This window comes from Schistocerca cancellata, chromosome 5 (assembly GCF_023864275.1).
Source record: "Schistocerca cancellata isolate TAMUIC-IGC-003103 chromosome 5, iqSchCanc2.1, whole genome shotgun sequence".
Lineage (NCBI taxonomy): Eukaryota > Metazoa > Arthropoda > Insecta > Orthoptera > Acrididae > Schistocerca > Schistocerca cancellata.
The window spans coordinates 557,100,004-557,172,092 of NC_064630.1; positions in this window are offsets into that span (position 1 = coordinate 557,100,004).

Consider the following 72,089-nt stretch of genomic DNA (forward strand, 5'->3'; position numbering starts at 1 on the left):
AGCCATTTGAACTTCTCTGTACAGCGACTCGTACCGCTTCAATATTCTCTGGCGAACGAACAGGCTTAGGACGAGGTCGCTTCGCTTCCAATACTGTTCCTTCCTGTACAAATTTATCGTACAACCTGTGGATGGTCTTCTTGCAAGGGACTCATCGTGTGTTAAACTGTTGTCGAAAACGCCTCTTGAGTCACAACAAGGCTTTCCGTTTCATGAAAAACTAACACAATTGCCGATGGTTGCTGTGTCGTCAATCTTCCATAGTCAGCCATTGCTGCTTACAAGTCTCCTAGCGGCAGTATCGTGAATTACACGTCATTTCGTAACTCATTTGTTTTTCCAAGCTCTGCTGGTACTGCTGTAGAGATCCCTGCGGGATATCTAATGTGCGTCGTAAATTGTGAAAGAAACAATTGGTAACAGATTTCGTGTGCCACCCTGTAATTTCCAACTAAATAACTCGCTAGATACATATAAGACAAATACTTAAATGCTTCCGCACCTCCTTGTGTTACTCTATGATAGGTAATTTAAGGAAGTACGTTATTGGGTTAGATTATATCACAAGCTGCGAGCCACTTATCTTTAGGCTTTCACTGTACTGTAAATTTTTTATTGTCAACTTGCCATAGCAACTAAGTTCGCGGAATGCCTCCAGCAACTTTTAGATTAGGAAGTTGTCAATGAAATGCGAAAACGTATTTTTCTCTCTGAAAAAAAAAAACCTGAAGAATCGTAGCAAAATTTTACGGGTGGGGGATAAAAAGTAAAGTACGGGAAACGCAGAAAGAGGAAGTAGGTGGCACGATTGTACAGACGGGCTCTCTGAGACTTGGAAAGAAGAGTACTCGTAAGTGGAAGAAAATTTTCATCTTCCGGAACCGTAGACAATGGAAGTGTGTGAACAATGTACTGGAAAGTACTAATTTTACCCTTGACTTTGATGTACGCGCACCACGTACACATGCGTTTTGCGTGCAGGTTCAAGGGCCTCTGAGAAACTCTCAGAGGATGGGCTGTTAGAATAAAGACGGGAAACCTGAAGTCTGTCTGGCAAGCGCCCAAATTACAGTGAGTTGTAAATATGTAGGACGTCTCGAATCAGTGTCTATACTACATATAGACAGAAATGTGCTGCCCACTGAAGGCACCTCCCTGTTCGTTACTCACTTTCTGAATTCTTAAATAGCACTTTGAACATAAAAGGTGCTTCATATTTGTTTACCCTCATCTTTCCGCTTTTTCATTACATTTTTGCACAAGTAACTGTATACCATAAGCTAATTCAACACTAGGACTGCCTTCGTTGTTACAGTCTTACTTTTTGCCTCAGAAAGCAACCGTTCTCTACATTCACCAGCGAGAATAAGGCAATTTGTCTTGAATGATATTATTTCCACGAGTTGTACTTTTACATCTACTTGAGTAATCTGCAACTTGCACTCATGTGCTTAGCAGAGGCTTCATAGAACCATTCTCACACCATTTCTTGACCGTTCCAATCGCGAATAATACGTGAGAAAAATTAACACAAAACTTTTTCTGCACAAGCTCTCTTATTTTATTGCAATGATCATTTCTCCCTATTGGGATGGAAGTAAACAGAATATTTTCGGCATTCCGAGGAAGAAGTTGTTGATGGTAGTTTCGTGAAAACGTCTCGCCGCAACGAGTAACGCCTTTGCTTTTACGACTGCCATTCCAACTCGCGTAACATAGCTGTGACACTCTGTACCCTATTCTACGATAGTACTAAAGGAGCTATCATTACACGAACTTTTTCGATGTCCTCCGTCAGTGTTATCCCACACCGTGCAACAATACTCCAGAAGAGTGTCATAAGTGCTTGTGAAGTTGCCGTGTTTTTATTTTGTTGTGTGATTTAGGTTTTCCGTGATTTCCAGAAATCGCTTAATGCAGATGTCGGAATGGTTCTCTCGAAAGGGCACTGCAGATTTCCTTCTCTGTCCTTCCCTAACACGAGCTTGTGCTCCGTCTCTAAGAACCTCGTTGTCGACGGGACGTCAAACACTAGTCTCCTCCCTCCTTCTTTTGTTGTGCAAGGTAATGGAAACTGAAGGAAGAGCAGGAACGCTGAATGCCGATATGGGCGCAACTCTTCTAGTGGAATGCGGTATGGAGGTAGTGTAGAGTGGTAGGGTTTTGGCCGTAATTTTGTTAAAAAAATTAATAAAAAATAAACAACTTTATTGCCACATCAACAAGATCTAAAATATCTGAGCAGCTACCACCAGAATTTAATTTACTCGTGATTTTTGTGGCGGTTCGCCACATAACGTGATAAAAATGATATTGAATAACTTCGCAAATATAACAAAATTGACGTCGCAACGAAATAAATATTATCGCAGAAAAGTAATAGGCTCTGTAATAAATTAATATGTTATGCGAATGTAATTAGAATCTCTGTTCTTTTCCACAAAAGGTCGCCCTCTCTTCCCTTTTATTTCTTCGTATTGTAGGAAACCATTTTGTGACGAGGCAAGAAAACGTGTAATATTTAGCCTGAGTATAATCAAATATTACTTAAAAGTGTCACTAACGTTTTCCTGTAACAGCCCCTATATACATGAAGTGATAGATTTCAATAACTTATTCAAATTTTATAGGGGAACATTGGTGCAGTGGTCAGCGCCATTGTTCTAAATGATAACGGCTGAGAGTAGTAATAAATATCTTAATATTTGCTAATATTGACAAACAAAAATAAAACTAAATGTAGGAGAATTCGCTTGATTATTCTTTCTTTGATACAGTAATAGTCATCCGTTTTTCCAAAATTAAATCATACTTTATTATAGTGGCTTCAATGAAGTAATTACGATCCCCGCCTAACTTGAACTATGAGAATCTCCCTAGCCTTGCATAGACATAAAAGTAACAAAATGAATAACCAAAACTCAACCTTAACAAGCCAGATGGCTAATACTCATTTTTTTTTTTTTTTATGGACTTGTAGTCCGGGGTGATATGTTACAATACAGCATCACCGGTCTATTGCGGTCTAACTGTGTTGGTGAGGCAGTAAATTTCCACAGGGCAGTGACTGCGTCACTGCAGTTCACTTTGGAGGTGTGGCGGTGGGACTTGTAGTCCCGTACCACCCTCTGACGGTGCTAGTACTACATGAGTCAGGCAGAAAATTTTGCCTAACATGGGCAGGTGAAGGTGTGGCGGTGCATTGTGTTTTTTTTTTTTTTTTTTTTTTTAATGGACTTGTAGTCCGGGGTGATATGTTACAATACAGCATCACCGGTCTATTGCGGTCTAACTGTGTTGGTGAGGCAGTAAATTTCCACAGGGCAGTGACTGCGTCACTGCAATTCACTTTGGAGGCGTGGCGGTGGGACTTGTAGTCCCATACCACCCTCTGACGGTGATAGTACTGCATGAGTCAGGCAGAAAATTTTGCCTAACATGGGCGGGTGAAGGTGTGGCGGTGGGACTTGTGGTCCCGTACCGTGGGTGTGTCACTGACGTAAATAATTTACCAATTGGGAAGCAGCCAGAATAACACCAACTTTTCATAACATATAGATACCAATACATAAAAGAACCACCACATTTTTATTTTGGAAGCAAGGCAACTGATGGTTGAATTTTAAAATCTCCATGTTGTGCAAGCTCCTTCATATCGGAATTACCGTGGAATGCGGTGAAATGGGACAGATTTTCAGGTTTTTGGTAAATTACCTACCAAGTTTGTTTCCCAAATTTATGAAACTTTAAATATATAATCTTTTAAAAACGTTTTTTGCTATGTTTGGGCTCATATTTTTAAATATGTTAGATAGAGGGACTGTTTAAAGAGCAGAAATGTGTGTCCCACTTCACCCCATCTGGGGTGAAGTGGGACAGACATTTCTTTGTGTTAAAAATACCCTCAAGTTCACTATGGAGGTAAAGTAGGACAGGGAAATTACACAAATGAGTATGGTAAGCAGAAATTCTTTTTATTATATGCTACAGTATAAAAAAAAGTTTTATAGAGGAAACCTTTTATTTTAAATTAAGGAACTTTTTCTGAATAAAACTTTTTTCTGAATATGAGACTATTTTAATACACTATAACATGATAATAAGGTCTTACAAATCTATATGCAGCTTTGCTATAGTGTTCATCGCTAATTTTCTCTCATCGGACTTTTGCAAAGTCAACAATCTTGCACAGTGTTGGGAAGAGAAATCTTCCTCCTCTGATGTCTTGATACACGTCAATTTTCCAAACAATATCAGTGTAGAGAACATCTTGGATGTCATTCACTTGAGGGAAATGGAACATTGTCACTTTTTTCCCTACTTTTTTCCTTAGAAATTTTATTTCAATTATCGTGTCCTTTGGTACGCCAACGATTTCTCCCACGTAGAATTTTGTTTGGTGGTCTCGCTCTGTGATGAATTTCACCACAATGAAGTCTCTGGGTTGTTCTCTTGTCTACAGTGCAAATTTAGGTTTCATTTTCCTTCTTTTGTTCTTACCTCCAGGAATTTGAATACCTTGTTGGGTACCAACGGACGGCTGGTGCTTGCAGACACTACTATGGTTGGCAGAAGTTGTAGAAACATTCATGACAAAATCTGCAGGAGAAATACTTGTACCTGGATGAACATTTACTTTTCTACCTCTGCTTCTTGTGGAATCACTAAATCTGGCTATGACAAACTTTTCAGTGAGAACATCTGTCCAAACTTTCCCAGACTCGGAATGCTGAACTCCACTTGGAATCTTCTGCAGCACTTTTTCGGGATCTAATGGTATTATACCACATGCTCTAAAGCCAGAGGTGATGTTCCTCTGCATATTATGAACCTTCTCCAGTGCTTCCTTCAGTTTTTTTTGGAAACTGGACTTTAGGCAGACAGCCCTTGTACAGTTTCTTCCAGTTCAGCAAAACACCTCTCCATGCTGTTTTAATTGGTCTGAATACTGCAACATTCAAGGGCTGTGTTAGACGTGTAGAATTTGGAGACAGCATTATAAAGGCTATGTTATGTTTATGACACAATCTTGTCACTTCCTTAGAGATATGACTTTGAAGATTGTCACCTATGACAACTTTTCTTCCATCTAACCTTCTCAGATATGGCAGAGCTATTTTGACAAACAATTTTTCAAATAAGGGCACGTCAAATCAAACAGATTTGCTTACTGCATAACGTGAACCTTTAACACCACCTTCTGCCCAACTTTGGTAGAGATTTGTGCACAAGGTCTTGTACACAATAAAAGGGGGGAGCATTTCTTCATTAGCAGAAACAGTAAACATCACACTGGTTGACTGATTGCTATGGTCAATAACTCTTTCTGGACGTCGAGATCTTCCTACAATGACCCTGAAAGATCCAAGATGACCTGTGAAATTTGTTTCGCCATTGTTTAGAATCCTTTCTGGAGGAATGTCTTTCATATTAGCTTCCAAGTTTTTGAAATATCCAGTAAGGCAGTCTAAATGCCGCCGATGTAAATTTCTTCCAACACCGAGGGTTCGAACTGGCTAATTTTCAGTCGACTAGACTCTGGTGAAGCTCTACGACAAGTGCTAATCAAATTTCGTGCAGATAGTGACTGACAACTTGTATATACAGTATTTAAAGTACGTGATGATCATCAAGATAGGCAACAATTTTTGATCATACAGTTTATTTTCTGGTTCATGAAAAACGAAGGCAACTAGGTAAACACGTCAATAATAATTCTCTTATAATCATATACACTGGCAAAAACGTATATGGCATCACAAGTATACTGAAGCGCCAAAGAAACTGGTATAGGCGTGCTTATTCAAATACAGATCTATTTAAACAGGCAGAATACGGCCTATATCTGATAACTAGTGACTGGCGCAGCTGTTGGATCGGTTACTGCTGCTGCAGTGGCAGGTTATCAAGATTTAAGCGAGTTTGAACGTGGTGTTTAGTCGGCGCACGAGCGATGGGACACAGCATCTCCGAGGTAGCGATGAAGTGGGGATTTTCCCGTACGACATTTCACGAGTGTGCCGTGAACATCTGGGATACTGTAAAACATCAGATCTCCGACTTCACTGCGGCCAGAAGAAGATCCTGCAAGAACAGGAAGAACGGCGACTAAAGAGAATCGTTCAACGTGACAGAAGTGCAGTCCTTCCGCTTACTGCTGCAGATATCAATACTGGGCCGTCACCAAGCGTCAGCGTGCGAACCTTTCAACGAAACACATCAATATGAGCTTTCGGACCCGAAGGCCCACTCGTGTACCCTTGATGACTGCATGACACAATGCTTCACGCATCGCCTAGGGCCGTCAACACCAAAGTGAACTGTTGATGACTGGAAACATGTTCCTTGGTCGGACGAATGTCGTTTCTAATTGTATCGAGCGGATGGACGTGTACGGGTATGGAGACAACCTCATGATTCCATGGACCCTGCATGCCTGTGTAATGGTGTTGGGTGTGTGCAGTTGGAGTGTTATGGGCCCCCTGATATGTCTAGATACGACTCTAACAGGTGACACGTACGTAATCATCCTGTCTGATCACCTGCATCCATTCCTGTCCATTGTGTATGGACTTCGGCAATTCCAGCAGAACAATGCGACGCCCGAACGTCCAGAATTGTTACAGAGTGGCTTCAGGAACACACTTCTGAGCTTAAACGTTTTCGCTGGCCACGAAATTCCCCGACGTGAACATTATTGAAAACGTCTGGGATGCCTTGCGACGTGTTGTTCACAAGCTATCACCACTCCCTCGTACTCCTACGGATTTATGGACAGCCCTGCAGGATTCATGGTGTGAATTCCCTCCAGCACTACTTCAGACATTAGTCGAGTCCATGCCACGTCGTGCTGCAGCACTTCTACGTGCTCCCGGAGGCCCTACGCGATATTAGGCAGGTGTACCAGTTTCTTTGGCTCTTCAGCGTATTTTGTTCTAAAGTGAAATGGTTGTTGATCATTACAGCTATGATGCCAAATAAGTAAGCTGCTTGTTGTTCTGGTCTTTAGTGCAAAGATTTATTGATGCAGTTCTCCATCCTAGTCTTACTTGTTAACACCATCGTCTCTATCTAACTGCTGTAACCCACTTCTGCTTGAGACGAGCGGTTCTAGGCGCTTCAGTCCGGAACCGCGAGACTGCAACGGTCGCAGGTTTGAATCCTGCCTCGGGCATGGGAGTGTGTGATGTCCTTAGTGTTATATCCTAGCCAGTAATGCCAACCGAGCCCGCTGCCAAAAGGTTGGCAGCATCAAAGTCCGGACGCCGTCCGCATAAGCAGCGCCAGCGATACAGGAAATCGCCGCAAGTCTGCGCGCGCCACCGCTGGCTTCTGGCTTCTTAAGCGCTGGAGTCGCGAGCGCTAGGACAGTTCTGTATTCGCCGCTCAGTTGTATACTCGCCACCGATTTGCGTACTTGCTAGTCAGTTGTGTGTTCATCGCAGCAGAGTTGTTGGTTGTCGTCAGCCGACGCTGACCTAGCCGCTCCGACTCGAACTAGACAGATTTCTGTAGACACGGAGTTCACTACTGTGTTTCTGTATCTTCGTTAATAAAGATAAGTACCGACTTTTATTTAATCAGAGTGTTTGGGTTTTCATCTTTCTGTTCACTGTTCCAGCGGACCGGTCAGCCCGCTATTAAAAGTGTGGCGGTGATTTCGTAAGCCGTTTCTACAGCGAAGTGTTTGTCGCTACGAACGCCGCCACAAAACTTAGGTTAGTTAGGTTTAAGTGGTTCCAATTTCTAGGGGACTGATGTCCTCAGATGTTAAGTTCCATAGTGCTCACAGCCATTTGAATTTGTAGCCGAGTTCTGCTCTCTCTCTCTCTCTCTCTCTCTTAGCGGCACACTTCTTCTTCTTCAGTAGCTCTACAGCCCTTGGTGAGCCTTGGCTTCTTCAACAATCTTCCTCCACACTTCTCGGTTATTTGCTGCTCTTTTCCACCCCCGGACTCCCATATTGCTGATATCCATTATTACCTCATCGATCCATCTTTTTCTAGGTCTCCCTTTTCGCCTAACTGAATGGATCATACCTTTCATCATTTTCTTTGGAATTCTATCCTCTGCCATTCTCTCCAAGTGTCCTAGCCATCGTATTCGCTGTGATTTCACAAATTTTACTATGTCCCTGCCTTGTATTAACTCTTGTAATTCGGCATTGTAGCGTATTCTCCAGCCTTCTTCCTCCCTTATTGGCCCAGAGATTTTGCGTAGTATTTTCCGCTCAATGCTTCTTAGAGCATTTTTATCGTGTTCTGTCAACGTCCATACCTCTGAGCCGTATGTGATAACTGGGCGGACTAGGGAATTATATATTAGCAGTTTAGGTTTTCTTGTAACAAGGCTATTTTTGAAAAGCTGCATATTTGCAAAGTAAGCTCTGTTGTATTCTTTCCCTTATAGCCTTTCCAATACAGTTATCATTTGTTATTAGTTAGTTAAAAGAGGACACTTCATCGAAGCATTTCCCATTGATGTTTAGGTTTTTAGGGGTTCTTCTGGCCTCAGATTGTGACATTACCATATATTTTGTTTTGTTTTCGTTTACTATGAGGCCAATTAGGAGTGTATTGGTATTTCTTCCTACTATAGCAATGTCATCAGCGTATGCACATATCTGGCTAGTTTTCATAAATATGGTGCCTCTTTTGTTGATTTTATTTACTGCACTATGCAGGGCTATGTTGAATAGGACAGTGGAGAGACTATCCTCTTGCTTCACACCTTTATTAAAGTCAAAGCTATCACTTATTCTGCTAAGGACCTTTGCTTTTGCTCTTGTCTCTGTCATTGTCATTCTGATTAGTCTTATTAATTTAGCACATATACCAACTTCTTTCAGTACTCTGTATGGTTCTTGCCGATTTATGCTGTCAAAGGCTTGTTTGAAATCGATAAATAAGAAATGCAGATCTATATCATATTCATAGAACTTTTCCATCATTTGCCTTATCACAAATATTTGATCAGTTGTTCCTCTGCCTGGTCGAAAGCCACACTGATATTCCCCTAGTATGCCTTCTGCATCCTTTCGTTTAATATACTTGTGAAGATCTTATAAGCTGTACTTAGGAGTGTTACACCTCTATAGTTTTCACATGCTGTTCTGTCCCCTTTCTTATAAATGGGGACTATTATTCCAATTTTCCAATTGTCTGGCATAGTTTCTGTTTCCCATATATCTGATATTAATGTGTGCAGTTCCTTTATTACAGCCTCACCGCCAGTTTTTATTAATTCAGCAACTATGCTGTCTTCCCCAGGGGCTCGATTGTTTTTTGACTTGTGCACAGCCTGGGAGACCTCTTGTAGTGTTGGCTTTCTTGCCTCATTGGTTTCATTGTCTACTTCCAGCTCCACTCTTCCCTCCTGTGCAGCTGTCTCTTCATCTTTTAGGCTGGTGCTTAGTGTATCTTTGAAATACTCTGCCCATCTTCCGACTATCTGTTCTTCCTCCCTTATTATTTTCCCATCTTTACTGGAACAGGCCATTGTTTTTGGTTGGAATCTATTCTTCATTTTGCCGATGGCATGATAGAACTTTCTTATTTCACTCTGTTCCTTTAGTTCTTCTAGTTCTTGAAATTTCTTCTTATTCCACTCTCTTTTCTTTCTCTTGCACAGTCTGTTAGCTCTTCTCCTTAATTCTCTATATTGTTCCACATTATTTCTGGTTTCTCTCTGTAGCACTTTTGTTCTTGCCCTGTTCTTTTCCTCTATTGCTGACCTGCAATCTTCATCAAACCACTCCTGGGTTCTTCTGTTCCTTCTTATGCCTATTATTTCCTCTGCAGCATCCTTAATGGCTTTTTCAAACCTGTTCCACCTTTCATCTACTCCTACTGTGGTCTCTTCATTGCTCAACTTTCTGCTTAGTGTTACTTGGTATTTTTTTACTTCATCAGGGATGTTCAGTTTGTCTGTATTCCATTTCATCATCTTTCCCATTCTGTTGCCCTTTGTTAGTGACAGTTTCTCTCTCAAGACTGATTTTATCAAAAATTGGTCTGAATCACAGTTTGGTCCTCTGCAGCTCCGTACATCCGTAACTGACGTGGAGTGGCGTGCAATCACTAAAATATGGTCAATCTGATTGACTACTCCATTGGCTGCAGACTTCCAAGTACCCAGATGAATCCTTTTATGTGGAAAGCGGGTACTTTTAATAATCATATTATTCCTTGCTGCGAATTGGCATAGTAAGTCTCCATTCTCATTGTTTTCTTCATGTAGTGAATATTTTCCAGAAACTCCATACGGATGTTCATTCCTCCCTATTTTTGCATTAAAATCTCCTATTACTAGCATCAGGTCATATTTAGGTACTGCACAGCATACTTTTTCCAAGTCTTCGTAGAACTGTTCTTTAATTATATCCTCTTTTTCCTCTGTTGATGCATGTGCATTAACTGTTGATATATTCCTAAATTTACCTTTTAGTCTGAGTCTGCACATCCTTTCATTTATAGGTTCAAATTCTAGAAGGCTTTTCCTAACTTCCCTAGTTACACTTCCGTCCATTATTAAAGTAATTATTTCCTCATGTCTCAGGATGTATCCTATCAATGTACGTTTCTTTTGGTCAAGTTTAGACATAAATTTATTTCCTCCCTATTCTATAAGTATCTCTTCGCTAGTATTCCAGTCTACCGATTCAATCTTCAGTGTTCTTTCATAGCTCTGCATTTCACTACTATATTTTCTTGTCTTGGCTGAATTTCACTTCCACATAAGGCTGCACTACAAGCACCTACTTTCAGAAGAGATACTGCAGCTATTAAATTTACGAGGGACGTTCAGTAAGTAACACAGCACGTTTCTTTTTCTTGGCCAGTCTCGGTTGAAAAATGCGGAAATCGTTTTGGGACATGGTGCAATATTCTCGCTTCAGCCAATAAAAAGAAGTTCCGATAGGTGGCGGCGCTATATTCAGTCTTCAAAATGGCGTCTTTAACGGAGACGCATTTCGAGAGAGAGCTGTCATTGAGTTTCTTTCGTGGGAAAACCGGAGCAACGCAGATATTGATAGGCGCTCGCAGAATGTCTTCGGAGACTTGGCATTGAAAGTCGCGGAGTAAATCGCTGAACGAGCCGTCTGTCATCACCACAACCAAGTCGCGCAAACTTTTACGAGCTCCCGCATGCCAGTCGGCCGCAAACAGCTGTGACTCCTGCAGTGTTGAAACGCGCCTACACTCACATTCGAGGTGATCTACAGATCAGAATCAAATACCGCGGTGCTCAACTGGATGTCTATGTTGGTATTGCTGACGCTAGCAACCACCAGTTGGGGTTCCTCGTCCCTAACAGAAGACTATAAAGAGCAACGATGGACCATCTGTTTGGCCCAATGAAGGATACACTCCGTAGGAAGTACGTGGTTAAGGGGACTGGGGGGTGCTGATGCAGCAAGACGTTGTCTCTGACATCGACCACTAGAGTGGTACCAGATGGCATGCAGGTAGGTGGCGTAAGGCCATCGCATTGAACGGAGATTATGTTGCAAAATAGGGCTTTGTAGCCAAAGAGTGAGAAATAATAAGGTGTATTGGAATCCTGAATAAAACTAACTTGCTTCTGAAAAAAATTGTCGTGTTACTTATTGAACGTTCCTCGTATATTAGACTTTAACGCATTTATCTTGATTAGAAACGGTTTTCTTGCTACTGGCAGTCAGTATTGTAAGTCATGTCTTCTTCTGTCACCATCATTTATTTTGCTGCTCAAACAGTGAATCTCTTCTACTACTTATAGTGTCTCATGTTTCAATGTAATACCCTCGCCTTCACCTGCTGTAACTCGAATAAATTCCATTACGCTTGTTTTAATGTTGATGTTTCTCCTGTACTCTTCCTTTGAAGATACTATCCATTCCACAGTCCGTCAATCTGATCTTCCATGTCTTTACTGTATTCGACGGAATTGTATTGGCCTCAGCAAAGCTTAGAGATTTTATTTCTTTTTCATGAAATTTGGTACCTTATCTAAATTTTTCGTTGGTTTTCTTTACTGCTTGCTGAATGTGGAGATTAAATAACATGGCGGATAGACTATAAGACAGTCTCATTTTCGATCTGAATTACTGTCTTTCATGTTCTGCAACTCTTGCAACTGCAGTTTCGTTTCTGTAAAAGTTGTAAATAAGGTTTCACGTTCTGCATTTTAAAGAGTTTATTCGAGTCCAAATCATGAAAAATCTTTTCTAAATCTACAAGTGTTGTAAGTATAAATTTTTTTTCTTTTAAATCTAACATCTAAGACAAGCTGCTAGGTGAGTTTTGGTTCACATATTTCTTTGGAATCCAAACTGATTTTCACTCCGTCTTGCACCTACCATTCCTTCTATCTTTCTGTTTTCATTTACGACATATTAAATTGCTGGTTTCTTAATATTCAGTGGGTATGGTTATAAAAGCAGCCCTCAGTTTACATTATGTTTATTGATGTAACAGTGCCGGCCGGTGTGGCCGACGGTTCTAGGCGCTTCAGTCTGGAACCGGCAACCGCTACGGTCGCAGGTTCGAATCCTACCTCGGGCATGGATGTGTGTGATGTCCTTAGGTTAATTAGGTTTAGGTAGTTCTAAGTTCTAGGGGACTGATGACCACAGCAGTTAAGTCCCATAGTGCTCAGAGCCATTTGAACCATTTTCTTCCTCTGCAATGTTTACTTCACACACTTTCCTCCAATGGCTCAAATGGCTCTCAGCACTATGGGACTTAACTTCTGAGGTCATCAGTCCCTAGACTTAGAACTACTTAAACCTAACTAACCTAAGGACAGCACACACATCCATACCCGAGCAGGATTTGAACCTGCGACTGTAGCAGCAGCGCGGTCTGGACTGAAGCTCCTAGAACCGCTCGGCCACAGCGGCCGGTCACTAACAGTCATACACGGCAGTTTGAATAACTTCTATGGCGAAGAGTTGGCCGATATGCATCTCTTGTACAGTCTCGTGAATACTGTCGAAGAGGAGCAGAGTTATTTCTGCAGCAAGAGCAACCATATCACCAGTATGTTTTTATCGTGTGAGAGATGTTAATTGGCCTGTGTTTTGTGTTGAACTTTTTGATGACTCGATATTAAAGGCTTTTCAGTGTTTCACAGAAACAAACGAAAGTGTGGTTAGAAATTGAATAAATCATAGTAGCACTATTACTCCGCAACGACCCACAGAACACGACGCTTAAAAAAATCTCCGAACTAGCCCTGAAATTTTGTACGTGCAGTTCGAGATCACCTTTTATTGGTGAGCGCGATGTAATTTCAACTACTACGAAATATTAGCTCTTAAAGGCTGTCGACGCAGAAGTCCGTATATTTATTCGCTTAGCTCACAGTAGCACATAAAAACAGTGAAATGCTTAAGATGGCGATAAGAAAATAATTTAAAACAAAGCCATATGCAGGAATTTGAAGTAGTGGCGGAAGCAGAATACACTGATTAGCCAGAATATTGTAACTACCCATCATGAGACTGAATGCCACATTGTGGCGTCGTGGACACGAGATGCGGCAAGGAATATTCATACTTTTAAATAATAATAAAAAACGAACGACGTACCACGAAGAAATTATCCGAATGTGATGGAAATTGTTAGATGTGATGTACATTTACAGAAAAAATGATTATAGTTTCATAAAAAATTGACGATTTATTCAAGAGAAAGAGCTTCACAAATTGAGCAAGTCAATATCACGTTGCTCCATCTCTGGCACTTATGCAAGCTGTTATTCTTTTGAATAAGTCATCCAGTTTTCTGAAATTTTAATGACTTGTTTGTCTGCACATGTACATCACATCTACTGGTTTCCCTCCAATTCCGATAATTACTTCGTTGTAGACCACTTTTTTGTGTTTGAGTGTACTTTAGTGCATTGGTAAGAGAGCTGGACTCGTTTCAGGTGGAGAGATGGAAATCTGTTCGACGGAAACGCCTAGTGGTGCGACTAAAGTTGTTGGCTTGGCTTTTCTGTGGATTTACTTGATGTTTCCATGTGTTACATCATCGGAATGGGAGATTCAAGTGGCATTGGATGGAGATATGGGGGAGTTGAAGGGTGTGGTGAGTGATTAGGTTGGTAGTGTCGGCAGCATATTGCAGGAGGTGGTTTGGGGGGGTGGCGGTTTGGGAATGTCTGCAACGTACAGGATGTACATCTACATCTACATGATTACTCTGCTATTCACAATAAAGTGCCTGGTAGAGGGTTCAATGAACCACCTACTTGCTGTCTCTCTAACGTTCCACTCTCGAATGGCACGCGGGAAAAACGAGATCTTAAATTTTTCTGTGCGAGCCCTGATTCCTCTTATTTTGTCGTGATAATCATTTCTCCCTATGTAGATGAGTGCCAACAGAATGTTTTCGCAATCGGAGGAGAAAACTGGTGATTGAAATTTCATGAGAAGATCCCGTCGCAACGAAAAACGCCTTTGTCTTAATGATTGCCACTCCAATTCACGTATCATGTCTATGACACTATCTCCCCTATTTCGCGATAATACACAACAAACTGCCCTTCTTTGTACTTTTTCGATGTCATCCGTCGGTCCCACCTGATGCGGATCCCACACCGCACAGCAATACTGCAGAATAGGGCGGACAAGCGTAGTGTAAGAAGTCTCTTTGGTAGACCTGTTGCACCTTCTAAGTGTTCTGCCAATGAATCGCAGTCTTTGATTTGCTCTACCCACAACATTATCTATGTGATCGTTCCAATTTAGGTTATTTGTAATTGTAATCCCTAAGTATTTAGTTGAATTTACAGCTCTAAGATTTGTGTGACTTATCGCGTAATCGAAATTTAGCTGATTTCTTTTAGCACTCATGTGAAACACTTCACACTTTTCTTTATTCAGGGTCAATTGCCACTTTTCGCACCATACAGATATCTTATCTAAATAATTTTGCAAGTCGTATTGATCATCTGATGACTTTACAAGACGGTAAATGACAGCATCGTCTGCAAACAATCTAAGACGTCTAATCAGATTGTCTCCTATGTCGTTAATATAGATCAGGAACAATAGACGGCCTATAACCCTTCCTTGGGGAATGCCAGATATTACTTCTGTTTTTCCGTCTATTACTACGAACTGTGACCTTTCTGACAGAAAATCACGAATCCAGTCGCACGACTGAGGCGATACTCCGTAGGCACGAATTTTAGTTAGAAGACTCTTGTGAGGAACGGTGTCGAAAGCCTTCTGGAAATCTAAAAATGTGGAATCTATCTGACATCCGCTGTCGATAGCGCTTAATTTCTTCATCAGTATAAAGATCTAGTTGTGTTTCACAAGAACGATATTTTCTGAATCCGTGCTGACTATGAATCAATAAATCGTTTTCTTCGAGGTACTTCATAATGTTCGAATACAGTATATGTTCCAAAACGGTGTCGAAAGCCTTCTGAGCGGGGAAAAGACCGAGCCGTACGGCAGTCCTGCATTTGAGTGAAATATGATGGAGCAGGTGTCGTTGATTGCGACACACTTAGGACGGTGGTGAAAAGTTTGAAGAGCAGAATTCCATACTGGGTCAAAAACATTTTGCATGTCAGGGAAGATAAATATAGCGGTTTTCCGGTTATTTAGGTGGTAGGAGATAAGGTTTAAAAGTTGAAGTAGTTAGTCACCTTTGATACAGTTGGGACAAAAGTCACATTCTTCGAACATCCATAGTTGAAATGGAGGACAGTGTGACGTCAGCTGGTATAAATTTATATTAAAAATTAATAAATTCCTGCAGATGTATTTAAGGTGTCGATTTTATTTCGCAACTTGTTTCAACGCTGTAACAACGTCATCTTCAGGCCCATACACTTATTGACGTCAACTGCGTGCAGCTGATACTAGAAGTCAGCCGCACGCAGTTGACGTCAATAAGTGTATGGGCCTGAAGATGATGATGTTACAGCGTTGAACGTTGAAACTACACTACTGGCCATTAAAATAGCTACAACAAGAAGAAATGCAGATGAGGAACGGGTATTCATTGGACAAATATATTATACTAGAACTGACACGTGATTTCACTTTCACGCAGTTTCGGTGCATAGATCCTGAGAAATCAATGCCCAGAAGAACCACCTCTGGCCGTAATAACGGCCTTGATATGGCTGGGCATTGAATGAAACAGAGCTTGGATGGCGTGTACAGGTACAGCTGCCAATGCAGCTTCAACACGATACCACAGTTCATCAAGAGTAGTGACTGGCGTATTGTGACGAGCCAGTTGCTCGGCCACCATTGACCAGACGTTTTCAATTGGTGAAAAATCTGGAGAATGTGCTGGCCAGGGCAGCAGTCGAACATTTTCTGTATCCAGAAAGGCCCGTACAGGACCTGCAACATGCGGTCGTGCATTATCCTGCTGAAATGTAGGGTTTTGCAGGGATCGAATGAAGGGTAGAGCCAAGAGTCGTAACACATCTGAAATGTAACGTCCACTGTTCAAAGTGCCGTCAATGCGAACAAGAGGTGACCGAGACGTGAAACCAATGGCACCCCATACCAACACGCCAGGTGATAACGAATACACGCTTCCAATGTGCGTTCACCGCGATGTCGCCAAACACGGATGCGACCATCATCTGGATTCATCCGAGAAAATAAAATTTAGCCATTCGTGCACCCAGGTTTGTCGTTGAGTACACCATCGCAGGCACTTCTGTTTGTGATGCAGTGTCAATGGTAACCGCAGCCATGGTCTCCGAGCTGATAGTCCATGCTGCTGCAAACGTCGTCGAACTGTTCGTGCAGATGGTTGTTGTTTTGCAAACGTCGATTTGTTGACTCAGGGATCGAGACGTGGCTGCACGATCCGTTACAGCCATGCGGATAAGATGCCTGTCATCTCGACCGCTAGTGATACGAGGCCGTTGGGATCCAGCACGGCGTTTCGTATTACCCTCCTGAACCCGCCGATTCCATATTCTGCTAACAGTCATTGGATCTCGACGAACGCGAGCAGCAATGTCGCGATACGATAAACCGAAATCGTGATAGGCTACAATCCGACCTTTATCAAAGTCGGAAACGTGATGGTACGCATTTCTCCTCCTTACACGAGGCATCACAACAACGTTTCAGCAGGCAACGCTCGTCAACTGCTTTTTGTGTATGAGAAATCGGTTGGAAACTTTCCTCATGTCAGCACGTTGTAGGTGTCGCCACCGGCGGCAACCTTGTGTGAATGCTCTGAGAAAAGCTAATCATTTGCATATCACAGCATCTTCTTCCTGTCGGTTAAATTTCGCGTCTGTAGCACGTCTTGTTCGTGGTGTAGCAATTTTAATGGCCAGTAGTGTAGTTGCCAAAATAAAATCGACACCTCAAATACAGCTGGTCGAATTTCTTCATTTTAAATATAAAAACCACATTGGATCGTGGGAATGTGTAGGCGGATTGCAAGGTGCTGGTGGGTTCGTTGGGTAACAATGGATTGAAATATTTGGCTGCAAACTGCCTTGAGGTCAGCGAAATGGTTCGCGGAAGCCATAAAAGTGTGATATGGCCGTGACAACGTGTAAGACTTTGGCAGACAGCGTACCCAGCCCCGCCGCCACGTCTTGTCCCTTCGAGCAGAACAAAGAGGCAGTGGAAATAACAGCCACTGTGCGCAGTGGGAACGCCGGAGCCCTTGCAGCTCGAGATAACGGCGGGCCGGCGCGGCTCTCTCCAGTATGCACGCATGCACGTGACCATACGGCAGCGTCTACTACGCGCATGCGCCTCCGCTGCCCCTGTCCGGAAGCGGCGCGCGGCAGAAGTGTGCCGGCCCTGTGCCAGCGCAGCTGTGGCGGCGCGGTGTTTGCTCGCGCGCCGTGACGAGCCGCTAGCGGCCCAGTTCGCGCGACCCTGCGGATCACGACCAGCGGCCGGCAGCTTCCCACGACAGCTGCGGCCGCCTACACGCGACGGGGCTCTGCTAGCGGTGACGAAGCGGATCTCCAGTAGCGCTGAATCACCGCATCTCACGAAGAGCAAGCTGGGCGGTACACACGATAGGTAACGGGCCAATAGGTACAGCAGGAGGAGGGAAGAGGATTAGGGCTTAGCGCCCCGACCAGACCGAGGTCGTTAGAGATGGAGCACGAGCCTCGCATTGTTCAAGAATAGCGGGGAAAAATCAAGACACCGTCATATGATTTGTCGTTCGAGAAAAAGCGTTCTACAATGTATAATAAAGGCCTTTAAATTTCTCTGAAAAATAGTTATGTGCCACAAGGGAAGTCGGGTTACTTTTATGTTCAAGAACCAAGAGGAAACAATAACAACGGAAGAACAGCAGAAAAATACTCGGATTAAAAAGGGTGAAAGACAGCGATACACTCGTTTACCCTTACCGTTCAAAGTGTACATTGAAAATGCAATGACGAAAATGAAAGCAAATGTATCGCAGTATTGGAAGATGTGGGGTTTGGGCTAGAGGTTGTACAAGCGTGGGCTTATTTTACAATGGCATTTATTAACAATCACGTATTTACACATAGCCGGCCGTAGTGGCCGAGCGGATCTAGGCGCTACAGTCTGGAGCCGCGCGACCGCTACGGTCGCAGGTTCGAATCCTGCCTCGGGCATGGATGTGTGTGATGTCCTTAGGTTAGTTAGGTTTAAGTAGTTTTAAGTTCTAGGGGACTGATGATCTCAGATGTTAAGTCCCATAGTGCTCAGAGCCATTTGAATCATTTATTTACACATAAATGGCATCAACTGAAAGTCTTGGCAGTTAATACCAGAATGAACAGCATTCTCCACCTTTAACAAAAATACAGGCATTCATGTTCACTTATTTTGCGATGGTTCCTTGAGCGAAGAACCAACGGCATACCAGACACAAAACAAGACTTTCCCCTTGTTCCCCCGAAAACTTCAGATATTTGAAAGGTGCTATAAGCAAAATGTCTCTTTCATTGAAGCTCTCGATTCCTCTAACAGTGGACACTTTGTCTCCTGGTTACCGCACAATTGCTACCGTCACCCAACCATTTCCATGATCATTTGCTTCAAGGTTATCCAAAGTAAAATTTAATGTGCTCAAATGGGTCTGAGCACTATGAGACTTAACTTCTGAGGTCATCAGTCCCCTAGAACTTAGAACTACTTAAACCTAACTAAACTAAGGACATCACACACATCCATGCCCGAGGCAGGATTCGAACCTGTGACCGTAGCAGTTGCGCGGTTCCATACTGAAGCGCCTAGAACTTTGTTGTTAATCCGTGACGCAGATTTGCTCCACATCAGGCTCGCCTTCTCGAGACCTGAGTCGAACCTGTAACAGTTATGTTGTTTTAGAAAATACAACAGCGACTGGAAGTCTTCACCAATTTCAGTACTGGCGACATAATAACTTCTCCCTGACAACATCTGTCAGATGCTCAATAGCAGATTGTTTCTTTCTTCGCTTACGCCTTTTCCAGCAGTTTTCGCAGGGTCGGCTAACCCCCCCCTCCCCTCCCCAGGACGGAATCAGTGTACCCCAGCTGTGTGCGTCTAGGGTAAGTCAGGAAAGAGTGCGAACGTTTTCAAATGTCTGTGAGCCATGTAACTGAGGCGGAAATTGGAGACCAGCCCGGCATTCACCTAGCAGGATGTGGAAAACCGCCGAAAAATCACATCCAGGCTTGCCGGCATACTGGCCCTCGTCGTTAATCCGCCGAGCGGATCCGATCCGGTGGCGGCGCGCCTACCCGAGTCCAGGAAGCAGCGACTACTTGGGTTAGCTACGTCGAACCCACAACAAGTGTGGCCAGCGCTTCGTACAAGGCCCACAGCCTCCCCCCCCCCCCCCCCACACACACACACTAATCGCCTGCTGGACGTAGTGGCCTCTGGTGGCGGCTCAAGTCGTTGTCATCGCGTCTGCTCCGTACCACGGGCCTGCACATCCAGGACCTGCGCAATGGCAGACAGACCTGGGCATTCCATCAATGGCTTACCCTGTCGAAGCGCCACGGGATTGTCCGTCACTATCACAGCGGCCACAGCGCTGACCTCTAGATGATATTCACAGCACTTTTCCTTGCAGCAAATTGCCCACCACTGAACAACGCTGTTGCAGCACAGATTGGAGTGGCGCTGCTGATGGCCACACATCACCAAACGGACTCTCTCATGAGACTCGCAAACACCAGAACCACGCAAGGTCGACCCATTAGGTTGGTGGGAAGAGTAGTTTGCCGCGAAATTCAGTTTCACGGCACAAAAGATTCAGGACTGGAATTAAAATTAAAATTGAAAGGGTGCCAGTGATAAGATACTCTGATATATTGCTATTCTCAGTGAAAGTGAGGAGGAATTGCAGGATTTGTTGAATGGAATCAACAGGCTAATAAACATAGAGCAAATCAAAGACTTACGAAAGTGATGAGGAGCAGCGGAACTGGGATTAGTGATAAACCTGACATCAAATTGGGCAACACATAGTAGAAGAAATTAAGCTTTGATTTAAACTGGCGTATCACAAACGAAGCAATGAGGATGAAAGAAGTAGACTAACATAGACGAAGAGTGCATTCCTACATAAAAGAAGCCTATTATTATCAAACACAGGACTTAATTGAGGAAGGTATTTGTGTCAATGGGAGGCTAGGCCACACTTTACAAGGAAGTAAACAATGATATGTGAAAACCGTAAAAGAAGGAAATCGAACTATTAGAGACAAGTTAAAGATGGTTGCTAAAAACTAAATGCATTCCTAAGATAAGAATGAGGAGCTCCTATGGTGAATTGGCGAAGGGAAATAATATGCGTGAAACATTAGAAGAAAGGGCAACATGATGATACATTGGTTAAATCATCAGCAAATAAATTCCATGGGTTTAGAGGAAGCTGTAAATAGCAAAACTGAACCGGAAAAAAGAAAATGTAATTTATCAAGGAAAAAATTGAGTACATAGTGTGCAAATGCTACTCTCAGATGGAGAAGTTGGCACTGGAGGAGAATTCGTAGCTGACCACATCAGACTAGTCAAAACCTGATAAAAGGAAAAGAAGTCTATGCTCTTTTCGAAAGAACCAGTCTGAACCAGTCTTAAACGAATTCGTGATACTTCTTATTTTTATCTATTGCTGTAATTCTTGACAGGTATCACTTAGAATTAAAAACAGAATTTTTAAGTCTGCCACCTGCGATGGGCTGAGGCCTAGAAGGGTTATTGTACTCTGAAGGGTTGTAGAAATATGTTGTGTCTTGGAAATAAAGCATTTCTTTGGCTGTGTGAGGAATGAATCTTGAAAGTTTGGCAGAATCATTTTCTTACGACCGGCATATGATACGTCTATCATTTGACGAAAACAGAGCTAAGATAACTGAGTATTTGCACATCACTTTCGTCACGATTGAATCGACCGATTAAAAATGTAACACGCCTATGAAATGTTTCGATATCTTCCTTTAATCTGATCTGGTTTGGACATGGGACATTCAACCAGTACTCAAGAACAGGCCATGCAAGAATTCTGTACGCTGTTGTCTTTTTGTTTTCGGGGTTGTCAGTCTATTGACTCGTTTGATGAGATTCGCCACGACCTCCTCTCACGTGCTATCCTCCTTATTTCAGGGTAGTACTGACACCTAATGCCTCAATTATTTATTGGATGTACTCCAATCTCTTTCAGCTACAGGTTTTGTCCTCTCCATCTCCCTCTAGTGCAATGGAAGTTATTCCTTGGTGTCTTACGTGTGTCCTACCATGCTATACCTCTTCGTTGTCCGTGTTTTCCGGAACATCTCCTCGCCGATTCTGCGGAGTGCCTATTAATTTCTTACCTTATTAAACCATCTAATTTTCAACATCCTTCTGCACCACCACATCTCAAACGCCTGAATTCTGATCTTTTCCGTTTTTCTCACTGTCTATGGCTTCCATATTATGCTGTGCTCCAAACGTACATTCTCAGAAATTACTTCCTCAAAATAAGGTTTATGTTTGGCACTAGCAAACTTCTTTTGGCCAGGAATGGTCTCTTTGCTTGTGTTACTCTGCATTTTATGTTCTTATCACTCCATCGTTTTGCTTCCACGTAGCTTAATTTCTTAGTTTTGTGTACTTCGTGAGCCCGTATTTGATGTTAAGCTTACCGCTAATGTAATTTGGTCTGCTCCCCACTATTGTCATTTTTCGTCGGTTTATTCTCGATCCATTATCAAGCGAAACAGAACACCATCTCTGATTGTGCTACAGTTCTCACACTTATCAACCCATGCTATCCTTGGAAATGATTGGACTTTATTTTGGTAAGTCTGCTGGTATATTTCCAGTCTTGTAGGTTCTATAAACCAACTTGAATAGTCCTTTGGTTGCGATTTCCCCCGATGATTTAAAAAATTTCGAATCCTATTTCTTTTATCCTTTCAACAGTTTCTCCCCCTTCTAGAGGCCTTCAGTATACTCTTTCCAGCTATCTGGTTTCTTCTCTGCGTTTAACAGCGGAATTCCTCTTGCCCTCTTGGACTTTTAATGTTAAGGTCTGTGCTTTTAATTTCACCAAAAGTCGTTTTGACTCTTCTATATGCTGAATCTGTTCTTCAGATGTCAATTTCATTTTCGATCTGAGATTGTATCTACTCCTGGGTATATTTCACAATCCAGTGTCTGACTTCGTGATTTCTTCACTTAAAACCTCCGGGCTGATAGGCCGCGGTCGATGTATAAGACTCTCCCTTGACGTTTTGTGTCCGACTGCGGGATACATCTTCCGAGGTAAAGCGGCTAACTGCAGTCGGAGACTAAACGTCAGAGGAGAGTTTTATACATCTACCACGCCTATCAGCCCGGAAGTTTTAAGTGTACACAATACCGATCGTGAAAGCCTACATTGTTCGTGATCTCTGTGTGACCATGACGTAATTTAAACGAAATCATCCTATATCGACAAGCGTTTTCCAAATATACCTCCTCCTCCTGTGAACAGCCGTCTTGGAATGAAACTCTCTGTTCGGTTCCTAAAAATTAGCATTATTAAAAGTGGCTGATTGCTACTTTTACTTTAGTGTAGGAGCTAGCCTTTTCTCTGCAGCCTCACTCGTGTAAGCATCTGAGACATATGTTGCACACATCTCCTCGTCCATACCCTCTCTGTCTCACCACGTCCTCCTGCTCCCTCTCTGTCCATTTTCTCTGTTCGTCTGCTCTTCGAACATATCAACCTCTCTCTCCCTCTGTCCATGTGTTTTTCCCTACCCTCTGTCTACTCCCTCTCTGTGCCTATCTCTCCTCCTCCTCTCTCTGCACATCGCCTCCCGCCCTCTCTCTCTGTCCATATTCTCCTCACCTTTCTCTGTCTGTACATTATCTTTTACTGCACCTCTCTGTCTGTCAGCTCTTCCTTCCCCATTCCTCTCTGTCCATATCCTCCTCTTCCTCCTCTCTTTGTCGATCTTGTCCTCTCCTACTCCTTATCCATTTCTTCCTGCCCACTCTCCCTACCTCCTCCTCCCCACCTCACTCTTTTCATCTCCTCCATCCCTCTCCCCCAATCGATCGCTTTCTCCCATGTCCCTTTCCATCTTCTCCATCTCCTACCCTCTCTGTCACCTCTCTTACCCCCCCCCTCTTTCCATCCACTTCTGCCCCCTCTTTATCTGTCCCCTCCTGCCTGCCCTCTGTCCAACCCATCCTGCCTCCCTCTGCCCCTATCTATCCTCTAACACCCCTAAGGATGTCCCTCCCCTTTTCTCTCCATCTCAAACCTCCAATCATGTCCATCCACACATATAGCTTCATATCAGGGGTCTGAAAGCCATGTTTTTGCCCCTGATATGTCGGCTGTTGTGCAAAGCAGGTCAATAAAGCAGGCCTGCATTACTTCAATACACCTGTCACACTGAGCAACCTACTTGTGAAGGGCTGGAAAAATCATTTCTTGTCCCTATCATGTAGGCTGCAAGGCAGGTCAGTAAAGCAGGCCAGTAATCTCAGTTGTCCAGGGCAGCCTATACGCCAGGGGCTCAGAAGAAGACAATTTTGGCTGTATTTCTGCTTCTATGGGAGCTAGGAGGTAATAGATCCCACAGTGCTGATTCTCTCTCTCTCTCTCTCTCTCTCTCTCTCTCTCTCTCTCTCTCTCTCTCTCTCTCTCACACACACACACACACACACACACACACACACACACACTGTTTTATACATAAAGATAACAAATTACCCTGTATTATCACAGAGCTACGATGTCACCATCTCATTTTTCGACATGATAGCATCCTCAGATGTTTTATTTTAAGAAGGGCAACACCAAAGTTAACTGGCTTCCGTTTCAGTTCTGCGGCCCACACCTGGAATGGAGACGCAGCAGCTGTCCTCTGCGCCAGCCAAGCGGACGAGGGAGAGTTCGGCGCCGTCTACGTCTACGTCTTCAACGCCGGACCCCATGATTGCTGAGAGTGCCGTGGCGTCGCCTGCCACGTCATCAGCCTCGCCAGCGGCACCGAGGCACCGAGCCAGTGACGTCCACCCGCCGTCCCTGGGCGCCCTCTTCGGCCGCGACGTCGTCTCCGGCGCTACGGCGCGACGGCTCGACCTGGGCGTCACTCTTCCCAGGCACACGCCCACGCCGGCGCCGCTGTTGACTGCAGCGCCTCCAGTGACGGATGAGGTCGTCGACGACCAGGAGGAGGTCGAGATAGAGTCGCCGGACTTCGAGGACCAGGTAGAAACCACTTTTACTTACTTCCCTTTCCTATGCTTTACCTTACTGAAACTGGAGTCACGTAAAGAGGAGAAGATGCTGTAGAGATCATTCATTTTGCTAAACAGCTGGTTTAAAAGCAGAACACGCGTATTAGTTTATTACCATTTTCTGAAGTGCATATTCACGATGGAGCCGTGTGCTCGTAACATGGATCAGACAGCACTGAAAAATACACATTAATTGACAGCAATATGATTATAAAAAACAGTGAAAACGCTTCCAGAAGTGCTGGTGTTAATTACAGAAAAAGCAGTACAGTACAGGAATTGAATTACTCCTAATCATCTGCTTATTTATTACTGCAAGTAAACGGAGTATTTGATTACTACTGTGCATAACCGAAGTACAGTGGACATACTTCGTTCATTTCCAGTAGGGTGCCGGCCGCGGTGGCCAACCGGTTCTAGGCGCTTCAGTCCGGAACCGCGTGACTGCTACTCTCACAGGTTGGAATCCTGCCTCGGGCGTGGATGTGTGTGATGTCCTTAGGTTATTTCATTTTAAGTAGTACTAAGTTATAGACACTGATGACCTCAGATGTTAGGTCCCATAGTGCTCAGAGCCATCTGAACCATCATTTCCAGTAGTAATTAAGCGCATGATTAGCACCAAGAGCTAGAAAACTGTAAGCTAATATAGTTTGGTAGGAAAAACATCCTCAAGATATTCAGATTCAGTATTAGTGGAGTGAGGTTTAAAACAGTCACGTTGATTAAATGTCTAAGGTTAACGCTGTAAAGCGATCTAACATGGAACGAGCACGTCAGGTCGGTTGCAGGGAAGACGAATGGTTAACTTAAGTACATTATACGAATTCTGTCAAAGTGTAGCACATCTACTCTGAAGCTCCAAAGAAAGTGTCGGCAACGTTTATAGAAGACAAGAAATGTCTGGCGCAGTTGTTAGCTCGGTTACTTCTGCTACAATGGTATGTTATCAAGATCTAAGTGAGTTTGAACGTGGCGTTATGGTCGGCGCACGAGCGGTGGGACACAACACCTCAGAGGTATCGATGAAGTGGGGATTTTCCCGTACGACCACGTCACGAGTGTACCATGAATATCAGGAAACCGGTGAAACATCAAATCTCCGACATCGGTGAAGCCGGCAAAAGATCCTGCAAGAGCGGGACCAACGACGACGGAAGAGAATCATTCAACGTGACAGAAGTGTAACCATTCCACAGGTTGCTGCAAATTTCAATGCTGGGTCGTCAAGTAACAGCGTGCGAACCATTCAACGAAACATCATCGATATGCGCTTTCGGAGCCGAAGGCCCATTTGTGTGCCCTTGATGACTGCACGACACAAAGCTTAACACTTCACCTGGGGCCCTCAACACCGTAATTGGACTGTTGATCACAGGAAACATGTTGCCTAGTCGGACAAATCTCATCAAATTGTATAGAGCGAAAGGACGTGTATGGGTATGAAGAAAACCTCGTGAATCCATGGACCCTGCATGTCAGCAAGGGACTGTTCAAGGTGGTGGAGGCTATGTAATGGTGTGTGGTCTGTGCAGTTGGAGTGATATGGGAGCCCTGATACGTCTAGATACAACCCTGACAGGTGACACGTACGTAAGAATCCTGTCTGATCACTTGCATCCAGTCATGTCCATTGTGCATTCTGACGGATCTGGGCAATTCCATCGGGACAGTGCGACACCCGAAACGTCAAGAACTGCTACAGAGTGGCTCCAGGAACACTCTTCTGAGTTTAAACACTTCCGCTGGCCACTAAGCTCCCCAGACATGAACATGATTGAGCATATCTGGGATGCCTTGCAACGTCCTGTTCAGAAGAGATCCACCCTCTCGTACTCTTACGGATTTATGGACAGCCCTGCACGATTAATGGTGTAATTTCCCACTAGCACTACTTCAGAAATTAGTCGAGTCCATGCCACGTCTTGTTGCGGTATTTCTGTGTGCACGCGGGGGCCGTACATGATATGTGGCAGGTGCACCAGTTTCTTTGGCTCTTCACTGTCTCAAGGAAACCGCGTGCAAAACAGTTGTGTGACACATGCTTGAGTAGTGCCCTAGCGTTTCGTATCCCCACCAGACAGGGTTAAAGGAAAACATCAAAGCAATTCAGTGACTTGTTGGTAGATTTGTCATCGCTAGGTTTGATGAACACCCGAGTATTACGAAACTGCTACGTGAACGCAAATGGGAAAGCTTGGAGGGAAGAAGGCATTCTTTTCGTGAAACGCTATTGACAAGAGAGAGACTGCAGAACGAATATTCTGCCGAAAACGTACATTTCGCACTAGAGCCGCGAGGATAAGAAATTAGGACTCGTAAGGGGCCTTGGGGGACGTCGCAACAAAAGGACGATTCGCGTTGGTGTGTAGAATATATGAGTCTGGCGATATACCATCTGACTTTCGTAAAAATATCATCCACACAATTCCGAAATCGGCAAGAGCTGACAAGTTCGGGACTTATCGTACAATCAGCTTAACAGCTCATGCATCCAAGTTGCTGATAAGAATAATTTACAGAAGAATGGAAAAGAAATTTGAGGCTGTGTTACATGACGATCAATTTGGCTTCAGGAAAGGTAAAGGAACCATAGAGGTAACTCTGAAATTGCGGTTGATAATAGAAGCTTGACTAAAGCAAAATCAAGACACGTTCATAGGATTTGTCGACCTGGAAAAAGCGTTCGACAATGTAAAATGGTGCAAGATGCTCGAAATTCTGAGAGAAACATGAGTAAGCTATGGGGAGAGACGGATAATATACGATATGTACAAGAGCCAAGAGGGAATAATAAGAGTGGACGACCAAGACCGAAGTGCTCGGATTAAAAAGGGTGTAAGACAGGGATGTAATCTCTCGCCCCTACTGTTGAATCTGTCCATCGAAGAAGCAATGATGGAAGTAAAATAAAATAAAAAAAGAAAACTTAAGGCATATAAATAGTCGTTTTCCCCTCGCTCGACTTCCCAGGGAAATGACTAGTAATAGTACAATGTACCTTCTGCCACACACCCTACAGTGGCTTGTCAAGTGTGTATGCAGATGTATCTGTAGAGATGGTCTGCCTCTTTGATGTTCGTCGTTCACACTCGTTTGACGGCAGGGGCATTGTCTTTGCCATCTGAAAGCTGTCTCATATGATGGTGCATTGTTGCCGTACACACACCGCCCCCCATCTCCCTCGCCAGTACTGATCATGGGTCTGTTTTCCCTACCCATGTACATTAATTTACAATTTTCTAGTCCTTAGCGCTAGCCGAGATCTTAATTACTACTGCAAATGAACAGGCACTTCAACGGAAGCCATGTGTGGAACACCTGTGCGACCCATTCTTGAGTATTGCTCAAGTGTCTGGTATCACACCAGGTCGGTTTAAAGGAAGACATTCAGAGGCATGCTGCTAGATTTGTTACCGGTAGGTTCGAGCAACACGCAAGCATTATGGAGATGCTTCGAGAACTCAAATGGGAATTCTTGAAGGGAAGACAGTTCAGAGAATCAGTATTTGAAGATTATAGTAGGACGATTCTACTGTCACCAATGTAGATTTCGCACAAGGACCATGAAGGTCGGGTAAGAGAGCTTAGGACTCTTATGTAAGCGTATAGACAGTTGTTTTTCTCTTACTCTGTTTGCGAGTGGAAGAAGACTTAAAATAACTGATGGTAATGCAAAGTATCTTCCGCCAGACCATCTGGGGCTTGTGCAGATGAATTGTATAGCTTTTTCTGTAATTAACACCGCCCATTCTGGAAGCGTTTTCCATGGCTTTTATATTCAGATTGCTGTTAATTACTGTGTATTGTTCGACGCTCTCTGACCTACATTGCGAGCACTGGTTTCATTATTTATTATGTGTGTCAGATAGTTGGAATTAACTAATGTGTGTATTCTTCATTCAAAGAGGCCTTTACCACTCTCATTAATCTCCACATAATGTTCTCCTTTCTATGTGGCACCAGTATATATCACATAATTTCGTTGTTTGCGTAATATACTTAACTCTTATATCAGCCGACATAGTGAAGGTAATATTTTTGTTCTTGATGGTACAATGTACTTCTTTAACGATATTCGAAAGCTAAAGGGACAACGAGTATAGAAATGAAACGCTCATTAATGTCAACGTTAAAAAGTATCCGAGAAATGTGCTGAAATTGAAACGTAAGATGGCCAGAATCGGCTATTTGAAAGTGGGGCCCTATGCGGAATCCTCTCGTTTCCTCGTTATTTCAATTTGTACTTTCATCTGGCGACAAATTGCGTCCAACATCAGCAAGTTTCTCGGGTGTCAGTCACTAAAATACTGACACTTTGAGACCAGCAGATATTTTGTTTGTTTCGTCTGTTAATACCGTTTAAATACGCCAAATACAGGCAAAGTTTTTATAGTGAACTATGAAGGTCGCTCTTACGATTGTTCGGTTGCTACGAGCAAACGCGGGACGCCGGCACCGGCCGTGTGCACGATTGTAGTGCATGACCTTGACTGTGACACGGATTGTAACTTTTGTCTTCGCAACAGCTTTCAGCAAGCCTTCAGCAAACGTGAAAACTTTACGCTATCACTCGATGAAGTACTTGGACTGTTATTACGTTGGTAAATATCGATATTAATATCATTGTTTGTGTAATTTATACCGAATGTGCTCAAAGTGGATAGCTGTTAGAAAAAGGCTGTCAAGGGGCCTAATCGTGTATTTTACCCACTATCACAAATGTACTGCTTAAAAAAAAAAAAAAAAAAAAAGAAACTACCTACCTTTGATATCGCTTTGAGATCGTTATTATATCCGCAACTCCAACAGTCGTTCTTAAGCAGGCACAGGAAAAAGACGTTTGTGACTCACCTTATTTAACCCTCTGAAATTCATATTATAACTATGTTTTACGGTCACCTAGCTCTCAAGGAGCTCATTTACTTTATTAACTTTGAAAATAGTATTCCGTTTCATTATTTCATTATTGTAATTTGTATTTAAAATTTCAAGGTAGTAGCAAGCAGTACTGTTTCTGATACCATCTTTAGGCAACCTCAATTAAAACTTTAAATGTTGCTTGAAATTCATTCTTCAGGAACTGAACTTTCATTCAGGAACAACTTACGTCAGCAAATGCAAAAACAAACTCGACCAAGGTCCCTTCTGTTTAAAGGAACAGACAATGAACTTAGACGTTCTAAATAAGCAAAGTTTTTATATTCCGAAAAATTATTTTTGAAACAAGTTTTTAATCACATTACCTGACGCAGGAATTTGGATCGTGACTTGTCTGTAGGTTAAAGTAAATTCAGGTTAAGTTATGAACTGTGATGTTCAAACTACGTCCACTTTAACACTTGCACTGTTATGGCTGTTACTCTACTACGTTATTACTTCTACTAAATAATATAACAGTCTTGTTTTGTCGCAGTTGCGTCGTCGAGAAAGTGGTGGCCAACATTCTTACACAGCTTCTTGACGTCTCTGACGCAATACTTAAAGGTCTGCCAACAAGACACTTTCCAGAGGAATTTTCCAACAGCAGCCATGTCTCAGTAAAATTTACTGCTTCGAAGTCGGGAAACTCTTGCATCCGCGACTTCCGAATCACAGAGACGACTTAACAGCTTGCAAGTAAATGCAACACCACTTTAGAACTGTTTGGACAGACATATAACTGCAGTATTAATTTTTACGTCTGCGTCCATTGGCTAGACTTCTGCATACTTCAGAACCTCACTACCTTCTTCTCCTCGCTACTGCTGCCCACACCACCACTGAGCGCGCCAAGGCCAGCCATCCAGTCTGATTCCTTGACCCTCGTGGCAATATAATTAAACTGAATTGTGCATTTTCCACCATATCCTCTTTCCGAAGTATTACATACATTGGCGTGACAAAAGTCAAGTAAATGTAAAGGTCGTGTGACTAGGGCCTCCCATCGCGTCGACCGTTCGCCGGGTGCAAGTCTTTCGATTTGACGCCACTTCGGCGACTTGTGCGTCGATGGGGATGAATGATGATGATTAGGACAATTCAACACCCAGTCCCTGAGCGGAGAAAATCTCAGCCCCAGCCGGGAATCGAATCCGGGCCCTTAGGATTGACATTCTGTCGCACTGACCACTTTTTTATTTTAAAAATCTCATTTTTGTTCGTGTTTTTCGTTCGTTGTATCTGCTCTGGGCGGACGTCGAAAGACACCCGTTTCAGCTCGTTGTTGATCCATTAACTCAGTTTTTTTTTATTAGAGAGAGCAGCTAGCCCTCTGATCGAACACGCTGAGCTACCGTGCCGGCTATACTTCCTAATATCATGTCGGACCGTCTTTTGCCCTGTGTAGGCAGCAGTTCGACGTAGCGTGGACTTAAGTCGTTGGAAGTCCCCTACAGAGATATTGAGTCATGCCACCTCTGTAGCCGTCCGTAATTGCGAAAGTGTTGCCGCTGCAGGATTATGTACACATAAATGTTGTTGCGAATCACGTCGGCCGATCTGGATGGACAAATTACTCGTTCGAATTGTCCAGAATATTCTTCAAACCAGTCGCGAACAACTGCTGCCCAGTGCATGGCGCATTGTCATCCATAAAAATTCCATTGTTGTTTGGAAACACGAAGTTCATGAATAGCTGTAGATGGTCTCCAACTAGCCGAACATAACAATTTCCACTCAATGGTGGGTTCAGTTGGAGCAGAGGATCCAGTTCATTCCATGTAAACACCGACCACACCACTATGGAGACACCATCAGCTTGCAAAGTGCCTTCTTGACAACTTGGGACCATGGCTTCGCGGGGTTTCCGCCACACACCATCATTTCTTACCAGCTGGAATCTGAACTCATCTTACCAGGCCACAGGTTTTCAGTCATCGAGGGTCCAACCGATGTTGTCACGAGCCCAGGAGAGGCGCTGTAGACGATGTGCTGTTAGCAAAGGCACTCGCGTCGGTCGTCCGATGCCATTGCCCTGTTCTAATGGATACGTTCGTCGTACGTCCCACATTGATTTTTCAGGTTATTTTACACAGTGTTGCTTGTCTGTTAGCACTGACAACTCTCGGTCGTTAAGTATACTCATGCCCATGAATTAAGGATAATTGCCGAATGTGGTGCCACACAACGTGGCACTGCACAAAACTGGCGCTAATAGCATAGGCACATAGGGAACACACATGACACAGATCTGTAAGTCCACAGTAGTGGTGATAGTTGAGAAAACCGTCCCGAAACACATGTGTTACAAAACGCCACTGTTTCCTGTGCATGTACCCCGACATCAATATCGGATATGATCACCATGGACACGTACACAGGCCGCACAACGGGTTGGCATACTCTGGATCAGGTGGTCGAGCGGCTGCTGGGGTATAGCCTCCCATTCTTGCACCAGTGCCTGTCGGAGCTCCTGGAGTGTCGTAGGGGTTTGAAGACGCGCAGCGATACGTCGACCGAGAGCATCCCAGACGTGCTCGATGAGGTTTAGATCTGGAGAACAGGCAGGCCACTCCATTCGCCTTATATCTTCTGTTTCAAGGTACTCCTCCACGATGGCAGCTCGGTGGGGCCGAGCGTTATCATCAATCAAGAGGAAGGTGGGACCCACTGTACCTGTGAAAAGGAGGACATTCTGGTATAAAATGACGTCCCGATGCACCTGACCTTTGTCAGAGACATGCAGGGGTATACGTGCACCAATCTTAATCGCACCCCACACCATCAAACCACGACCTCAATGCAGGTTCCTTTCAAGGACGTTAAGGGGTTGGTATCTGGTTCCTGGTTCACGCCAGATGAAAACCCGGCGAGAATCACTGTTCAGACTATACCTGGACTCGTCCGTGGACATAACCAGGGACAACTGTTTCAATGACCATGTATTGTGTTCTTGATACCAGGCTTTACGGGCTCTCCTGTGACCAGAGGTCAGTGGAATGCACCTTGCAGGTCTCCGAGCGAATAAACCATGTCTGTTCAGTCGTCTGTAGACTGTGTGTCTGGCGACAACTGTTCCAGTTGCTGCGGTATGGTCCCGAGCAAGGCTACCTGCAGTACTCCGTGGCTGTCCGCGGGCACTGATGGTGAGATATCGGTCTTCTTGTGGTGTTGTACACTGTGGACGTCCCGTACTGTAGCTCCTGAAAACGTTGTCTGTCTGCTGGAATCGTTGCCATAATCTTGAGATCACACTTTGTGGCACATGGAGGGCTCATGCTACGACCTGCTGTGTTTGACCAGCCTCCAGTCGGCATAGTATTCTACCCCTCATAACGTCATCAATATGTGTTCTTTGAGCCATTTTCAACACACAGTCGCCATTAGCACGTCTGAAAACGTCTGCACACTTACTTGCTGCACCGTACTCTGCCATGCACCAACACACCTCTGCGTATGTGGACTGCTGCCAGCGACACCGTGCGAGGGCGGCAGGTCAAATGTACCGCATGGTCATACCCCGAGGTGATTTAAACCAGTAAAGCGCCCACCAGACCGTTGTTTCACCATGTACCAGCATTATCCCTAATTTATGAGCATGAGTGTAGATGCCGCCGGCCACTGAGTTGTCGGTGATGAGTGGTAATGCCTGAAATTTGGTGTTTTCGGCACACTCTTGACACTGTGGATCTCGGGTTCTTGAAATTTCTAACCATTTCCGAAATGGAATGGAAATGGAAATTTGTGGCAAGTTCTTATGGGACTAAACTGCTAGGGCCATCGGTCTCTTAGGTTACACCCTACTTAACCTAACTTACACTAAGAACGACAAACAAACCCATGCCCGAGGGAGGACTCGAACCTCCGACGGGGACGAAGTGAAATCTCCCATGCATCTACCTCTAACCACCATTCCCCGTTGAAAGACTTAAATCCAGTCGTGCGGCCGTAATCACGTCGGAAACATTTTCACATGAATCACCTGAGTAGAAATGACAGCTCCGCCAATTCACCGGCCATTTTTAGCTTGTGTACGCGACATTACCGCCATCTAGTCTATGTGCATATCAGTATCCCATGACTTTGTTACTGCAGTGTGTATAGAATTATTCATTTCATAAGTTATAAAGGCATCTACATTTCAGACGTACACACGTCGATATTAATCGATCAACAGTTGCGTCGAAAATATTTAAAAAAACATTATTTAATGTAATGTAGATCAATCGGGTTTCTGCCGTTTATTCACGTCTTTCCTGCACGATATTTCAACTGCGTGACTCGGTCTTCGTCAATATCAGACAGCACCTGAGGAAGACTGCGAGTCACGCAGTTGAAATATCGTGCAGGAAAGACGCGAATAAACGGCAGAAACCCGATTAAACATCATGACAACGCCTCGCAGGGAAATATTGAAGAATTACATTATTTAATGTGTTTAGTGTAGTTGCTCCGTTATAGCCGTGATGCCGAGTTCATTTGCTATTGAAGGGAACAATTGTAGAGCAAATTTAAATAGTTATCTCCCAATATGAAAAGGGAAAATCATTTTCAGAAACGTCTTATATCATTGGAAGAAACTGGTCAGCTGTGCAGCCTACAATATCGCGATTTTAAGAAAGAAATTCATTAATAGCGAAAGCAGAGGTCGACCGCAGAAGCTAACGCAAAGAGAACGAAATATGTTAACAGGGATGGTCCAGACAGATGCTGCACACGTTAATGATCGGTTCGGCTGGTAATCACACCTTAAGCTGTTCTCTATGTTTAAGCAATGGCAGGTTATGGAGGAAGAGTAACTAGAAGAAAACTATAGATCAGGAAGAAGAACAAGGAACTGAGACTTAATTTACTCGAGAGCATACACTGAGGTGACAAAAGTCGTGGGATACCTCCTAAAATTGTGCCGGACCTCCATTTTCCCGGCTAGAGCGGCAGCTAATGTGACATGGAGTCAACGAGTCGTTTGCAGTCCTCTGCAGAAATATTGAGGCATGCTGCCTCTTAGTCTTTCAAAATAGCGAAAGTGTTTCTGGTGCTGGATTTTTTGCACAAACTGCTCTCTCAATCATGTCCCATAAATGTTCGGTCGTATTCATGTCGATCCATCTGGGTGGCCAAATGATTCTCTCGAATTATCCAGAATGATCTTCAAACCAGTCACGAACATTTGTGGATCAGTGACATGGCGCATTGTCATCCATAAAATTTCTATCGTTGCTTGGCTGCAGATGGTCTCCAAGTAGTCGAACACAACAATTTCGAGTCAATGATCGGTTCAGTTGGACCAGAGGACCCAACTCTTTCCTTGTAAACGAAGCCAATACTATTGTGGAGCCACCACTAACTTACATAGTGCCTTGTTGACAACTTGGGTCTATGGTTCGTGGGATTTGCGCCGTACACCGTGGAAATGGAAATGAGCGTTTGGCGTCATTGGCCGGGAGGCCCCTTACGGGGCAGGTCCGGCCGTCTTGGTGCAGGTGTTATTACTTTCGATGCCACATTGGGCGACCTGCGCGCCGGATGGGGATGAAATGATGATGAAGACAACACAACACCCAGTGGGCGGAGAAAATCCTCGACCCGACCGGGAATCGAACCCAGGCCCGTAGCCATACACCATCAGCTCTTACCAGCTGGAAACGGGAGTCATCTGACCAGGCCAAGGTTTTGATGTCATATAGGGCCCACCCGGTACTGTCACGAGCACAGGAGAGGCATTGCAGGCGATGTCGTGCTGTTAGCAAAGGCACTCACCCCAAATTTCGCCGCCCTGTCGTAACGTATACGTTCGTCGTACGTCCCACATTGATTTTATGAGGTTATTTCACGTCGGGTTGCTCGTCTGTTAGCACTGGTAAGTCTATGCAAACGCCACTGCTCTCAGTCGTTAAGAGAAGGCCATAGGCCACTTCGTTGTTCATGGTGAGAGGTAATGCCTAAAATATGGTATTCTCTACACACTCTTGACACTGTGTATCTCGGAATATTGAATTCCCTAACAATTTCCGAGATGGAATGTCACATGTGTCTAGCTCCAACTACCATTCCACGTTCAAAGTTTGTTAATTCCCGTTGTTCGGCCATAATCACGTCGGAAAACTTTTCACATAAATCATCTGAGTACAAATGTCAGCTCTGCCAATGCTTTGACATTTTATACCTTGTGTATGCGATATCACCGCCGTCTGTATATGTGCATATCGCTGTCCCATATTTTGTCACCTCTGTGTATAAGCAAGAACAAAAGTCCTGAGACAAGGTTCTGTTCACAGATGAAAGTAAATTCAACATATTTGTAAATGATGGCAGAATTCTGGTGTGCAGATGACTAAATACTGAGCTGCATGCCTAAGACATTCAACCCATAGTAAGGCACTGTGGTCGAGGAATTATCGTATGGAGACGTATGGCTACATCTTGTGATGGGCAACTTGTTTTTGTTGAAAGCAAGAAGGGTAGCTTTCAGTATTTAAATATTCTAAAGGAAAACATGCAAAATAGCGTTGATAGCTTGCGTTTAGGCTCTCGTTAGTACTTTCAACAAGATACTGCGAAAATTGGTCCTCTGTGGTTGTTGTATCGTACTCATGTTATCAAGTTTCCAGCACAGAGCACAGAGCTTAATGCAACTCAATATCTTTGGAGAACGTTTAAAAATGGCCAAAAAACATGAAATATGTACTAAGACTTCCCTGAAACAATGTCAACAACAAGAGTGGCAAAAATATTACCTAAGAGACTACCAAAAAACTGGTTCATTCCATGCCAAAGAGGTTAGCAGAAGCGATGCATAGAAGGGGAATGCTTACAAAGTAGTAACATTTTCGTTCTGTTTATGTACATTGTAATTTTTTTTCGTACGTGGGAATACTTTTTTCGCCACTGTGTGAAGCCAGCTGGTAGAGCACTTTTTTTTTACATTTGGAGAAGGCTACTCTAGTTAATCCTTTTATATGGACGGATTAGGAAGGCTACCCCATGTTGTAAGTTTACCAAATAATACCTCTGGTTGTGTTCTTTATTTGTAATAAATAAAGTTATTTTTGGTAACAACATAGAGTCAGTAGTCAACAAGATCAATAGGCTGTCAGAAATAGCTGAAAAAGTTGAAAGTTGGACTCCAGATCTGTATTCAAAAGACAAAATATATGACGAACATCTGAGATGGACCTGAATGGATGATCACCAATGTGGGAAAAATCGTACGAGTTAAGAATTTCAGGTATCTCTATGAAGTTATCCAGGAGAATGGATTAGAAGGAGAAGCAATTAATGTAAGGATGAGGAAGTTAGACCAGTCATACCAAATGACAAAGAATACCTATAACAAAAGGTCTATGAGTAAAGGGGCCACGTTCCGACGTAAAGGAGTTGTAAAACCTGAGGGCTTATGTGCATTCGGAACTTTGACCATGGAAAAGCGAGAGCGTAGGATATTAAGGAAAATCCTAGGTAATAGATGGGTTGATGGACATCGGCGAATGAGAGCAAATGAGGATTAGTGCAGCAAGACAGAACCTATCACAGCATCCATTAAGAAGAGGTGATTGTTATTTTACGGTCATCTCATGAGGATGGACGGTGACCGACTAACCAAGAGAATATGGAGTTTTATCCAATCTAAGAAAACAAGGCTGAGATGGTTCGAAGAATGTTGAAAAGTATCTTAGGCAGATTGGTATCTCAGAGAGAAATTCCTGACAGGAACAAACTTAGAAGATTGGTGAACAACTACCAAGGTTTTAAAATGGCATTAACGTCCAAAAGACGGAGAGGACCTTTGTCCGAAGAGCATAACAGGCACTTCTTGATGGGCTCAGAAGATACTGGCAGGAAGTCAAAACTGAAACAAGAACAAGACCTAGGCACTAATATGAAATTGGCTGTTACCAAGCAGTCCATAGAGGCTCAACTCTATAAAAACGGCGTCTCCTGTTTCATAAAAACACGGGAGAACTGTCGTAAGTCAGTAACATCTTGCCACGATATTTCGGCACAAAGTCTTTTGGCCATCTTCAGGTGAGTACAGCTGTAGAAGTACTTCTACAGCTGTACTCACCTGAAGATGGTCAAAAGACTTTGTGCCGAAGTATCGTGGCAAGATGTTACTGACTTAAAGCAGTTCTCCCGTACGCCGGGAAAATTTCAAACATCTCACGGTATCTCCTGTTGGCTCTACACTGTACGACACAGATACAGGGTGAGGTATGACTTGTAAATGGAACTATAATATTACGCCAACTTCAAGCGTAGAAATAGATGTACATACTTATAACTGTCTAAACAGTTTTTTGGAAAAAAACTGTACAGTCAAATGACTTGATATGTGCCGGAGTCTTCATGAAAGCCTGGCATGGGAGCCCCATTTGAACTAGCCGACAGCGGCCGCCTTATTTTAAACTGCAGCACATTTCTCGGATATTTTTACGAAATGTTTCAGCGCCTACATTAATTAATGTTACATCAATGTACACTCTTCTCAGGAGCGCTGTGTTACTGTTAAAAGGTTATGTCATTCCATTTCAAAACAATGCTTTTTTCAATACCCCCGTCGATACAAGAAATGAGAGTCTCTGCGCCTAATATCACAAGCCAAAAACGGCTTGTCGATTCTCTGACTATACAGGGTGTAAATTTTATGTTTACAAACCAGAATAACTCGAAAAATAAGCTTCACACGAAAAAATGTTTAGAATCAAAAGTTGATTATTTTCGAGGGGAAGATCTGCTGATGCTACAATTACTCCCCCGGGGGGTGGGGCGCGATGCAACTTTAACATTTCAATTGGGAACCCCCATTATTTGTTGCAGAATCAGATTCTACGTAAAAACTACGTACATTTTGTCTTAAACATTTATTTCCATTCTTGGCAGTTGGCGCTGTAGTTCAAGAAAATCCATGATCTCATTTTTGAGTGGAAAATGGTTACGGATAAATAAAAAATATTTACTTCGTAAATTTTGATTCGCTAAAACTAAAACTCTCCCTCTCTCCCCGTAGGGTGGGATTTGAGAGAGAGGAATTAGAGTTTTACAAATTTTGACCCCACGTATTAATTTTTTCCGCAGATTCGGATAAGTTTTTTTAGTTTCGTGATCAACATTTGTAAAACTCTAATTCCTCTCTCTCAAACCCCACCCTATGGGGAGAGTTTTAGTTTTCGGCAACCGCATTGGGCAGGTGTTAAAAGGCTTCGGAACTCCAGCCACCAGGCTAAACGGCAATTCACCATACGCTCCAAAACCTTACATACACTAGTCGTGAGAGAAATAGGGCGATAGCTAGATGGGAGATGTTTGTCCTCTCCAGGATTCGGAACAGGAACGACGATAGCTTCCCGCCATCTTCTGGGAAAAGTACTGTTGGTCCAAATTCGATTATAAAGGCGAAGGAGGTAGCGCAGACTATGGTATGATAAATGCAGCAACATTTGGATACCATCCGGTCCTGGGGCGGAAGAGCGAGAAGAAGAGAGTGCGCGTTGGAGTTCCCGCATGGAGAAAACAATATTATAGCTTTCGCTATTTTGAGAGGAGAAAGCAAGAGGTTGCACTTCCGCTGCACGTTTCTTCGGGAGAAAGGCTGGCGGGTAATTTGAAGAGCTCGAAATCTCAGCAAAGTGTTGACCCAATGAGTTAGAAATTGCGACTGGGTCCACTAAGGTATCATGTGCGACAGTGAGCCCAGAGATCGGGGAGAAACTAGGCGCGCCAGATAACCGTCGAATTCGACTCCAAACTCCTGAGGAGGGAGTGAAGGTGTTAAAAGAGCTAGTAAAGAAGTCCCAGCCTGCATTCTTGCTATCGCGGATGACGCGACGGCATCGCGCACATAACTACTTATAGCGGATACAGTTGGCCAAAGTAGGATGATGGCGGAAAACGCGACGAGCACGTCGCCGCTCACGTATTGCGTCTCGGCACGCCTCGTTCCACCAAGAAACTGGAGGGCGCCGGGGCAAATCGGAGATGGGAGGTATTGAACGTTCCGCGGCTGTAAGAATAACTTCTGTAATATTAGTGACCTGATCGTCGAGCTAGGAAAGTGACGGTCATCGAATGTCGCTAGAGACGAAAAAAGTGTCCAATCGGCTTGGGCAAACTTCCAGCGTCTAGGGCGCATAGATGGCAGTTGTGGTTGCAATCTAAGGACACATGGAAAATGGTCACTCGAGTGTGTATCAGCAAGAGCGAACCATTCAAAGCGCTGAGCTAGCTGAACAGTACCGACCGAAAGGTCCACATGAGAGAAATTTGTCTTCGAGGCAGACAAAAATGTAGGGTCCCCAGGGTTGAGGCAAACAAGATCCGCTTGGTGGAAGACATCAATCAATTGGGAGCCTTGTGGACAAAGACGCGGAGATCCCCAAAGCGGGTGGTGGGCATTGAAGTCCCCAACCAGCAAATAGGGGGACGGGAGCTGGCCAAGGAGATGAAGGAGATCAGCTCTTGCCATCGGTGTGGACGATGGAATGTACACAGTAGAAAGAGAGAAGGTGTATCCAGAAAGGAAAGACGGGCAGCAACAGCTTGGAAGGAACTGTTAAAGGGGATTGGATGCTAATGGACAGTATCATGGAGAAGAATCATGAGTCCTCCATGTGCTGGAGTGCCATTAACAGAGGGGAGATCAAACCGGACTGACTGAAAATGAGGGAAAAGAAAGCGATCGTGGTGCGGCAGCTTTGTTTCCTGAAGACAGAAAAAGACCGGCAAGTAGGATCATTACAGGATCGAGAATTCATCCCGATTGGCTCTAATGCCGCGGATATTCTAATGGATAATGAACATAGGGTGCACAGAAAGGGAAGGTTCTTACTACGGTTGCTCTCAACTCAACGACTGCTGAGAGCCGGCGGCCGACAGCGTGAAAAGGCATTCAGACGAAGGCAGAAGATCCTGATCCATAGGTTGTTCGGGAGCAGCTGCTGCCACCAGCGATCGGCCGGTTGATCGGCCGCCAGCAGTGCGCCTTGGCGACACGAGAGACTGCCGAGGGCGTTTACCGCCAGGTGCCGCTGTAGATGAGAAACGCTGTGGCGGAGAAAGAGAGGAACTGGGCTTCTTATGAGCCTTCTTGGAAACAGGACGCTGAGATGAGAGAGGAATCGATGTTTGTGAAGTCAGGGTACGTAAAAAATCTTCGCGAGTAGGTTCTTTTTTGGAAGTCCGGGTGTCTGATTTTGGGGCTCGTGATTTAGCAGAAGCCGATGAAGGGTGAGCCGTGGAGTGAGCAGGTGATAGAAGGGAGGTTGAACGGGCGATCTTTGCGCTGTCCGATCTGGCGACCGTTGCGCTAAAGGTGAGATCACAAGTCTGCGTGGCTGCCTCCCTAGTAGGCCAAGGAGATGCAAGGATAGTGCTATATTTACCTGCTGGAGGCACAATGGGCTTTCGACTGGCGAATAACTTACGAGCAGCAAATGTAGACATCTTTTCCTTCACTCTGATTTCCTGCATAAGCCGTTCATATTTGAAAATGGGGCAATCTCCAGAGGAAGCAGCGTGGTCACCCATACAGTTGATGCAACGAGGGGATGGAGGTGGACAAGCACCCTCATGGGCATCCTTGCCACACATAACGCATTTGGCAGGATTGGAACACGACTGGCTGGTATGATTGAACCGCTGACACCGATAGCAACGCGTAGGGTTGGGGATGTAAGGGCGAACTGAAATTATCTCATAGCCTGCTTTAATGTTCGATGGAAGTTGAACTCTGTCAAATGTCAGGAAGATAGTACGAGTTAGGGCCAAGTCCTTGTCAACCCTTTTCATGACTCGATGAACAGCCGTTATGCCCTGGTCAGACAGGTGGTTTTGAATTTCCTCGTTGGACGATCCGTCGAAGGAGCGTGTATAAACCACCCTACGTGATGAATTTAAAGTGCGGTGCTCTTCCACCCGGACAGGGAAAGTGTGTAGCAGTGAAGTTCGCAGCAGTTTTTGTGCCTGGAGGGCACTGACTGTTTCTAACAACAAGGTGCCATTTCGTAATTGGGAACAAGACTTTACAGGACCTGCAGTTGCGTCGACACCTTTCTGAATAATGAAAGGGTTGACTGTGGAGAAGTGTTGACCTTCGTCCGACCGAGAAACAACAAGGAACTGTGGCACTGATGGAAGAATTGCCTGTGGTTGAGACAATTAACTTTCGCTTGTGAGCAGATATTGTAGATGATGAGGAAACCATTGTGGAAGTCCCCCCCCCCCCCCCCCCCCCCCATGATTACCGACGTCTCCGATGGCGCGCTACTTCCTTGTGGGGGCCCTCTCTGAAGGCAATCCATCCTGAGATCACACCTCCAGAGAAACGTACGGAGGGACCAATCGCCATGTTTGGAAGCAACCAGCTCGAGTAATCACCCCTCCCTGGGCATGGCCGTTACCAGGGGGTACATACGTGTCCTACCTGTCTACCTGGGGCAGGGAATTACACGTTACCCCATCACTGGTTACATGTGGGAATGCTTGGGTCGGCCTTCAGACATGCACAGGGAGGAAAGAAAGAGAAAGGGAGGAACAAAGGAAAGGAAAGGAAAGAAGAGAGGTCTCAAATGCCGGAGCAGAGATGAGGGTAAATAGAAGTGGCAAGGAAAAGAGAAGGACAAAGGAAGATCAGACTTTCCAACATAGAAAGCGAAGAAGAGAGACTGTCTTACATTTACAAGCGTCCGTCTCCGGACGTAGGCACGAAACATACTTCCAGAGGGGGAGAAGGGGAACGGAAGAGGCGGAGGTGAGGGGGAGGGGAGGATGGGGGATGCGGAAGGATGTGAAAAAGGAAGGTATGCAGCCCGAATAGGAAAGAGGGCCGCACTAGCTTGGGGTCCCGTGCTCGCCACGCACATATCCACAAAAGAATTGTGGATCCCTGGGGGTGCCCGCACAGGTGTTGGTTCTGCTTAAACACGGGAAGTAGCTAGACAGACGTCGTGGCACCTGAGCTCTGGAGCACAATAGGGTGACGGCCGGCCGCTATTGTAGTAGGGGCCGGAAGGATAACCGGATAATACTTCTGAACGCTGAAAATATTGGACGCAGGAGAGGGAAGAAGAAGCGGCACCTCGGAAACCACGCACGCTGGGTTATTTCCAAGGATTTTTACTCAGAAGCGTACCATTGTACGAGTGTAGGTTTTTCCTCGCACACTTTCCGCGCTGGACGACAAAATACTAAAATATGGTTGGTCGCCGTTCGGAAGAATCTGTAGAGAGGCAGAATATTCCGTGGTTTCGGGAATAATGACTCGTTTTCGAAACTGCGTTGGTGGGGAGCCAAACCTTGCTGGGAAGCCAGCACTGGAGAGACGTGGTCTTCCGTTGTGGGCGCCCGTGTGTGACGGTCGCTCGGTATCAGCTTTGTTAGTACAGAGGCACTTGCTGTCTTTGCTCTCAGGAGAGTTTATAGTTAGAACAGTTAGGCACTGTACAGTTGCGAACCTATACGATTGTGGACTTCACCTCCGGGTTTGAAGTCGTCGTTGAGTACGCAGCGTGCAGTAATTGAGAGCACTTCCTATGCCTATACTTACGTTGAGACATTATCTGAACTCTGTACTTATGGCTGGGAGGTCGCGTTTCTCGTCTGTAGAACACAGAGGAGAAGACAGTACTAGAGTATATTAGTCAGAGGACCGCCTTCTGCCGTCCTAGTGTTTGAAAGAGTTTATTTGTGGCTGGAGTTCTTCCATCGTCACAGACAATTACGAGAACCATCACTTCGACGCACCGGACGCAGTACATGCGGTGATATCGCAAATTGCTTCGGCTTATTAGCACTATAAAGCTAAACAGCAGTGATCACGTTAATTTATTTCCACTGAGGTTCCACACCAACGAAGATCATCTTTGAAAGTAGTGTCTTCTAGTGTTTGGTATGTAGATGATGTCAGTCATTTCGCGTTATTGATATTAGACCGCGCACTCATAACAAGGGGCAGAGTTGGGGAATTCATTAGTAATTTTACTTGGGAAATGTTGACTTCGTAATATAAAGTTTTTTTAAATCTACAATAAATACATAAGCATGATCAACGTTTATCATTTAGTAGGATTAGTTACCTTCATCATTCATTTATGTTTAGATTGTAATTTATAGAATTAAGAGTTCCTAAGATCTGCTTCAGAGGGTAGTCAGACAGGGCCATATCTACATTTTAGCGTTCATTATTTTCCGTTGCGCAAATTCATTTTACATCCGCCTGGAGTAGCATTGAACCGTGAATTTACTTTCAAAACCTTTCCTTAAGAATTTACTTTATTTACTAACGATTCGTCAAGAACATTAACACATTTAATCACACTATGTGAGCGTGGAAGTAGTTGCCAGCGGGTAACTGATGGAAAAAAATTAAATTTCTTTCAGCAAATGGAAATTTTATTCCTAAAAGCCCTTTTTTTAAAAACATATTTAAAATTAGAATCAGAAAGCACCCTCTAAATATCAAGTTACAATTTGTTCAGAGGCAGAAAGAACAAATTTTGACAGTATGAGCTTTCGGGCTGAGAACCTTGCCGCTCGCTTTTGGCACGGCCGTAGTCACGACCGCTCACAACAACCTCTGAAAGACTACACTGGCGCAAATCTGTAACACACCAGATTGCTTTAAACTAAAAATTTTAACAACTCACACAAGCACATAAACTATGGACCCCGTAGCAGGGATGGAAATGGTACAAAAGACTAACATTAGAAAAATTAATTTCCCACCGAAGGTGCAACTTGATTAAAAAAAAAAAGAGTCTTGCGGTGGAAGGGTGGCACCTTTATATACGAAATGACCATTTAAATAAAAACCCATGAAATGCAGTTTTACATTAAATATACAAACATGCTCTACATTACACATATATCGCCTCTCAAGATGATAGGCAAGATAAAAACATATTTCAGGAATTCGGCCGTTACACTTGAAGCAATGAATTCATTAACACGGAATCCGACAAACATGACAGAGGCAGCTATTAACGTACGGCAGACAGACAGACACTAATTGCCCAACAAATGCGGACGGGAGACAGACGAGGGACGAGAGACTGAGCAAGAAACGCGTAGAATTTAATAAACTGCGATGTCTGACGAAGACCTGGCGCAGCACCCCCAAAATGCTCTCCCGAACCGTCCGCTGCCAGCCACTTCAACGGAAGCAGGAAGGCGCGCCGATCTCCCGTCTCACGGCGTCGCAGCTCGCTCCGGCCAGACCGATGTCGTGGGTTGACTCCTGTTGCTCTCGTGTCGGCCGCGAAGCCACTACCCCTCGCTATACGGCGTGGCCCACTGGACTGACGTGGCGACCTCACATGCGCCGACGCTCAAGACGGACAAATCATCTTGGGTCTCAGTGCGCGATCGACCAACCGATCGATGCAACCGCCAATGACCGCTGCCTGAACAAAGTCGAGCAGGCTAGCGGCCTAACACATACTAGCACTCCGGACGACAGACAGACACTGACTGCCCCACACTGACCCGGATGACCAACTGACAGACTGGCGAGTTTTTTTTTCTTTATTGTTATTTTTAGCACCTTACACAAGGCGGGCTGTCAGCAGCAGAGTACGCCGCTCTTCAGCCTTGAGTTTTACAATAAGTAAGACATAGAGGGGGCACAGAGAATACTAACAAAACGGCTGGCAAAACAACGTAGACACTAAAAAACAAGAATACATGGAGCCGTTCACGCTGGACGAGAAAAACATCACTGACACTAGTGGACACGGCGCACAGAACATGGATGACGGCGATGGTACACGTGAACAGTGGCGGCGTAACGGCGAACAAACACTAAACACAAACGAAGGCACACACACGATACACTGATGGCGATGACCTCCGGCGCGCGAATGTTCACTGTGCGTGTACGAGTCCTGGGACCTGCCAAGAGAGGAGGAGGAGGAAGGGGAGGGGGAGAGCGAGAGGGGAGAGCAGAGATGCCACGGGCAGGGGAGATAGGGGGAGGGAGGAAGGGTGAGGGGGAGCCCAGGGGAAGAGAGGTGGAGGGAGGGGACGGGGGAAAAGGAAAGAGAAGGGAAGGGAAGAGATAGGAGGGAGGGTGCCGAAGGGAAAGGACACAGGAAGTGGGGGGAGGATCAAAGTTGGTAGGAGGGGTAGATGGAGGGGAGGAGGACATCATCAAAGGGGGAGCTGGCGGAAGCCATCTTGGGAGAGGGTAAGGAGGGTGGTGAGATGGAGACCGGGTGGGACGTGGGAATACAGGCGCGGCAGCGGGCGGGGTTGGGAGAGGATCGGGGAGACGAGCGGGTGAGGAGGATGGAGTTTACGGGAGGTGTACAGGATCCGTATCCTTTCAAGGAAAAGGAGGAGGTGGGGGAAGGGGATGAGATCGTACAGGATCCGCGTGGGGGAGGGGAGACGGATGTGATAGGCGAGGCGGAGAGCATGACGTTCAAGGATTTGGAGGGATTTGTAAAAGATAGGGGGGGGGGGGGGCGGAGATCCAAGCTGGATGGGCATAACAAAGGATAGGGCGGATGAGGGATTTATAGGTGTGGAGGATGGTGGAGGGGTCCAGACCCCACGTACGGCTGGAGAGGAGCTTGAGGAGACTGAGTCGGGAGCGTGCCTTGGCTTGGATTGTCCGGAGGTGGGGAGTCCAGGAGAGGCGACAGTCGAGGGTGACGCCAAGGTACTTAAGGGTGGGGGCGAGGGCGATAGGACGGCCATAGATGGTGAGATAGAAATCAAGGAGGCGGAAGGAAGGGGTGGTTTTGCCTACAATGATCGCCTGGGTTTTGGAGGGATTGACCTTGAGCAACCACTGGTTGCACCAAGCGGTGAACCGGTCAAGATGGGATTGGAGAAGATGTTGAGAGTGGCGAGCTCATAGTGCCCCTTAAATACACGTGAACCGGCAACCTTTCCCCTTTCCCACCAGAGGGAGACACCAAAGCTGTGGTGCCACAGTGGCGCCACCGCCAGAAACGGAGGGGGACTGCTTCACACTACGCGCTGCGGCGCGCTCTTCAAAACAGAAATTTCTACCATGGCTCAAGCATCTTGGACAATGATTCACCTCTCGGACTGAACTCCGAACGCCCCTGTAATGGAGCTGCCTCCTTTAGTGCAGGAAAGCCTAGAAATATTTGTGTGTGCCGTGGACTGTGCAGGAGCAGGGCGACGAGCAGGACTGGGCTGTGTTGTCCCTGCTGCGCGAGCGCGTGCCGCAGCTGCAGGGCTGGCTGGCCACGTGGGACGCGCCGGCGCTGCTCACGGACGTGCTGTCCTCGCTGCACGGCTCGCTGACCTCCGGCGACCCGGGGGTGCTGCTGTCGCGGCTGCGGCTGCTGCACGCGCAGCACGCGCCCTCGCACGCAGAGGCCAGCCGCGTCGTCGCCAACGCCTCCAGCCCCGTCTCGGCCGCGCTGCTCGCCGTGGACCTGCTGCTGCTGCGCAACCTGCTCGCCGTCGCCTGGGAGGACCAGCCCAGGGTCGCCGCGCAGCTCTTCCAGCAGCCGGACGTGAGTACACGAAAAGAAAACCAGGCATTATTGGGAACTAGTTCAGTATTTCGCCATTCTTTTCAGGAAGCAGCCGCTAATGTTATACGAGGGGACTTCAAAGGGTAATTTACTCATATCATCCCACGCTAAGAACATTGCGCAGCAAGAATGACACTCTAACAGTGTGCTAATGAAATGGTACGGAAACTGGAAACGGATTCCAAAGTTGAAGTATGCGTGACAATATGATTCTTCGTCTAAATTACACCTGCCTAATATCATATTCGCACATGAGCCCCCACGAGCATCAGAACTTCCGCAACAAGACGTGGCATGGACTCTACAATTGTCTGACAACAGGTTGCAAGGCAGCCCAGATATGATACTAAAATATAAACTTTCACGGCCGGAAATGTCATGTCCATTATAATTATCCGGGCTGTTATGCCGTGGTCGGTTGATGGATTCTGTGTCAGTTCCCAACGTTTCGTCCCCGTCTGCGGAGGACATCTTCAATGGGGTCTGTGGCTCGATGGAAGGTCCAACACACCCACTGGCTCGCTACTGACTGCCGCTAAATTCCGTGTCCGCACGCTCCCGCGCCGAGGCGTGACGTCACGTGTTTTGAAAACGTCAGTGCAATTGGCCGCTGTCCGCTGCCGTCGATCGCCGTTGCCATCACCCAGGTGTTTGGCGATTTCGATTGCCTCCCTGTAGAGCCTTTCGTAATATCCGCTTGTGGCCGCTAGTACTTGCGTCTCCTCGAAACGAATATGGTGGTTGCCTGGCTGGAAAGCATGCTCCGCAACAGCTGATCGTTCCGTTTCTCCTCTTCTACAATTGCCCTTGTGCTCTTCCAAACGTTTTGAAACAGTTCTTTTAGTGGTACCCACATAAACATCTCCACATCTGCATGGGATCCTATACACTCAGGCTTTTTTCAATGGTTTGCGAGCGTCCTTGGCAGGCTTAAGGTATTCCTGTATCTTCCTGGTGGGCTTGTAAATTACTGTAATATTCCGCTTCGTCAAGATCCTCCCTATTCTTTCCGTTACAGTTTTAACAAACCGCAGGAAAACCTTAGATTTTGCAGTAGACTGTACCTAACTATGATTTCTGCCTGGCTGTCTCAACGCACGTTTTATTCCGGCGGACGAATATCCGTTATTCATTAGTGCATTGTGGAGATGTTCCATCTCAGCGTCAAGCAACTCAGGTTCACAAATATTTCTAGCTCTGTCCGCTAACGTCTTGATAACATCCCGCTTCTGTTGTGGGTGGTGGTTCGAATCCCGGTGCAAATAACGGTCCGTGTGCGTGGGCTTGCGGTATACTGAGTGGCCCAAACTATAATTTTCGTCTCTAAAAACAAGCACATCGAGGAAATGTAATTTTCCGTCTACCTCCTCTTCCATTGTAAACTGTATTCTCGAGTTTCTGCTATTCAGATGTTCGTGGAACCGGCTTAGTTCCTCCCTGCCATTACTCCACAGCACAAACATGTCATCCACATATCAGAACCATACATCTGGTTTTTTGCTGGCAATATCTAAGGGCTGTTCTTCGAATTTCTCCATGAAGAAGTTTGCAATTACGGGGCTTAGGGGGCTTCCCATAGCCACGCCATCCGTTCGTTCATAAAACTGTTCATTCCACTTGAAGTATGTGATCGTCAAACAACACTTAAACAATTCTGAAATATCGGCAGAAAAAATTCTATCCAGCTGTTCCAATACATCATTAAGTGGAACCGTGGTAAACAGCGATACCACTTCGAGGCTGACCGATATGTCCTCCGGCTGGACCACTATGCCATTGAATCTGCTGATGAAATGTGTCGAATTCTTTGTATAAGAGCCCTAAGGCCCACATGTGATTTCAACAACGTAGTCAAAAACTTGGTTAACGAGTAGATGGGCGAACCAATGGCATTTAGTATCGGTCTTAACGGCACATTTTCTTTATGAATTTTGGGCAATCCATAAAGCCTCGGTGGTAGCGCAACCGAATTGCAGAGACCTTTCTGTACACTCTCTTCAATTGAGCACTTTTTTATTAACCGCGACACAGTTCTAAGAACGTTGTTAGTGGGGTCCTTATTCAGCTTCCTATTTGCTTGCGGATCCAGTAGATCAGTAATTTTACTATGATAGTCGGCCACATCCGTAACCACCGTTGCGCTTCCTTTGTCAGCTGGGAGAATCAAAATACTATCGTCGTCATTCAAGAGTTTTAAAGCTCTTCTCTCACCCACAGTTAGATTAGTCTTCGGCGGTTTTGCATATTAGCTAAGGGCAATTTTAGAAGAGGAGAAACGGAACGATCAGCTGTTGCGGAGCATGCTTTCCAGCCAGGTAACCACCACATTCGTTTCGAGGAGACACAAGTACTAGCGGCCACAAGCGGATATTACGAAAGACTCTACAGGGAGGCAATCGAAATCGCGAAACACCCTAATAATTTCAATCGAAAGGAGGAGGGCGTGAAACTAAACGGTATATGGATGCCGGTGTTGAAGAAGATGTGCAGCACCCGTCCACTACTGGGATTTCAAAACACGCGACGTCACGCCTCGGCGCGGGAGCGTGCGGACACGGAATTTAGCGGCAGTCAGTAGCGAGCCAGTAGGTGTGTTGGACCTTCCATCGAGCTACAGACCCCCTTGAAGATGTCCTCCGCAGACGGGGACAAAACGTTGGGAATTGACACAGAATTCATCAACCGACCACGGCATAACAGCCCGGATAATTATAATGGACATCCCAGATATGTTCAATAATTTTCATGTTTGGGGGGGGGGGGGGGGGAGGGGAGGTTTGGTGGCCAGCGAAAGTGTTTAATCTCAGAAGAGTATTCCTGGAGCCACTCTGTAGCAATTCTGGACATGTGGGGTATCGCATTGTCCCGCTGGAAGTGCCCAAGTACGTCGGAATCCACAATGGACGTAAATGGATGTAGGCGATCAGACAGGATGCTTACGTACGTGTCACATGTCAGAGTCGTAACGCATCAGAAGTTCCATATCATTCCAACTACACATGCGCCACATCATTACAGAGCCTCCACGAGTTTGAACAGTCCCCTGCAGACATGCGGGGTCCATGGATTCATGAGGTTCTCTCCATACCCGTACACGTCCATCCGCTCGATATGATTTGAAATGAGATTCGTCCGACCAGGCAACATGTTTCCAGACATCAGCTGTCCAAGTCGGTGTTGACTCGCCCGTGCGAGGCTTAAAGCTTTGTGTCGTGCAGTCATCAAGAGTACACGAGTGGGCCTTCGGCGCCCAAAGCCCATATCGATGATGTTTCGTTGAATAGTTCACAGGCTGAAACTTGTTGATGGCCCAGTACGGAAATCTGTAGCAATTCGTGGGAGAGTTGGACATCGGTCACATTCAACGATTCTCTTCCGTTGTCGTTGGTCCCGTTCTTGCAGGATCTGTTTCCGGCTGTAGCGTTGTGGCAGATTTGATCTTTTACGCATTCCTGATAATGACGATACACTCGTGAAATGGTCGTACGGGAAAATCCCCACTTCATCACTACCTCGGAGATGCTGTGTCGCCGGCCGGAGTGGCCGAGCGGTTCTAGGCGCTTCAGTCTGGAACCGCGCGACCGCTACGGTCGCAGGTTCGAATCCTTAGGTTACTCAGGTTTAAGTAGTTCTAAGTTCTAGGGGACTGATGACCTCAGATGTTAAGTCCCATACTGCTCAGAGCTATTTGATCCATTTGAAGATGCTGTGTCCCATCGCTTGTGCGCCGACGATAACACCACGTTCAAGCTCGATTAAATCTTGATAGCCTGCCATTGTAGCAGCAGAAACCGATCTAACAACTGCACGGGACACTTACGTGTCTCTGTATTTGAATTCGCATACCTGTGCCAGTGTCTTTGGCGCTTCAGAATAGTTCAGCATTTCGCCAACCTGTTCATGAAGCAGCCACAAATGTTATCCGAGGGGACTTCAAAGGGTAATTTACACATATCATCCCACGCTAAGATCATTGCACAACAAGAACGGCGCATTGTCAGAAGAGAGTACATGTTCCGGGTTTCCTGCAGAAACAGTTTTACTACGGTACAGTTAACAGATGTGTCACAGTGTGCTAAAGAAATGGTACGGTAACTGGAAACGGATTCCAAAGTTGAAGTATACGAACAATATGATTCTCGTAGGCAAGACGTCTAAATTACACGTAGATTCATCGTGAATTTCTGCAGGATATGGACGAAATGCAGTGTCGCGTCCAGCTTTAGGTAATTCGTACAAAGAAGTTCATCAAGATCGCACGGATGTGGGTGAGCTGGTCGGGAAGGAAAGCCATCGACAGCGACCACAGACAATATTCAGCCGACCGAGGAACTATGTCCTCGGAGTCTTTCACGGTGGCGTCTTGTCAGTATAACTTTGAGTAAAACACTTGAGTTTTCATTATTTATTTCAACTTTCTGCTATCAGTCACTTTTTATTTTATGCTTAATCTAACATAATGCTACGCGTTTCGAACATGTTCTGTCCATCTTCAAGCGTTTATACGTACACACATACATGCATAGAGAAATGTTACTTAAAAATAAACAGTCTTAAACTAGATTAATCTAGGAGTCCGCCATCTTGTGTTGTGTGTATAACATCGAAGCAATTTGTGCAGTGGCAATCAGTGACAAAATATAATGAGCAATAGTGTAATGTCAATCAACTGCTCCGCCATTACACCAGTGATGCAAGTGAAGCAGCAAGATAATGAAATTGCTGTGATATACATAGTCAACAACAAAGAAGAAAACCAGCACAAGACATCACTGATTTCGATTTCTAGATATACACTGCCCCCCCTCCTTCCCCCCAAATGCCACACCGGCTGCTAGAGTAAAAAACAATGGACAAAGTGTTCTAGATTAATCTAGTTTAAGACTGTTTATTTTTAAGTACCATTTCTCTGTGTATCTATGTATGTATAAACGCTTGAAGATGAAAAAAAACATGCTCGAAACGTGTTGCATTATTTTAGATTATGCATAAAATAAAAAGTGACTGGTAGCAGAAACGTGAAATAAATAATTATCCCACACAGTCACGGTTCACAAACACAGCCATTATGGCTGAAAATAGCTTGAGTTTTCGACGGCTGACACCGTCATCCTCTTATACGGTGTGTTTCTTCTAAGAGTCGTCGGTCGCATTTTTTTTAGATGTTCCGGCAGATATTTGCAGTTTCGTTTTTGCAACGTGTAGCTGGAGTCAGCCTAAACGAATCCTGCTCACCATGTCTTTCAGGCCGTTTCATTCGCAATACAAACAAAATGGATTTTAAAGAGGAATTTTGCCCATTTGATTGAGCGGTCTAAGTCTAGTGCGTTATTCGCGTGATCGATACGTATTAACAGGGGCAGTTAAACACGCAGAGTAGTCAGTGCTCCACCAGCGATTGAGCTGTTCACTTCGGCATGGTGGTAGAAGTCAGCGCGGTCCAAGGCGGTGCTATCACTGCTGGAGTACTGGCTGTTCCTCAACTTTTACTGTCCCTGTTAATACATATCGATAAAAGGAGTATCGCTCTCGCTAACCTGGGACCGCTTTGTCGAATGGGCATGTAAAATTCCACTTTAAAAATCATTTTATCTGTAACGGCAAGCAAAAAGTCTCATTCCATCGGCACTGGGCGTGGCATGAAGGACGTGATGAGCGGAATTTGTCTGGGCTCACTCCAGCTGCACCGTGCAAAAGATAAATTGCAAATATCTGCGAAACGACAAAATGCGCCTTACCTCTCTTAGGAGTGATACACTGTGTAAGCGAAACACCGAGCCAGCCGTCGAACGTTCGAGTCTTTCATTCGAAGTGGCGCGGCTTCTGAACTAACAAGGAGAGGCCACGACGTTGGGATCATGGATTTTCTTAAAACTTTGTACACTTTTACTAGGCTGTTAAAATAACATAATGTGGAAGTAGTAAGGTGCACTACTCTGGCAGTCTCGACAAAATCGCCATAGAAGTTTTACGCGTCTGTTATGTAACTGATGTATCCGTGTGTAGGAGCTAGACGGTAGAGTTAATGGTGGTCAGGTGGTTAGCGTTCGAGCATCGTTAGACGACTGTGTATGAGGTGACAGTACGGCTCCTGCTCAGACCTTCGCTTTTCTAGTACAAGTGTAAATTCTGTTGTATTAAAAATTTGTACCTAAACTATTCGTCCTTATGCTACATCAGGAACATCTCACCGCTACGCAGGTTAACCACCAAATGAGGCCTGCCTTTGTGTCTGCAGGTCGAAGCATGGAGGTGGAAAGTGCCAGATCGCATTTATAAGGGATTTCGCAAATCATAGAGGCATACACTATCAAGAAAACGCTATGCATTTCTTTATTTACTGAAAAACCTCATGCAAATACAAGTGGTTTTTTACTTACTTTATATCTGCCACATACATAAGATCACCAGTGATGGAAAAAGTATAGATTAAAAATTAAATTTCAGTACCGAGCGAGGTGGCGCAGTGGTTAGCACACTGGACTCGCATTCGGGAGGACGACGGTTCAATCCTGTCTCCGGCCATCCTGATTTAGGTTTTCCGTGATTTCCCTAAATCGCTTCAGGCAAATGCCGGGATGGTTCCTTTGAAAGGGCACGGCCGATTTCCTTCCCCATCCTTCCCTCCCCTGAGCTTGCGCTCCGTCTCTAATGACCTCGTTGTCGGCGGGACGTTAAACACTAATATCCTCCCCCTCCTCCTAAATTTCAGCGAGAGTCGAAACGTCGCCAAATTCACGTTCAGCTACTACCTGCGCGCAGATATATCCGTTACATAATAGACCCGTAAAACTTCTCTTGCGATTTTCTCGTAATCGCAAGAGTATTGCACCTTGTTACTTGCACGTTATGTTGTTTCAATGGCCTAATGAAGGTCTACAACGTCTTAAGTAAATCTGTGACCCCAACGTTGTGACTTCCCTTCGTAAGAAGATTTTGTTGAAGGAAGGAAGGCAGGAAGATTAGGGTTTGATGTGATTTTATTCGATCGAGGAACTTATTCGCAGCAGTCACAGAGTTTCCGACACTGAGGAGGTTCACAGAGCGGTTATCGAGTGACTCCGTGGACTATTAAGGAGCAGAACCAGTAGAATGCTACGACCGCTGTTTACAGAGATTTGCTGGTTATGTTGAAAAATAGTGTAATGGATTTGTGTCTATAGTGTAGCCAAGCATTCAATAAATATTACTTGATCTGTCGTACTAATGAGTTACTTTTTAAGACCCCCTCAAACTTGTACTCTTGTTGTCTTTGCTCAACATTTACGTGTTTTTTCAATGGAGTGGAAAGTTAATGAGTAGCTTTTCTAGCATTAGTATTGTTCCTGAAAGATATGGGTTACGGCAAACATACATAATGCTGGAAGTACGGCGTACTTGCCAGGGGTTACAAATACTGGTGTAGCAGATAAAACGCATCGGCACGACGACCTTTGCACCCGGTGGAAATGTCGCGTATCAGATTCCTTTACGGGCCATTAACAGAGACGTACGTACAGGCAGAAATTCCGCCGGAAATTGTTGCGGGCGCGGCATCTGCTGGTAAGTCCGTAAGCCGCGCGTTTTATGGGTGGGACACTTTACGGCGGAGTCGGCTCTGTAACGGCACAAGTTGCCGTGGTAACTGGCTGCCGCATGTCGCCGGCTAAGCCGAACAACACGGCAATTACTGGCGGGTCGCAGCACGGCGCGGCGAGTGTAGAAGCAGTGCGCAGGCGCGGCTGATCCGCAGATTAGCTACCGCAGTTCTGGCCCGTCCCTCGGAACTCCACGCTTTGTGCCCGTCGTCCCTTGTTCTCTTGTGCAACCTGTCAGGACGGGCCAGATGTTTTCCTTGATGAAGAACGACGTTACTACCAAAGATATGCTCTGATGAAGTAAGACTGTGACGACTGCCCACCGCGAAAGTGAATCCCACGTGGTGGCGTTTCGGGCACATGATGCTGTAAGAGTGTATATAAGAGAAGCAGAGACGAATGGGAAATAATTCTGGTAGTCCGTCAGTAGATTGGTGTTTCGTTTCTTAGGGAACGCTTCCGGGAGCAGTAGCGAACTTTCTTCGGCGCGAGCGAAGATTCGTATAAGAGGAACGAGGGTGAGTCAAATGAAAACCTTAAATTTGGAATAAGAAATCGAAATTTCGCACCGTTATCCTGTAAGTTGGTAAGCGTGCTACAAATAGCGTGCAGAATGGCTTGAAGGTAGCAGCATAGTGCAGATGCACATACCGTCGCAGTAAAGATGGCTGCCCCACTTGCGACTTGCACCAGGGAAGAACAGCGTTCTGTTATTCGGTTTTTGCGTAGTGAAGGTGTGAACCCTACTGAAATTCATTGACGAATGAAGGTTCAGTACGATGATGCAAGTTTGTCACAGCAGCAAGTCTACGAATGGAGTAGGCAGTTCGCAAATGGTGTGACTTTAGGCCTCGTCCAGGTCAGGCACAACGAGTTGTGACTCCACAGAACATTGCAGCAGTTGAAGTCGTAGTGAAGGAAAACCGCCGAGTGACACTGAATGACATTGCAGCATGTTTACAGATTAGTCATGGGTCAGCAGACCACATTGTGCATGATGTGCTCCAGTTTCACAAAGTGTCTGCAAGATGGTTGCCACGGCAGCTGACGCCTGAAATGAGAGAACGACGTGTCGATGCTTGTGAAGAACTTCTTCGGCGCTTTGGACGAGAAGGTGATGACTTCCTTACAAGAATCGTTACTGGGGACGAAACCTGGGTTCACTTCCACCAACCGGAAACGAAGAGAGCGAGCTAGGAATGGCGCCATTCCTCATTACCAAAACCAAAGAAGTTTCGAACAGAATCATCAGCAGGGAAGGTTATGCTGACACTCTTTTGGGACGAAAAAGGCGTCATTTTGGAGCATTACATGCCCAGAGGGACCATGTCACCAGTGCATCATACACAGATGTCCTAAAAAATCATCTGCGGCCTGCAATCAAATCAAAGCGATGTGGATTGCTGTCAGCAGGTGTCCTTTTGCAACATGACAATGCAAGACCCCACACTACCCGTACAACAGTTGCAACAATCACAGAACTGTATTTTGAGTGTCTTCCTCATCCACCATACTCACCAGACCTTGCCCCAATTGATTTCCTTTTGTTTGGACCACTCAAGCAATGGGAGGAAAGAAGTTCCGTTCTGATGAAGGGGTACGCCAAGCGGTGCATGAGTGGTTGCGCGGACTAGCAAAAGAATTTTTTTCTAAAGGAATTTATGCACTTTGTAAGCCCTGGAGGACTTGCATTGAGCGTGGGGAGATTATGTTGAAAAGTGATACAGCTTTATACCACTTGTGCACAATAAATAATATTTTAAAAAAATATTTACGGTTTTAATTTGACTCATCCTCGTATATTCGGGCGCGCTGGGGCAAAAGGAGCACCAGCGCACCAAAATTTGCTGCCCCGACTTGCTTTACACCTAGCGCGACTGCAAGTCAGCACTGCTCCCAAGTTATTACTCGAAGAGAACAGCACTGACCGTCGTCTGTAATAAATGTGCTATGTTCTGGCCCGAAGACTGCAGGAACGACCTACCGCTTTAGCCTCCGCCACGCTCTGGGCATCAGTATTTCCAGTAAGTTTTGTCACCAGACAGGAAATAATTGTAGATAAGATACAGGTGGTAAATGGAGAAATCCACAGACGAAAGCGAACTTGACAAAGGGCAGGTTGTTATGGTCTGGCACCTCGGAATGAGCATCTCAAGAACGGCGAAGCTGGTCGGCTCTCGCGTGCTACTATTGTGAGCATGTATAGAAACCTGGAGGACCGTGAAACGACGAATAGGAGCAAGGTGTTGGAGGTCTAAGCCTGAGCACAGAAAGTGCAAGTCGGAGGCTCGCTCTGTAAACCAGAGTAGGCGGCGATCTCGGACAGATCTTACGGCTAAGGACAACGGTTGTGCAGGCACAAGTGTCGGGGCACACAGTTCAGCCCACATGTTGAACCTGGGATTCAAAACAGATGACCTATACTTTTTCCCACGACTCAACGACATCATCATTTAGACTGCAGTGAGCACAGACTCGTCGAAATTGTGTTCAGGATCAGTGGAAACATGTCGCATGGTCGGATGAGTTACGGTTCCCTTCACACCAGGTTGATGATCCCGTCCAAATACGCTGTCTCCAATCGAATGGCTGACCGCGCCACGGGCGCCAGCTGGTGTGGGCAGTATTACGCTATGGGGGACATTCATCTGGACTTCTGCGGTACCTCTGGTGGTAATCGAATGCACCATGACAACTGTCGATTATCCGAACATTGTTAGGGACCCTCTGCATCCCTTCATCCATCTCGTCTTCGCCTACGGCGACACTATACAGTGTCAGTATAGTGTTCTGAAAGTGCATTCAGACTGATTTCTTGGCCACCAAATTCCTCATCCACAAAGCAATCGTCCATAATTTGCGGGAAACTGTGTGTCATGTGTGTAGTTGTCTGGTGGCATATACACTACCTGATCAAAAGTATCCGGACACCTACGGCCAGGTACTCCACATCAGCGACCTCAGTAATCATTAGACATCGTGAGAGAGCAGAATGGCGCGCTCCGCGGAGCTCACGGACTATGAACGTGGTCAGGTGATTGGGTGTCACTTGTGTCATACGTCTGTACGTGAGTTTTCCACACTCCTAAACATCCCTAGGTCCACTGTTTCCGGTGTGATAGTGAAGTGGAAACGTGAAGGGACACGTACAGCACAAAAGCGTACAGATCGACCTCGTCTGTTGACTGACAGAGGCTGCCGACAGTTGAAGAGAGTCGTAATGTGTAATAGGCAGACATCTATCCAGACCATCACACAGCAATTCCAAACCGCATCATGATCCACTGCAAGTACTATGATATTTAGGTGGGAGGTGAGAAAACTTGGATTTCATGGTCGCGCATCTGCTCATAAGCCACACATCACGCCGGTAAATGCCAAAAGACAGCTCACTTGGCGTAACGAGTGTAAACGCTGGACGATTGAACAGTAGAGAAACGTTGTGTGGAGTGACAAATCACGGTACACAATGTGGTGATCCGATGGCAGGTTGTGTGTATGGCGAATGCCCGTTGAAAGTCATCTGCCAGCGTGTGTAGTGCCAACAGTAAAATTCGGAGGCGGTAGTGTTATTGTGTGGTTTTTTTCATGGAGGGGGCTTGCGCACATTGTTGTTTTGCTTGGCACTATCACAGCACAGGCCTACATTGGTGTTTTAAGAACCTTCTTGCTTCCCACTGCTTAAGAGCAATTCGGGGATGGTGATTGCATCTTTCAACACGATCGAACACCTGTTCATAATGCACGGCCTGTGGCGGAATGGTTACACAACAATAACATCCCTGTAATGGACTGGCCTGCACAAAGTCCTGACCTGAATCCTATAGCACACCTTTGGGATGTTTTGGAACGCCGACTTCGTGCCAGGCCTCACCGACCGAGACCGACACCTCTCCTCAGTGCAACACTCGTTGAAGAATGGGCTGCCATTCCCCAAGAAACATTCCAGCATCTGATTGAACGTGTACCTGCGAGAGTGGAAGCTACCATCAAGGCTAAAGGTGCGCCAAAACTATACTGAATTCCAGCATTACCGATGTAGGGCGCCACGAACTTGTAAGTAATTTTCAGCCAGGCGTCCGGATACCTACTGCAATTACTAATGACTTGCAGTACTGCTGCCACACAGAATCGCTGCTGTTATTGCATTATGAACATGGACCAACATGCAATTAACCATGCAGTAATCATATTTTTGCTAATCATTATATACGCTGTTGGTCATTAAAACTGCAAAACCACGGAGGTGGCACGAAGTGTTAATGTTTCGCATTTCAATGTAATAGCACAAAGTACGTAGGCATAAAGCCATGTGCAAGAGATGTTCCGACTCTAAGTTTCGTCACTGTTTTTCACACGGAGATTTTGTTGCCGGTAACATATACTCCATGGCATCATGAACTATACACCTGGCACTGTTTTTACTATCAGTGTCTCTATAGTGTTTTGATAGTGAATTCACGTCGATTTCTTGACCTGAAAACTCCTCGTGCACAAACCACTCGTCCGTAATTTGTGGGGAACTGTGGCATGTGCGTAGGCATCTGGTGTCGTCTACCCACGGGAATCCACTAATGACTTGTAGTACCCCTGCCGCGAAATCTCTGCAGCATTACATTAGAAAGATGGACCAACATGCAATTAACCATGCAGTAGTCATGTTTTTGCTCATCAGTACATAGACTGCTGGCTATTAAAATTGCAAAACCACGGAAGTGGCATGTGACACGTGTTGGCATGAAGTGCTAATGCCTCGCATTTGAACGCAACTGCACGAGTTACTTAGGAATAAAGTCACATGTATGAGAGACTTTCCGATTGTAAGTTTTGTCATTGTTTTTCACACAGGAATCTTATTGCCAATAACATACGCCCCATGGCATCATATTTTTCAACGTAGTAGCCACCGACATTGAGACAGTTGCTGGAGAGTGCAATCGATTTGAAGAAACCGGTCTGGTAAAACTCGATGCCCTGCAATGCAAGGATTTGTATCACAGCCTGCTTCAACACAGCATTGGTTAAGTGTCGTTCCGAGAGTGCAGCTTTCAGTTTAAGTCCAGGTAAAAGTCCGCTAGGGCAAGGTCACCCGCACTCTGCCATTCTTCTCTGATTATGCAAAACCTGCGACCAACCATTTGACGAGACATTAATTTTCCTTTATACGGGGTCTGTAGACGTTCGTGGATGATAGATGTATTAGCCCACGTACCCAATGACGCTGGTTAACACCACCATTGGCGACTACGTTGTCAGCTCATCTGCCTTCCTGATGTGTACTCGAATAAGCTCGGGCTCTCTGATCTGGTGCTACTCTCCTTTCTTCGGCTCTCTGTGCATGCATCATTCCTCCCTCTGCTGACGCCCCTTCCATTGTTGAACCAGCAACGAGTGTGAATTCATTGGTCCTTGTTTGTGTCTTCTTTTTCATAAACAATGACAGAACTTGCTTTCGGAACGTCCCTTCTACATCTGTACATAAGGAAAGATTACACAGTGAGTTTCTCGTTCAGAACTTGCATATGATCGTTGTTTGTTTTTGAGGGAGTGGTTTTGTGCCTAGTACAAGAAGGAGAAATGTTTATCAGCACAAGTCGAAAATCAGTATCGGCCGGGTCGTGGTCTTTGTGACTTGTCTCTTTGCGATATTGCTGCTCGCATTCTTCGTGATCCTACGAATGTCATGTGAATGTGCAATTGAAGGAGGGTCGTACTCAACCCTATGCAGGATCTCAACGGATTCACGCGACTAGCGCCTGAGAGTACGAACATATTCTTCGCTCCACTGGTAGGCATCGTACAACCACTTTACGTACCTTGAGTCAAGAAAAGAGCTTGTTTTATGCAAGACAAGTTCCACATGATAAGCACGACGATGTGTTAAAAGCTAAATAAATGTCGTGGGAAAAAGATCCTGGAGAGTCATGGACCGTTGGTAAGGCGACCATTGTTAAGGCTCCGCTTGACGCTGCAGCAGAGAGGAGCGCGCCGACAGTAGTTCGCTTAGCGACAATACTGTACAGAGAAGTGGCACCACGTCGTCTTTTGAGATGTCCCTGTTCTGCGTACAGCACAGTAATCAACCTATCTTTGTATGAAGGCTCTGTGGAGAACGAACCTTTCAGACTGTGTTCATCATCGTCAACCGGAACAGCACAGGGCGGGAAGATAAGGCTGCCATTGTATGTGCAATACGATCACCTCTATTTCGCATAATCAGTAATTTGGACAGGAGCACACACATTTCTCCTGTGAAGACCAATGGCTGTGCCCTACCATCGATCTCTCCGTGACGTTATCTTTCAACAAGATAACGCAAGACCAAAAGTTGCTCGTACTGATTTGACCTACCTCGATACAAGGGATCAAGGGATGTTCGATTGATGATTTAGCTAGCACATTCTGCAGATATCTCATCTACTGAAAACATGTGATCATGACTAGCCAAGAGTGAGTGATGCATTACCACTTACCAGCCACCACGATTGATGAATTCTGGCAGCTCTGTTACTAAATTTTGCATCTTGTACAACCATAAATCACCTACAAATTTAGTCGTGTAATTTTCCTTCTATACTGTTTATGCACAATATCTATGCTGCCAGATCAATGATAGAAATGGTAAGGATTTATTTATGATCTTGATTACTGACACAAGTGTTGTTGCACTCAGTTCTTGGTGTCACTTGTTCTGTCTGAGAAGAGAGAAACGAATTTCATCTCACAATTAGCATCAAAAGATATGCCTTGTTCTTAAAATATGTATATGGCCAGTTTTCCTGACCATAATTCCTAGACGACAGTGGGTCCGTATATTCGGGTATGGATACTCCGTTATCTAATACACTGCGTAATTTTAAGTAATGATCATTATATTTTTTGCAACATTCTCAAACGTTTATGTGCAAATATGGTAATTACCAACCCCATCTTCCATTAAATAATAAGAAATCTACGATTTTCATTTTTCTGCAGTATACTGGGATTATAACAACTAAATTCAATAATAGATAGAAAATTTGGAATGAAGGTAAGAACTTTAGTTTCTTAATCACGCAAAAAGGTTCATAATCATGAAAAGCGTGAAACTAATTCAGTTTAGCGACAGAAACGCTTCAATTACAGCCGGCATCACCAAAACTTCTACAGCTTAATCAGAAACGTGAAGTGTTTTCATCTCGTCGTTGTGACATCAGACGCTGTGCCAGTGGTCTTCATGACCTACATCAAGAGTCTGAAGCCTGAGAAATTCTCAGTGCATCGATTCGAAACACCCCGTCTATTCATCCCCTCTTCCTCTGTCACACATTTCACTACTTTACAAGAATTCTGGATAGTGCAGAAATATATTAACAGTCGTTCTTTCTGAGTTCCCGAATTGTACTGGGAAGATATTACTGCAATAGGTAACCTTCACAACTGAAAAGTATCTTGAGAAGTATATGCGTAGATACACACGCAGAAATAATTTAGAATTATTTCTAGAAGAAAACAGTTCAAAATAATGTTAATTAAGATCTTACGGGGGACTTAAAATTCTGGTAGAAACCTATCTCGGGGAAGACGAGTTGGGGTTCTGGAGAATACAGGAAGACGCGAGGCCGAACTGACCCTTCGACTTGTCTTAGAAGAAAGGCAAATCTTTGTTGGTAGCATTTGAGAATGTAGGTTGGAGTACACTCTTCAAAATTTTGAAGGTAGCAGGTAGAAATACTGGTAGCAAAAGGTTATTTTCAGCTGGCGTTGCGAGAGTCGAAGGGCATGAAATGGAAGCAGTGGTTGAGGAGGGAGTGAGACAAGATTGTACTCTGTCCCCAATGTTTTTCAGTCTGTACACTGAGAAAGTAGTAAACGAAAACAAGGATGAACTGGGAGAGAGAATTTAAGTTCAGACTGACGGAATAAAAATTGAGGTTTTTCGATGACATTGTAATCCTGAGAGAGTCCGCAGAGGAGCAGTTGAACAGAATGGATAGGGCATTAAAAGATGTTATAAGACGAATATCAGCAAAAGTAAAACCAGGGTAATGGAAGGTAGTCGAATTCAATCAGTTGATGCTGAGGGAAGATGAAAGGAGGAAAGCCCCAGGACCTGACGAAGTATCAGTGGACATGATAAGAGCAGCAGGTCCAGTGGGAATGCAGTGGCTGTATAGAGTACTATCTAGTGTGTGGATAAATAGTACAATACCTGACGATTGGAGAAGAGGAGACACTGTTCCCATCTTCAAAAAAGGCAATAAAAGACTTTGTAAAATCTACAGAGGAATAACCCTTATAAGTCATAAAGCCAAGGTTTTTGAAAGAATTTTACTGAATCGAATAAATGAAAAGATAGAAAAGGAGCTGAGTGAAGAACAGCAGGGGTTTAGGAAAGGAAGAAGCACAATCGACCTGATATTTTCTATCAGTCAACCGATGGAAAAATGTTGGGTGTATAACAAAAGGGTGATAATGGTTTTTATAGACATAGAAAACGTATATGGCTCAGTTAACAGGGCAAGAATGGGAAGAAATGAAGAAGATAGATGTAGAAGATGGATGCATTATGTAATACAGACAATGTACAGAGGACACAATTGTAGAATTAGAACACCACGGGAGAACTCTGAATACTTCGAAATAAGACAAGGACTTAAACAAGGAAGTATTCTATCTCCTGCACTTTTTAATGTTGTGATAGAGGGAATGAACTGGGTAGTTAAAGACATAGTAAAAGAAAAAGACAAAAAGATTATTTTTGCAGATGATTGGTAATATGGGGAGATAAAGAGGTAGATGTACAGTTACAACTTGATGCGTGGAAGGAAATAATGAAAAGGTATGGATTAAAAACAAATAAAGATAAGAGTGAAGTAATGGTATTTGGAAGAGACAAAGGGATCAATGCAAATATTACTTTGACTGGAGAACTCCTCAAAGTGGTAGACAGTTTCACGTATTTAGGGAGTGAAATATCTAGTGATGGAAGAATAACCAACGAAATTAATAGGAGGTTACAGAAGGGAGGTAATTTCTACCAAACAATAAAACACTCGATTTGGACTAAGGAAGTTTCAGAAAAAAGCAAAACTCCTTAAGTATAAAAGTTATTACTTCCCTATTGTCGGAGGAGAAACAATGATTGAAAGGGACTGGAGCAGAGTGCAGGCAGGGGAAATGAAATTTCTCAGAGCAGTTAAGGGAAAAACAAGAATTGACGGAGAAGGAACGTAGATTTTAGAAAGGACCTTAAACAAGAAAGTGTGAGAGAAGAAATTGAAAAAAAAGAGATTAAGATGGTATGGGCATGTTAAGAGGATGCGTGGGCAGAGACTCCCCAAAATTATGGAAGAACTAAAGATGGTTGAAAAAAGGCCTAGAGGGCGCCCAAGACACGGTGGAAAACGGGAGTGAAAATATCTGTGGAAAGGAGAGGTGTGACCTGGCAGCAAGTGGAGGAAGAAAAGTGGTGGGAGGACCGAGCCAAATGGAGAGGTCTCGTCAGCACCCAGACCTGGCAGTAGCTGGAGCGGGATCCGGATATAGATAGATAGATAGTTAGATAGATAGATAAGTAGATAGAAAGATAGATAGATAGATTCTGAGGGAATTAGATTAGAAAACGAGACACTGAAAGAAGTAGACGAATTTCGCTTTATGGGCAGCAAAATAAGTGGCCGAAACAGAGAGGATATAAAATGTAGACAGACTATAGCAAAAAGAATTTCTGAAAAAGAGGGAATTTTTAACATCTAATAGAAATTTAAGTTTTAGGAAGTCTTCTATGAAGGCATTTGTGTTGAGTATAATCTTGCACGGAAGTGAAACGTGGACAATAAGCAGTTCAGACAAGCATACAACAGAAGATTTTGGAATGTGGTGCTACAGAACATTGTTGAAAATTAGATAGGTAGATTGAGTAACTAATAAGGAGATGCTGAATCGGATTAGCGAGCAAAAATTTATGGCACAGCCTGACAAAAAGAAGCGTTCGTTTGATAGGACTTATCCAGAGGCATGAACAAACCGTGTGTGTGGGGGGAGGGGGAGGGGGGAGGAGGGGGGAGGTTGGTTGGTTGGTTTGGGGAAGGAGACCAGACAGCGTGGTCATCGGTCTCATCGGATTAGGGAAGGATTGGGAAGGAAGTCGGCCGTGCCCTTTCAGAGGAACCATCCCGGCATTTGCCTGGAGTGATTTAGGGAAATCACGGAAAACCTAAATCAGGATGGCCGGACGCGGGATTGAACCGTCGTCCTCCCGAATGCGAGTCCAGTGTCTAACCACTGCGCCACCCCGCTCGATGAGGAGGGGGGAGGGCGGGGGGCGGGGGGCGGGGGTATGAGAGAGACCATGGACTAACACAGTAAGCAGGTTGAAAAGGATGTGGGTTGTGGTGGTTATTCGGAGATGAAGAGGCAAAGGGTAGACTAGCGTGGAGAGTTAAATGGAACTCGAACAACAACGAGAACAACAGAATATCTCACTCAGAACGGTAGTGTTAACGTTCCTCATTGTGAAGGCTTATGAGTGTTATTGAACAATATTACGTATTTCGAGATTTCCTGCTTTGCACCAACGTTGCTAAAGATGAGGGAATCTCTACACACTGAGATTTTGAGCAGTTTTCCACCACCGCATTTTCGATTCCTATCAAGCCTTTATTGGATTTCTCTGTTGTGGTGGGTCTTTGTTAACAGCTTCCTGAGTGAGGCATCGTGAGCCCAATGTTGGAGCAGATGTTAGCACAAAAAACTTGACCGGGATCATTTTATTCCAACGCATCCTTTTAATGAGCTGCTTTCTGTTTTTTGAGCCTGTTTTGCTAAAAACAAACTATCGACGAGTGTTGTGATGTATATCGCTGCCATTCGATAATATCAGATTTCTCGATTACAGCGTTTGCGGGACGGCGAATTTATGAGGCTATAAATTACAAGCGTAAATGCATTTCCGCACAGGAATATAGGCTACTCATTTGTGAATTTGGCTAAACAGCGCTGCGGCCACGAGGGATTAAAAACCGGCAGGGGAAAAGGGGAAACCAACAGTGGCCTGATATCGGCGGTGATCGGCGAGCTATGCATCAAGCCTAATCTGCGACCCGCTGAACCAGAGTCGTGTGAAGTTAGCACCCTTTTTTTCAGAAATGTATATTTTTTTCAGAGTTCTTGATAGATATGAAATAGTTCTAGAGTTCTTTGTACAAAATTTCAATAGTTCTGCAGAATTTAGCGAAGAAAACAACAATACTCGAAAAAATTTTCGCATCGAAAACATTCTTTGTCAATTTCCGCAAAATGTAAATAAGTACGACAGTTCTGAGCACAGTTCTGAATAGAGCTCCAAGAGTTCTATCGAAAATCCCAGTAACATTTTTTTGTGCAGCTAATAGTTTACGAGATAATTGCAATTTAAGGAGAAAATCTTTTCACTTACTGTGAAGTTGGCACCCTTTTTTTCAGAAATTTATATTTTTTTCAGAGTTCTTGACAGATATGCCATAGTTCTAGAGTTCTTTGTACAAAATTTCAATAGTTCTGTAGAATTTAGCGAAGAAAACAACAATATTCGAAAACATTTTCGTATCGAAAACATTCATTGTCAATTTTCGCAAAAATTAAACTCGTACAACAATTCTGAGGACGGTTCTGAACAGAACCCCAAGAGCTCTATCGAAAATCCCAGTAACATTTTTCTATGGCTATAATAGTTTATGAGATAAATTGATTTAATGTGGGACACACTTTCTCTACAGAAAATATAAATATATTCGTACAACAGTTCTGATGACAGTTCTGGACACCACGTGAAGAGTTCTATTGAAAATCCTGGTAGTATTTTTTTGTGCAGGTAATAGTTTAAGAGGAAATTGCAACATAATTAAGAACTCTATAAGAGCTCCCACTGTGAAGCTGGCACCCTTTTTTGCAGAAATATATATTTTTTTCAGAGTTCTTGATAGATATGAAATAGTTCTAGAGTTCTTTGTACAAAATTTCAATAGTTCTGCAGAATTTAGCGAAGAAAACAACAGTACTCGTAAAAATTGTGGTATCGAAACGATTTTTTGTCGATTTTTGCAAAAAGTAAATTCGTACAACAGTTCTGAGGACAGTTCTCAACAGAGCCCCAATAGGTCTATCGAAAATACAAATAACATTTTTTTGTGCAGCTAATAGTTTGCGAGATAATTGCAATTTAAGGAGAAAGTCTTTTCACTTACTGTGAAGTTGGCACCCTTTTTTTCAGAAATGTACATTTTTTTCAGAGTTCTTGATAAATATGCCATAGTTCTAGAGTTCTTTGTACAAAATTTCAATAGTTCTGCAGAATTTAGCGAAGAAAACAACAATACTCGAAAAAATTTTCGTATAGCAAACATTATTTGTTAATTTTCGCGATAAGTAAATTCGTACAACAGTTCTGAGGACAGTTCTGAACAGAACCCCAATAGGTCTACCGAATATCCTAATAACAGTTTTTTGTGCAGCTAATAGGTTACGAGATAATTGCAATTTAAGGAGGAAACCTCTTCACTTACTGTGAATTTGGCACCCTTTTTTTCAGAAATGTACATTTTTTTCAGAGTTCTTGATAGAAATGCCATAGTTCTAGAGTTCTTTGTACAAAATTTGAATAGTCCTGCAGAATTTTGCGAAGAAAACAACAAAATTCGAATAAATTTTCGTATCGAAAACATTCTTTGTCAATTTTCGAAAAAAATAAATTCGTACAACAGTTCTGAACAGAACACCAAGAGCTCTATCGAAAATCCTAATAACATTTCTTTGTGGCGGTGATAGTTTATACGGTAACTGTTTTGATGGAAGACCTACTGTATCCACAGAAAAAATTAAATCTTGCAACAGTTTTGATGAACAGTTCTGGATAACACCCCAAGACTTCTATCGATAATCATAATAACATTTTTTGTGGTTATAATAGTTTGTAAGATAATTGATTAATTGTGGGGCTCACTTACTCTAAAAAAAATCATGTCTATTCGTATGTTCTGATGACAGCTCTGGATAGCAATGTAAGAGTTCTATCGAAAATACTAGTAACATATTCTGTGCAAGTGTATTGTTTACGTAGTGTATTGTTTAGTGTATCCTGAAGAAGAGTTGTTAACGGACCTGTACATCACAGCCTGTAGTTTTTACTGGTACTTTGAAATTTAATAATGCAAGACTGTCAATAGATTCAGGAATGAAACTTTTATCAAAGAATTGGTAATTGTGAGCTCCAGGTGAAAAAAATTGTAAATCTGTGGAATACACTGTGCAGTGAATATTGATGTTTTCTTACATACTGAATTACACGTAAATGTTATTTTAGGTTCAATGTACTTAACGCTATTCCAAATAAAAGATAAAAAACAAATTTTATACTTTGTTTAGTACATTGTTGAAACAGCAAACCAGTAATATTTACGTTTCATGTTTTGATTATTTAAAAAAAATGTATTTTAAGAGTAAATTTTTTCTCCTAATGATTTAAGAACATAATATGAGATACTGCAGCTTAAAATACTTAATCCATTGTTGAATAATGTGATTCAGTGTGTAGGCAAGCACTATATTATTATTCATCCATAGCTTTGTTTATGTAGCTTTAATAGTGGATGAGATACCGGTAACAGTATCTCGGTATGCAAACACGTTGATTACAGAAAACTGAAACTAATGATTTGTATCTTTTGTATCTTTGTATCTGCTTATCACTAGGCCGCTAATTTAGTCTAGTACTGAGTGATAAAGGAGCTCAGAGTGTTTGAATGACATTGTTTCTCAAGTATTGTACATTAATATAGCGGTGTATTGGTGTCCATCAAGTAAGTTGCATAGTAACCACGCCAACCGCACTCCACCAAAGCTCATTGTACCTCTGGTGCGCTTCTCGACAGGTGTGACACCACCTAGTTAGTGGCGTGTGTGAATGTATCTGCCCTCTCAGCCATCTGTTTTGCACTGACGAGCCTTCTCTCTTTGAATCATCTAAGCGTGCACATCCCACGCTTCCACCTACAGTTACTACAATCAGTCTTAAGAAGGTGTACCGGCATTTGTACAGTGCTGAACATTTAGATTTTTTGTATTTAGTAGAATATATATCCGGATTTTCGGTTATCCGGATTACTTCCGGTCCCACATAGTCCGGATAAAAGAACTTCTTGTGTACCGCACTGCACAAAGTAACATTGTTTATGTCTCACATAATTCCAAAATAAAGGTGAGAATTTACGATCCGTCCTCATAGCTGTACTTCTAGCAGTACCTCATCTCCTGCTTTCCCAATTTCGCAGAAGTTGTCCTACGAAAATTGCAGAAGTAGCACTCCTGGAAGAAAGGATATTGTGACGATGTTCCTTCGTCACAGCCTGGGGTTAGAGACCCGGCCCAGTACACAGTTTTTATCTGCCAGTAAGTTTCACATCGGCGCACACCCACTGCAGAGTGAACACACAATCTATTTCATAATCTATTGGCACCATAAAAATGGTATTAGGATTTTTAAAAGAACTCTTTCGGTGCTATCCAGAAAGGGTTGTGCCAATTTATTATAATGTAGACCAAGTGGATCGCTCGTAAATGATATTATCTCATTAATTGTTATCCCCACAAAAAATGTTATTACAGTTTTCGGTAGAACTCTTAGGGTCCTATTAAGAAATGCCATCAGACCTTTTTTACGAATTTATTACTTTTACATGACAAAAGTGAGTCTCACATTAATTATCTCATATAATGTCATCGTCACAAAAAATGTTATTATAGTTTTTGGTAGCACTCTGTAGGTGCTACTTAGAACTGTCATCAGAACTATTCTACGAATTTTGTTTTCGTAGAGAAAGTATCAGATTAAAACAATTGTCGTATAAACTATTATCGCCACAAAATTGTTTTTATCAGTTTCAATACAACTCTTCGGGTGCTATCGAGAAATGCCAATAGAACTGTTATACAAATTTATTTTTTCCAAACTGACAAATAATTTTTTACTATACCAAAATTTTGCCCAGTTATTGTTTTCTACCCGAAATTCTGCAGAACTATTCGTGTTTTGAGCAGGGAAATCTAGAACTATTGCATACATATAAAGAACTATTAAAAAATGTATATTTCTCGTAAAAGGGGTGCCAACTTCACGGGAAATGCTCATAAGCATTCCTTACTAAATGCAGTTACTACGTAAACAATACACTTGCACAGAATATGTTACTAGTATTTTCGATAGAACTCTTACATTGCTATCCAGAGCTGTCATCAGAACATACGAATAGACATGATTTTTTTTAGAGTAAGTGAGCCCCACAATTAATCAATTATCTTACAAACTATTATAACCACAAAAAATGTTATTATGATTATCGATAGAAGTCTTGGGGTGTTATCCAGAACTGTTCATCAAAACTGTTGCAAGATTTAATTTTTTTCTGTGGATACAGTACATCTTCCATCAAAACAGTTACCGTATAAACTATCACCGCCACAAAGAAATGTTATTAGGATTTTCGATAGAGCTCTTGGTGTTCTGTTCAGAACTGTTGTACGAATTTATTTTTTTCGAAAATTGACAAAGAATGTTTTCGATACGAAAATTTATTCGAATTTTGTTGTTTTCTTCGCAAAATTCTGCAGGACTATTCAAATTTTGTACAAAGAACTCTAGAACTATGGCATTTCTATCAAGAACTCTGAAAAAAATGTACATTTCTGAAAAAAAGGGTGCCAAATTCACAGTAAGTGAAGAGGTTTCCTCCTTAAATTGCAATTATCTCGTAACCTATTAGCTGCACAAAAAACTGTTATTAGGATATTCGGTAGACCTATTGGGGTTCTGTTCAGAACTGTCCTCAGAACTGTTGTACGAATTTACTTATCGCGAAAATTAACAAATAATGTTTGCTATACGAAAATTTTTTCGAGTATTGTTGTTTTCTTCGCTAAATTCTGCAGAACTATTGAAATTTTGTACAAAGAACTCTAGAACTATGGCATATTTATCAAGAACTCTGAAAAAAATGTACATTTCTGAAAAAAAGGGTGCCAACTTCACAGTAAGTGAAAAGACTTTCTCCTTAAATTGCAATTATCTCGCAAACTATTAGCTGCACAAAAAAATGTTATTTGTATTTTCGATAGAACTATTGGGGCTCTGTTGAGAACTGTCCTCAGAACTGTTGTACGAATTTACTTTTTGCAAAAATCGACAAAAAATCGTTTCGATACCACAATTTTTACGAGTACTGTTGTTTTCTTCGCTAAATTCTGCAGAACTATTGAAATTTTGTACAAAGAACTCTAGAACTATTTCATATCTATCAAGAACTCTGAAAAAAATATACATTTCTGAAAAAAAGGGTGCCAACTTCACAGTAAGTGAAAAGATTTTCTCCTTAAATTGCAATTATCTCGTAAACTATTAGTTGCACAAAAAAATGTTACTGGGATGTTCAGTAGAACTCTTGGAGCTCTATTCAGAACTGTGCTCAGAACTGTTGTACGAATTTACTTATCGCGAAAATTAACAAATAATGTTTTCGATACGAAAATTTTTTCGAGTATTGTTGTTTTCTTCGCTAAATTCTGCAGAACTATTGAAATTTTGTACAAAGAACTCTAGAACTATTTCATATCTATCAAGAACTCTGAAAAAAATATACATTTCTGAAAAAAAGGGTGCTAACTTCACACGACTCTGAACCAGGCGTCGCACCGCCAACTGGGAATAGCCACGTCGAAAGATAAACACGAGATTAACGCCGCGGAACCTGAAAAATGCACTCGAGTGCCGAAACGGAAACTCTACGCAATAGCGAAACAGCGCATAGCTACAATGTTCACATATCACTTCTGAAATAGTCAAATTTATTAACGAGTGAAAACAAGTACCAAACATCGTCCTTAAAATGATAGAGCAACCAAGAGAGAGATAAAAAAATATAGTACTAGGAGTCCATCAAGAACCTACGCCAAACATGGCTAGACATAACAATGAATAGATTCTTAGAAGCAGACAGTATTGCACTTGGAGTGAGGCATTAGGTAAAAGGAAACAAAGGAAATTGATGGAAGGACATTTTATGGACAAATAAACAGAGGAGACAGTTGAAATAAAGAGAAAACTATACAGGATGATTGAGCTGTTCCTATTGATGTCGTTTTCTGCAACCCTCAATTCTACGTCTTCGCTTCAGAAACCATGCGCAACATTTTTATGTTCTCTCGCACGCTACGCGCAAACTGTAACTCATGCAGAAAAAAATGAACAGTGCCTTTTTTTGTAGGAAATTAAATGTATTTAAATTTTGTACTTTGATACGTTTCCACTGGGGGCTACAAACCTCCACCCCCACACTTATCCCTCACCAGTCAGAATTTCCTCCTACCACTGTAAAAAAA